At 41.5% G+C, this 67,533-nt stretch overlaps 1 protein-coding gene across 1 annotated transcript; it reads left to right on the top strand.

Annotated features, from left to right (window-relative positions):
* Window positions 1-865: 865 nt before the first annotated feature.
* CAPN11 (calpain 11) lies at window positions 866-31,259 on the top strand. The gene is made up of 21 exons (XM_044003408.1): window positions 866-1,093; window positions 1,350-1,419; window positions 4,379-4,497; window positions 9,043-9,176; window positions 9,425-9,602; window positions 15,834-15,905; window positions 16,283-16,368; window positions 19,685-19,759; window positions 20,157-20,317; window positions 24,975-25,141; window positions 26,685-26,696; window positions 27,205-27,410; window positions 28,032-28,071; window positions 28,193-28,258; window positions 28,341-28,398; window positions 28,552-28,616; window positions 29,546-29,614; window positions 30,184-30,262; window positions 30,437-30,553; window positions 31,036-31,094; window positions 31,233-31,259. Exons 1-21 carry the CDS (start codon window positions 866-868, stop codon window positions 31,257-31,259), a joined length of 2,088 nt encoding a protein of 695 aa, XP_043859343.1.
* Window positions 31,260-67,533: the final 36,274 nt, after the last annotated feature.

Consider the following 67,533-nt stretch of genomic DNA (forward strand, 5'->3'; position numbering starts at 1 on the left):
AATAGTGGACAGTTAGTTCTCCCTGCCTTGGCCTTTGTGGGTCCAGGTGCTGATATGTAAAGTGATTACTAGGGGGCAGCTAGGTGGCGCAGTGGATAGAGCACCGGCCCTGGAGTCAGGAGTACCTGAGTTCAAATCTGGCCTCAGACACTTAACACTTACTAGCTGTGTGACCCTGGGCAAGTCACTTAACCCCAATTGCCTCACTAAAAAATAAAAATAAATAAAGTGATTACTGGAGGTGCATTGTGACTATAGGGTGGTTATTTCCTCCTCTCTCTCTTTTTTTTTTTTTTTGGTGAGGCAATTGGGGTTAAGTGACTTGCCCAGGGTCACACAGCTAGTAAGTGTTAAGTGTCTGAGGTCGGATTTGAACTCAGGTCCTCCTGACTCCAGGGCCGGTGCTCTATCCACTGTGCCACCTAGCTACCCCATTTCCTTCCCTCTTGATCCCTGTCATCGTCTCTATTCTCAAAGCATCCAGGTGGCACCAGTGGGTAGAGCATTAAGACTGAAGTCAGGAAGACCTCAGTTCAAGTACAGCCTCAGACACTTAGCTGTGTGAACTTGGGTAAGTTGTTTATCTCAGTTTGCTCATCTATAAAATGGGAATAATGATAGGACCTGCCTCCCAGGGTTGTTGTGAGGATCAAATGACATAATATTTGTAGAGAATACTTAGCATAGGCACTTAATAACACCACTTCTCCTTCCCTTCTCCTTGCTTCTCAATATCCCCAGCCCCCCCTCCCCCAGTTCTGCCCCCTGACTTTCTATTATACCCTTTCCTGTGCTAACCGATCTCTCCCCCCCCTCCCCCAACAAGCAGGGCCTCTAGCAGCAGACCATAACGTCCTTTGGAGGGATGGCAGCTCGTCTCCAGAGGGACAAGCTTCGATCTGAAGGTTTGGGGAAGTATGACAATGCTATTCCATATCTAGACCAGAATTATGAAGAGATTAAGGCAAAATGCCTGCAGAATGGGGAGCTATTCACTGATCCACAATTCCCTGCTGGGCCAGAAGTGCTTGGCTATAACGAATTGGGTCCCTACTCACAGCAAACTCAAGGCATCGAATGGAAGAGGCCTCAGGTGAGCAGCAGTCCTCTTCTCCTTCCTCTCTCCTTATGAAAACTCCAGTCCTATCAGCTTCTCAGTTCCACGCCCTTGGCCAGACCACCCATGCCCTTGGGATGATCTTACTTGGGTATTGCAGCCAAATCTCAAGGGACTTCCTTAGGCCACCCCCTACTTGCTGGGTCTCAACAAGGGACTAGCTCCCTGAATAGAGGAATGGAATAGGGGTCTGACAACATATTCTGGGATCCTGACATCCTTTATTCCACAGGACATTGTAAGTGACCCTCAATTCATCTTGGATGGGGCAACTAGGACTGATGTTTGCCAGGGGGCTCTCGGTAAGTTAAAGGAGATGAATGAAAATAATTGGGAGAGGGGCAGCTAGGTGGCACAGTAGATAAAACACCGGCCCTGGATTCAGGAGTACCTGAGTTCAAATCTGGCCTCAGACACTTGACACTTACTAGCTGTGTGACCCTGGGCAAGTTACTTAACCCCCATTGCCCCGCAAAATAATAATAATAATAATAGGGAGAGGAGGCAGATTTGGGAATAGATGGTCTTACAAGGTGTGTGTGGGGGTGGAATTTCAACTTTCCCTAAAGCTAGGGAAACCCTATTACCCAATCCCCAAATGCCCTCCTCTCCTGGTTTGCCCTCTCCCTTTCTAGGAAGCATAAAGGATTTCTATGACTTACCAGAAATTTCTAATTATTGTCTCAAAGCCTCTCCCTGAAGGCAGCCAGCCACCTTGCCCTAAACCTTTGTCTGCAGTTTGAATCTTTCAGTAAGAGTGAGAGGAGTGGGCAGCTAGGTGGCCCAGTGGATAGAGCACTGGCCCTGGTGTCAGGAGGACCTGAGTTCAAATCCAGCTCGGACACTTAACACTTACTAGTTCTGTGTGACCCTGGGCAAGTCACTTAACCTCAATTGCCCTGAGGAAAAAAAAAAGGAAAAAAAAGAGTGAGAGAGTATTCCATATTCTTCTCCCCACTCTCACCCCCATAAGGACCCAAAGGACCCCATCTTCTAACTCTAATAGAAGTTGCAGAAGAGATGCTGATCTGCATTGGTGGGTGCAGTTTCTGCACTAGGAGATACTTATATCAATGAAATCACAAAAACAGCCTAAAAACAAACAATTATGGGGCATTTAGGTGGTGCAGTAGATAAAGTATGAGCCCTGGATTCAGGAGGACCCGAGTTCAAATCCGGGTTCAGACACTTGACACTTACTAGCTGTGTGACCCTGGGCAAGTCACTTAACTCTTATCGTCCTGCAAAAAAAACAAAGACAAAAACAAAAACAAAACAAAAAACCACAAATGCATGTGTGACAAGCTTAGTGACCTTGGAGTTAGGAAGACCTCTGTTCAAATCCTGCCTTTTTACATATACTAGGTGTATGACTAGGGGCAAGAACCATTCCTTCCCCCCCCCACCTGACTGCCAGGACTGGCCCCAATCTGTAAGTCTCCCTTAACCAACCTACAATATATCTCAGGAAATGAGGATAAAATCGTATTCCCCAGTCCTCGATGTGGTCAAGCTTCCCAGCCTTCCTCCCTTATGCCTGCTGCCACCTTGGACCCCTCCATCCCAGGTCCTCCTTCCCTTCAGCAGGCATGCTTCAAGTAATGAAGAAACTATGGTGTCTTCTGGTGAGGAAGTGGAAAGAATACATGTGGGTGGGTGGATGGGGACAGTTTCTTATAGTCTGAGAAGGTTCATTAAAATAGAGATGTGGGACTGCAGCCTCTTCTTACCCTGAAAAACAAAACAAAACCAAAACCAAATACAAACCCCCCGCTGAGTCTCCATTCATTGTCCCTGAAGGGACCCTGGGGAAGGGGTAGGAATTCTTTTCCTTAAGACTTGACCTGCCTAGGGGTTTCTCTGCCTCTGAATGACTCTGACTAATACTGGGAAGTTAAAGGATGGGGAGGAGACCACAGAGAATCTAGATCCAAGCCTTGGCTGTCTCTAGCTCCATAGGCCGCTGACATTCTGACTCCTCCATCCTTCAAGAGTTGGAAGGAGGAAAAAAACACCTGCTTTCTCCTCCACCTGTCACTTCATCATCACGTTCTTGTTCTCTCCTTTCCTCCTCCTTCTAAGTGTGTCAGATCTGGTTATGAGATATATATATATATATATATATATATATGGTGAGGCAATTGGGGTTAAGTGACTTGCCCAGGGTCATACAGCTAGTAAGTGTTAAGTGTCTGAAGCCAGATTTGAACTCAGGTCCTCCTGACTCCAGGGCCGGTGCTCTATCCACTGCGCCACCTAGCTGCCCCCTAATATAATTATTAATGGTAGTAATAGGAGGAAAGTACACAGGTGCCAGACTCTGGTGCCTCTGCCCAACTCCTTGGCAAACCCTTACTCCCTGCCAAGGCACAGAAGAGACTAAGAGGCAGAAGGAAGGGCTTTCTCAGCACCCTCTCCTCACCACATACCTCTTAGGCTAGATTCACTATTTCCTTTTTTTTTTTCTGGGGCAATGACTTACCCAGTGACTTACCCAGGGTCACACAGCTAGCAAGTGTCAAGTGTCTGAGGCCGGATTTGAACTCAGGTCCTCCTGAATATTCTTTTGATATTTAATGTTCACCGGATTATCACACATGTGGTTATATAACTGTTTTGTGGTTAAATAAAGTTATTAAATTATAAACTCATCATTTGGAGAGACACTGAAGGCATCATCAGCATTTATTATTATTATAAATACTTTATCCACTGTGCCACCTAGCTGCCCCCACTATTTCCTTTTTGTAGTTTTATCTCCAAAGGAATCATCCAGAGAGAGACTCAGGTCTTTGGACCCCTATCTAGCTATATTTAAAACCTATGAACCAAACCAGATCCCACCCCGCCCCCAAAGCTAAGTGTCAGAACTCTGGACACTCAAGATAAACGATATAGTTTTGATTTAGGATTATTGATCTAGAACTGGAAAAGGGATTTCTGTCCCTTGGCAAGGAGGAGTGGTTTTCCAAGGATCTGGGCCATTTCATGAGGAGCTGGCCCTCAGGTGAGACTCAGTAGAAAGATATACAGAAATCTACCTTGCTAGCTTCTATCCTCTTCAGTGTTTCTTGGGGCCTCTGATAAACCTGACCCAAGAATCCATTTGTGAGGATGATGTGGGTTTTTACTGGTGTTCCTGAAGCATAGGCACCTTGGTCAAGTGGGAAAGGATGTAGATTCTGTTACATGAAGCCTGAGGTCAAAGGGCACAGAGGTGGTGAATAATACCTATATGTCTATTTATTTTTCTCTCTCCAGGGGACTGCTGGCTCCTGGCTGCCATAGCTTCCCTCAGCCTCCAGGAAACACTGCTCTCCCGGGTGATACTCCAAGGCCAAAGCTTCCAGAATGACTATGCAGGCATTTTCCACTTTCGGGTAATGTCATTTGTATATCACAGTAGAGAGAGGACTGCCTTTCAAGTCAGGCAAACCAGGGCTAAAGTCCTGCTTTGTGACATACACTACTGACTGTGTGACCCTGGTTAAGTCATATGCCTCAGGAAATTCTCTTAATGAAGTTGCTGATTTAATCAATTAACCAATTAATTAATTAGTTGATGAATTATTAATGAATTAGGTTGTAAGGTGCTAACTTGCATTAGTGGAGGATATTTCCACACTGGGAGTTCTCTATGACAATGAAATCACAACTAGAGCTAAAACAAAGCATGTACATGTAAGAGGGAGGGACAGGGAAGACAAGACCTTGGCTTAGCCTTGAAGTCAAGAAGACTTAGGTTTGAGTCTTGCCACTGAACCACTGTGACACTCTATGCATCATGACCTTCAATCAACCAACCAACGAGCATTTATTAAGATGTTCTAAGGACTGTGCTGGGTCCCAGGGATACAAAGAAACAGAATGAAACAATCCCTACTCACAAAGAGCTTAAATTCTAATGGAAGACAAGTGTGTGTGTATGTATATGTACACATATATATGTGTGTATATGTATATGTATCTATGTATGTATTTAGTATCTATATGGATATAGATACTAAATAATAGACAAAGTAGTTAAATCAAGGTAGTTTGGGAGATAGGACACTCACAACTGGGGGCATCACAAAAAGCTTTCATGCCCATGGTACCTAAGCTGAGATTTATGGGGCAAAAGGGGATTTTCTGAGATAGACTATGAACAAGCCACTTAACCGCTTGGTGTAGCTCCCAGTCAAGTCGGTATTGCTTGAGAGAGTTTCCATGTGGGAAATTCTCTACTCTAACAAAATTAACAGTCTAGACCGAGGGAAAAACACACACATATGTGTTTGTGTGTGTGTATACACACATATATACATATACACGTTACATACACATACACACATTGTGTATTTGTATGTGCACATACCTACATATATACATATAGATACACTATATATGTTTCTATAATTTGAATACACACACAGAGCCTCCTCCACTTAAAACTTCTTAGATGTCTCATGATAGTATGGCTAAGGACCCTGGCTTCTGAAAGCTCTCTACACTAGCTGAGCTTGAATTAAGCAGGAAAGCCTGAAAAAATGGGGCCTGAAAGGAAACTGTGTACCTGTCATAAGAGGATCAGTGTTTGAATTAGAGAAACTCAATCCTCAGGTTGGTTGCAAAGTAATTAATTTTTCAGCCAAAGGGATTCTCAATATGATCCACTAAGTCATAAAGGTGTTTCAGTCTTCATTGATAAAGGGAGTAGAAGCTGAACAGATCTTTCTTTTTTGTAGTTCTATTGCACTGGGTTTTACTACTACTACTACTACTACTACTACTACTACTACTACTACTACTACTACTACTACTTCTACTGCTACTACTACTACTACTACCATTTTCCTGAAGCTACAATAGTGCCCACATCTATTTTGACCATTTCATTAATAGGCGTTTGACTGCCACACAAGTCTCAAAGAGAAGAGGCTAAGTGTCATAGGATCCCTATGGACTTTTCTAAGTGATGGAGTCTATTTTATTATTGGGTTGAGAAAGAGGTGAGGCAAGAGTTTTTTTCCTCAGAAGTTTCCTTTAAGCCTAGTAGTACCAAGAGGGCTTGGCCTTTTCTCTCCTCCTACTCCTAGAAGGCAATGCCCGGCCACAGGGAAGGTAGCCCTTTGGTCTCTCTTAAGGAGAAGTAGGGATTTTCCACCAGATTGAGTTAAGAAAGTTTTCTTCTAGGTCCAAAGTTACCAGGAGGGCTTTGGTCTTCCCTATCCTCACCCCCACAATCTCCCTTTCTTCCAGGAAGACTGAGGAAGGGGGCAAGGTGGTCTTTTATGGGGCCTGGCCACTACTATTAGTGATGGCCAAACCAGCTCAGAATTTCTGAGGCATCGTTATCTGTTAGAAAATATAAGCAACTCAAGCAGATTGAGTCACAGAAACTTCTTCCAGAACCATTATTCAGTCTGCTCCTGTGGGGAGAAAACTGGGGTAGGATTATGGATTGAAGAGGCTGATATCCACATCTTGATAGGTTCTTCCAACACTCAGAAAAAGTTAGAGGGGCTGGAGTTAACTAAAAAAGATGGGATTAGCCTGGAGTTTACTTGGGAGGTAAACCTAATACAGGCAACATATCCAAGACAGGACATGCCCAAGGACATATGTGCTATGTCAACTGTTGAAAACACTCTAGGATTTCAGAGAGAGCAGAGAGGCCTGACTTCAAGGAGGAAAGGACTTCAAGGGAGGGGAAGGTGTCTCTTGTTCTGCTCTGTCTCTGGGCAATTTAAAGGTCTGGCTCCCTTGGACTTGACAGGCTTCCAGAGAAAAGGAGATGAGGTCAATGGCCTTCTTAGAAAATTCATGGCAGAGACACCATCAAAGACACCTCCTCAGCTTGTTGCCAATTTTACTGTGATACAGGACTCATGGATGGATGAATGGAGGTGGGAAGAGTCTGAAGATTCAGGGCAGGACCAAGCCACCCAAGTCCGGGTTGCCAGTGGTCCCTCGGAGGCATAAGGACAAAGGACAAAGGCATAGGCAAATTGATCATTAATTTATGAAATTGTGAAAAAAAATTATGAAATTGTGAAATGAGGCAGAGACGTCTGGATCTTTGGGTACTCATGGGGAAAATCCATGATGGTAGTGGGGAATGGGGCTACAATCACAATAAGGCACAGAGGTGTGGGGGCAAATGGCACAAACAGTACAGAGACAAGTGATAAAAAGGGGGACAGAGGCAGCCAGCTTGGGGACGGGGAACAGGTTGGTGAAAGAAGGTAGGCGATGTGAGGAAGAGGAGGGGGAGGGGATGACTCAGCTATGTAACCATGGATTGAAGTTGGGAGCACTTGAGCAGCATGGACCCTTGGGAGATGGAAGTGCTCTGGGGGCAGGAGTTTGAGATCCCATTTTTGTAGAATTTGGGGCAGGGGGAACAGACTAACCCTTAACTGTGTCATCAGTTCATTAACATATGCAAATCATTTCAAAGCTGTCAGTAAAACTTTCAAGTTAATACGTCCACATCATTTCAAAATGATTAACACCATTCAGTGATCTGCTTGCTGGTCTTTACCACGGAGGTCTGGGATTTATCTGAGATTTACATATTGGAGAACAAAAAGGCCCTGACAGCAGCACCTACATGGTTTCCCCTGATTCAGCACATATTACCACAATGTGATTGGTTAATATATAATACAACTAGGGAGCAGCTAGGTGGTGCAGTGGATAGAGCACTGGCCCTGGATTCAGGAGGACTTGAGTTCAAATCTGGCCTCAGACACTTGACACTTACTAGCTGTGTGACCCTGGGCAAATCACATAACCCCCATTGCCCTGAAAAAAAAAAAAGAATATATAATACAATTTGTCAATTATGCCCCTTTGATCTTTGGGACGGTTTGTACATGACTTCGAGGTTCCCCTTTGCTTATTTCTTGCTATTGCCCCTTCATACTGGTTACTTATAAACTTACTGTACTGACTAGAAGTAGGGGATTTGGGAGGAATGGGAAGTGGGGGCAGTGATGGTCAGGGGAAGCAGAACAAGGTACAGTTTTAACACAATGGGCTAGTGTACCAGAGCAGGCAGTGCCCAGGAATCCTGGGAAGCCAAGGTGGCTCAAAAGAGCTAAAGGCCCTGTCTAGTTCTCATAGATACCCCAGTGGCCAAACTCACAAATCCTTAAAATATAGGAAAGGACCTTAGAGCTTAGAGATCATCTATTCCAGGAATTCTTAACCTGGGGTCCATGGATTTGTTTTATTAATGTTTTTATAACTCTAATTAGGCGGACCCTGGATTCGGAAGGACCTGAGTTCAAATCTGGCCTCAGACACTTGAGGGTCACTTTACTAGCTGTGTGACCCTGGGCAAGTCACTAAACCCTCATAGCCCTGCAAAACAAAACAAAACAAAAAACAATTGTATTTAAATATAATTGATTACTTTTGTAATCCTATGCATTTATTTTTCTTCTTTTTGGAGGCAATTGGGGTTATGTGACTTGCCCACAGTCACAAAGCTATTAAGTGCCTGAGGCTGGACTTGAACTCAGATCCTCCTGATTCTAGAGCCAATACTCTTTCCACTGTGCCACCTAGCTGCCCCAATCCTATGCACTTGAACATATTCTGCGAATGGGACCACAGGCTTCACCAGATTGTCAAAGGAGTCCAGGACACACAAAAAGCTTTCAGAACCCATGATCTGATCTGACCCTCTCACTTTACAGATGAGGACACTGAGGTCCAGAGGGGAAATGATTTGCCCAAGGATACACATTGAATTAGTGATGGAGCTAAGGGTAATACTCTGTTCTCCTGATTCTCAGTTGCCAGGGGCTTGGTGGAGTGGTCAACAAAGGTGCCTGATTGGGAATCAACCACCAGTAGAAGCTTTGGTTATGAGGCTCTTAGGAGGCTGGCAGAGACCTAGGTCCTGTGACTGATGCCCATCTTTGTGCCCACAGATCTGGAGGTTTGGGGAGTGGTTAGATGTGGTGGTGGATGATCTGCTGCCCACGATCAATAACAATCTAGTATTTGTGCATTCGGCTGAGAAGAATGAATTCTGGACTGCCCTGCTGGAGAAGGCCTATGCTAAGTAAGTCCCAAGTTTGGGGGACCCTCAACCATGCATTGCTCCCCTGCCCCTCTCCCTCCCTATAGTCACCCACCTTCTTCCATTGTTCCACTGATATTCAGATCCCAAACCTTTCAGCAGAATATCCCTATCTGGTTCTTCAACCCTCCAAATACCCACTGACACCATCCTGGAAGTCAGGGACTATACTTTGTATCCCCAGTGCTTAGGGCTTGTTGACTGACTAACTGTCCTCTCCACACCCACAGATTGAATGGCTCATACGAAGCACTTATTGGGGGCACCTCAACTGAAGGCTTTGAGGACTTTACAGGGGGTGTGGCTGAAGCATACAACCTCCAAAACCCCCCCAATAATCTGCTTAGCATCATACAGAAGGCCTTACAACGAGGCTCTCTAATTGGCTGTAGTATTACGGTAAGAAATGTTGCTATCACCTTTTCCACTGTGGGGATTACCCAACCGTCTCCCATACTGATTCACTTGAATTAGCATTTAGATTTTTATTCAATTAATATGAAAACCTACCTTCTCCCCCTTTTACTTTCCCCATCCACTGAAAAAGAAAAAAATATAACCCTTGTAACAAATAGATATAGTTGGGGGCAGTCCTGGATTCAGGAGGACCTGAGTTCAAATCCAGCCTCAGACACTTGCCACTTACAAGCCGCGTGACCCTAGGCAAGTTACCTGAGCAAAAAAAAAAAAAAATTTAATTAAAAAAAAAACACAAATATACATAGTCAAGCAAAGCAAATTCCTGTGTTGGCTACATCTAAAAACTCGATGGCTCATTCTGTACCCTGAGTCCAACACCTTTTTGTCAGGAAGGAGGTGGATAACATGTTTTACCAAGAGACTTCTGGAATCATAGTTGGTCATTGCATTGATCAGTTTTTAGGTCTTTCAACGTTGAATAAATCATTGTTAAATACCTTATAGGTATAGGGTACTGTGGTGCTGGCCTAGGTCCCAGAGGACTGTGCCTGTCTTGTTGATCCCTAGAATGCATGTGGAAGGGAAGGGTAGGGGAAGTCAGTTTTCCTTTTTAGCCTTCCTTTTGAGAAGTCGTTTGACCAGGCTGATCCAAAATGGCAGAGTAGTAGGAAGAAGTATGGTTGAGCTCCTCTCCAGAAAACTCTTCCAAACAGATATAGAGAATGCACCAGACCAAATCCTGAAGGGGAAATATAGAAAAAGTCATAGCAGGTCATTCATATAGCCCAGTTCAGCACTGAAAGACCAAGAAACAGGGGGGACAGGTTTGGGCTGAGAGCACACTTTTCACATCACTCCAGCATCCAGGGAGAGACTGTACACCAGGGCAAGAAGAGGTCCCAGACCCCATACCAGACTACCTAGATGGGGACAAGTGCCAACTGGCAGCTTTTTTCACCACTATGCAGTTCTGGCTCAGGAATCCAGGGTGGACTAAGAAGGACACCTAAGCAGGGGAAAGATATTCCTGGACAGGCAGGCCCTGGGCCATGTACTGAGTGTAGGCTCCAAAGAAAATAGAAGCAGTATGTTTCAGACCCAGGAGCAGAGCCAGATCTCACTTCCAGCATCTAGCCCAGCCTGCAAAGGAATAACCAGGGCAGGAATCCCAGACCAAAAGAAAGCCTACAGTTCCATTACTCTGGACCAATGGAGCTTTCCAGCTGGCTGATAGGGCTATGCATCAGCAGTACTCTACTGTTGTTCAGATGGAAACCCAGGCCAGGAATTTGCAGAACTCGGACCAGAAGGGCAGCAAACAGACTTTTCCCTCGATTAGTCTACTTTGGGAGCACTGAAAGCTTGCAGGTCTCCAACCTGTCCCTGAGATTCTGAGATAACAGAGTATTCAATACCCCCAAGAAAGCAGAAACAAAAAGAATTCAGATCTTCTCTCCAGAACTACTACAGATCCCAGTCCTAACATCAAGTCTAAAATTAGGAAGCAAGCTGGAAGAATTGGCAAACAAACAAAAACAAAACCCACCACCACCAAAAGTTATTATGGTGGCAGGGATACTCGAGACACAAATACAAAAGAAAAGAATGATTCCAAACTATCTTCAAGAAAAGTCTCAGAGAAAAAAGATAGCTTGTGCATAAACTTAATTAGAATTCTTGGAAGAGATGAAACAAGAGTTTTAAAAATTACAAGTGGAATAAGAGTGCTTGCAAAAAAATTGAAAAAGAAATAAGAGCTATGGAAGAAAGAATCGGAAAGGGAGTTATTAGCTTGGCACAAAAGGTACAAAATCTTAACCAAGCACCCCTGAAAATTAGAATGGACAAAATAGAAGTCAGTGAGTTCATGAAGCCACAAGAAATATTAAAACAAAGTTAAGGGGCATCTTGGTGGTGCAGTGGATAGAGAACCGGCCCTGGATTCAGGAGGACCTGAGTTCAAATCTGGCCTCAGACACTTGACACTTACTAGCTATATGACCCTCGGCAAGTCACTTAACCCCAATTGCCTCACAAAAAACAAAACAAAACACCAAAGTTAAAAAAAACCTGAAAATATGGAAGAAAATATAAGGTATCTCATAGCAAAAACTGATCTGGAAAGCAGATTGAGGAGAAAAAATTTTAATCATTAGAGTATCTAAACATCATGACCGAAAAAGAGCCTAGACATTCTATTTCAAGAAATCTTAAAAGTACCCAGATCACTTAGAACCAGAGGGCAAAAGTAAAATAGGAAGAATCCACTAATCACCAACAAAAAGAAATCCCAAAATGAATCTCCCAGGAATATCATAGCAAAAAGTCAAAGCTTCTAGGTCAAAGAAAAAAAAATGCCACAAGCAGCCAGAAAGGTAGAATTCAAGTGCTGAAAAGCCACAGTCAGGATCACCTATGATTTAGCAACTGCCACTATAAAGCAGTGGAGAACTTGGAATACAATATTCCAGAAAGCAAAGAATATGTGTTTATAACCAAGAATAACTTACCCTGAAAAACTGAACATAATTTTATAGTGAGAAAAATAGAACTTCCATGAAATAAAAGATTTTGAAGCATCCCTGATGAAAAGAACAAAGCTACATAGAAACTTTGAAGTTCAAACACAGGACAGAGAAACCGAAAGACTAAACAAAGAGAAAACTGCTTACATTTGAATAGGTGGAGATGATCCACGTGTGTGTTCCCTATCATCCTCTGGGGTCACAGAGGGAGTCCAGTTAGACAAGGCCTAGGAGGGGTTGTATAATATCTTGATGATCTTAAGAGAAGAATGGAAAGAGGAGAGGAGGAATACACTTAGGAGGGGCAGGGAGAGAAAAGAAAAAGAAGATTACAAAAATTGTCTCACATAATCAGGGTTCAAATAGACATCTATACAAACAAAAAGAAAAGAGGATGAGGGCAGCTTACATTTCACACACACACAGAGTTAAACACAGAAATGCATTTTACTCAACAAGAAAATAGGAGGGAAAGGAGAAAAGGAGAGAGGGGAGAATTAGAAGGAGGGTAGGTTAAGGAAGATTAAGTCCAAAGGAAAACAAATTCCAAGGATGTAGAAAAACCTATTCAGTTTTTTTAAGGTGGCAAAAAATGGGATTCTGAGAGGTGCTCATAAATTAAGGAATGGATGAATATATTATGGTATAATAATATAGCAGAATACTATTGTACTATAAGAAATGATAAAGAGGGGCAACTAGGTGGCACAGTGGATAGAGCACTGGCCCTGGATTCAGGAGGTTCTGAGTTCAAATCTGCTTCAGACACTTGACACTCACTAGCTGTGTGACCCTGGGCAAGTCACTTAACCTCAATTGCCTCACAAAAAGAAAAAAAAGAAATGATAAAGAGGGTTTCAGAGAAACCTGGGAAGATTTGTATGAACTGGTACAGACTAAGGTGAACAGAAGTAGAAGAAAAATGTATACAGTGAAAACAATATGGTAAAGGCAAACAACTCTTAAAGAATTAGGAAGTCTTATTAGAGTAACCACCAACCATGGTTTCAGAGAACTAATGATGAAACATGCTACCCATGTCCTGATAGAGAGAAGAAAGACTCATTGCAATACAAGACAATTTTTTTTTACATAGCCAATATGGAAATTTGTTTTGATTAATGATACATGTTTATAATGGGTTTTGTTTTTCTTTTGTTCTCAAATTTCTTGGGGGGTAGGGGCGGGATGGAAGAGTAAGTAGGTGGATTTTCGCTGATTGAAACAATAACATACACATATACACTATACAACATATAACAACATATGCATACACATACTTATAAATGAATATATATAAAATATATTATGTGTCTGTAGGATGACCATTTTATATACATATGTATGTGTATGTTTACACACGGGTGTGCACTTTGTTGTTGTTCAACCATTTCAGTCATGTCCAACTCTCTGTGACCATTTGGGGTTTTCTTGGTAAAGATACTGGAGTGGTTTGCCATTTCCTTCTCCAGATCATTTTACAGATGAGGAAATTGAGGCAAATAGGTTAAGTGGCTTGGCCAGGATCATGCAGATAGTAAGTGTCTGAAGCCAGATTTGAATCTGTGAAGATGAGTCTTCCTGATTCCAAGCTGAGTGCTGTCGGGAAAATTTTTTAAATCTGACGGAAGAACGAAAATAACAAAGTTTCCAGGCTGAAGCAAATAGGTTTATTGAGAGAGGGTTAGTCCCCCAACAAAACCAATAGGTTTATTGAGAGGGTTTTAGCCTCCCAATAAATCCGGTCATCCAGGCATTGGGCCTGAAAGCCCCAGAATTACACAATCCATGGGTTTGTATACCCTTCCAAAGTTACACTTGTACAGTATTATATCATTAGTTACAATTCTAAAATTAAAACATATTCTTAGGAAATATGAGGAACTACCTAAATGACTATAAATGACAGCATTATGATAACAATAGGGTGGGTCATTGTCAGGCCACTGATCAGCAACATGAACTCTTTATAGAAAAGTATGTCACTCGTGATTATTAAAATATAGCATTGCTGACTACTAGATCTTGTGATATTACCTAATGCTTGACATTGGAAAATTAGGAAATATTAGAAAAGACTTAACCTTTTGACCTTATGTAATCTATATTAAATAGAATAAATCACAATTTTTTAGTTACTATATTGATTATTATCTTAAATCACTTATAACTATGGTAAATCTCTTATAACTAAGGGATGGGGGAAATCTCATTCACAGTGCATATGTGTGTATGTATACATAATACATATAAGAATATATGAGTATGTGTGGAGAGAGAGGGTGAGAGAGAGAGAGAGAAGAAAAGAGAGGAAGAGGGAGAGGGAGAGGGAGGAAGGAAGGGAGAGAGAGCTGAAGTTGTCTGCCTTGGTCCTAAGGCACAACAGCCTACTATTTCCTTCAACACGGTGTTTTCCAACATAGAATACAATGAATAAAACAACAAATGTTTAAGTTCCTGCTTACATGTAATAACAACAGCAAATGTACTTAGTCAATAATCAGTAAGTATTTATTGTGCCTATGGTGGGCTAGACACTATGTCAGGCACTGGAGAAGGGATGGGGGAAACAGGAAAGGAATAAGAACACTATTTAGGTAATACAAGTTGCTACTTTCACATTATTTACTCTTGGGGCAGCTAGGTGGTGCAGTGGATAAAGCACTGGCCTTGGATTCAGGAGGACCTGAGTTCAAATCCAGCCTCAGACACTTGACACTTAACTAGGTGTGTGACCCTGGGCAAGTCACTTAACCTCATGGCCCTGAAAAAAGAAAAAACAGGGGCAGCTAGGTGGTGCAGTGGATAGAGAACCGGCCCTGGATTCAGGAGGATCTGAGTTCAAATCCAGCCTCAGACACTTAACACTTACTAGCTGTGTGATCCTGGGCAAGTCACTTAACCCCCATTGCCCTGCAAAAAAAAAAAAGAAAAAACAACACACATTATTTACTCTTTTATGGAAACAACTATAATCCTGGCTATGGAATCGAAGGAAGCTGTGTTTAAATCCCACCTAAGATGCTAGCTTTGCGACTGGGCAAGTCACTTAATATCCTGGGGGCTTAGTTACCTGGTTTGTAAAATAGGGGAGTAGGGTTTGGAACAGATGGTTTCTATGGTCCTTTTGAGCTCTGCTATCCCATTACCCCCACGACCCACTATTACATGATAAGTATATCAGATATAGAATGGAGCACTAGAAGAGGGTCAAAGGTAAATATCATTACCTCCTGGGGAGAAGAAGGCTCTTTTTGGTGCCTGATTTGCAAGAGTGGTATGAATCCCATCCCTTAGACCCTGATGCCATGGTCCTGGTGGGTAAGAGAATCAGGGCCCTGGCACCTCTACAAAGAGGACTGTCTTCCCTCACTCTCTTTCACCTAAGACATAGATGCAACTCTTTATCCCATAGGATACAGGTAGCCTGGACTTTCCTATATGGGAAGGAAGTCATTGCCCAAATTTGGGGCAGGGATCATCCTCCCCTCCACCCCTGGTGCCCCTAGACAGGGCCTCATTTGTACCCACATGCCTAGTACTCAGGATGAGATGGGAGAAGAGGAGAAATGTGAGGAAACCTGGGGTCCTGGCACATTCTCTCCCCAGTTCCAACTCCCTCCATCTTTCCTCAAGGGATCCTACTTTGCAAGCACTGAGCTTAGCATTCTTCCCGTCTCTCTAGGCCTCAAAGAACCAGATAGAGGCTGTGAGTTCCCTGAAGCTGGTGAAGGGTCATGCTTATTCAGTGACTGCGCTTCAAGAGGTGAGTGCTGCCCCATGATGAATAAATCCCTAAGTATTCATTAAGTGCTACTATGTGCCAGGCACTGAACTAGGTGCTAGTGATACAGTTAGAAAGAATGAAACATCCCCTGTTCTCAAAGAGCTCTTATTTTAATGGGGAAAATGAGTATACATATAAAGATGTGCAAATTAAGTAAAAGAGAATAAATGCAGAGCAGTTAAATTCAAGATAGTTTGGGAGGGGGGTATGAGCAGTTGAAAGAATTGGAAAAGCCTGCGCAGCATGGTAAAGAGAGAAAGAGACTATGGGACAGAGATGAGGAGGGAGTATATTCCATGATTTCCCCTGACTCCTGAAGGGGGCACTTTCTGATACTATAAACCCTCTACCACTAGGTCAACTACCAGGGCAAAAGCGAGAATCTAATCCGTATCCGAAATCCTTGGGGCCAGGTGGAATGGACAGGACCCTGGAGTGATGAGTAAGTCCCCCTACCCCTTTCCCTGCCTCCCATGCTCACCCTTAATAGCTATAGGTGAGGGGCCAGAGGACCTACCCAGCACTAGTATCTCGGTTGAGGTGTAGAGTTCTCTGGTCAGTGTCACAGATGGAGCTTCCTGTTGAGGGGTAAACCCTTCCCCCTTTAGACTTTCCCCCATTGTTCCTCTGGAGGATGCAGTACACAGGAGTCTCAGAGGACTGGAGGAGTTATAAACCTAACTGTGGGCTAGAGACCAAGCGACAGGAAAAATTGACTAAGGGTTAGATGTTGGCATCAGGATAATGCATCCTTTCATCCATCCTTGATGCCACAAGGTAGGGCTGGATTTGTTCCTGACTTGAGCTCAACCACTGGGATGAGATGGGAGAAGAGAAGGATGTGGAGAAGCCAGGGATCTTGGAACACTAACTTGTCTTCCAAGAACTAGAGAGAAAGAGAGACAGTCAAAGATAGAAAGAGGGAGAGAGAGGGAGGGGGAAAGAGAGACAGAGATAGAGACACAGAAACAGAGAGACGGAAAGAGAAATGAAAGAGGGGGTGGTGGAGAGAGAGAGAGAGAGAGAGAGAGAGAGAGAGAGAGAGAGAGAGAGAGAGAGAGAGAGAGAGAAATCACAGAATGAGAAAATGATCCAAATGTACAAAAATATTTATAACAGCTTATTCTGTGGTGTCAAAGAATTGGGAACTGAGGGGGTGCTTATCAATTGGGGAATGGCCAAATAAGTTGTAGCATATGAATGATGCAATATTATTGTACTGTAGGAAATGATAATGAAGGAAATGGCTTCCAAAAAAACCTGGGAAGATTTGTATGAACTGATGCAAAGTGAAGTGAGCAGAACTGGGACAACAATTTATACAGTAACAGAAACCTGATAAAGATAATCAGATTTGAAAGATTTAGGAACTCTAATCAACACAGTTACTAGCCACAATTCCAAAGGTCCATGGTGAAATATATTACCCACCTCCTAAGAGAGAGTGGATAGACTCAGAGGGCAGATTGAAGGATAACTTCTTTTCTTTCTTTTTCTTTTTTTTTTGCGGGCAATGGGGGTTAAGTGACTTGCCCAGGGTTTCTTTTTCTTTTTAAACATGTAATGGGTTTTGCTTTTCTTGCCTTCTCAATGGGTGGGAAAGGGGGAGGGAGGGAAAGAATTCAAAACTAAAAATAAAATAAACATTTTTTTAAAAGAAAGTCTATTTGGGATAGTAAAGCCAAGCCAGTAGTTTTTTTTTTAAAAAATTCAATCCTTTTCTACCCTCTATAGAGAAAGCAAGAAAAACAAAATCCATTATAAACTTGTTATAGTCAAGAAAAACAACAAATTCCCTCCATTAGCCATTTCCTAAAGTGTGTGTGTGTGTGTGTGTGTGTGTGTGCATATGCCTCAATCTACAATCCCAGTTCATGGCCTCTCAGCTATTCCCCAAGTGATGGACATCCCCTCAGGTTGACACCATGAAAAGAGTTGCTATAAATATTTTTACACATATGGATCCTTTTACTCTTTCTTTGATGTCTTTGACCCAGTAGTAATAGTTCTGGCTCAAAAAATATGCACAGTTTAATAGCTTTTGGGGCATAGTTCCAAAATTGTTTTCCAGAAAATTCTACTAACTGTTAATTCCCACATTTCCTTCAGCATTTGTCATTTCCCTTTTTTGTCAACTTTGCTAATCTGATGGGTGCGAGGTGGTACCTCAGAGTTGCCTTAATTTGCATTTCTCTATTAGTGACTTAGACCATTTGGTCACTTATCAATTAGGGAATGGCTCATTCTTATAAATTTGAGTCAGTTAATTAGATAGATATCTTAGAAATGAGACTTTTATCAGACAAACTTTCAAAGATACCCCCCAATTTCCTCCCTCTTTTTTAACTTGCATCTATTTTATTTGTACAAAATTTTAAAAATTCTATGTAACCAAAATTATCCATTTATCTCTTGTGAATTTCTCTATCATTTGTCTGATCATAAACTCTTCACCCTATCCATTGATATGAGAAGTAATTTCTTCCAAGTCCCTCTGAATTTGCTTACAATATCACCTTTTAAGTCTAAATCCTGTGTCCATTTGGAACTTGTCTTGGAATATGTTGTGAGATGTTAGTTTATACCTAGTTTCTGTTAGACTACTTTACCATTTGCCCAATGGTTTTTTGTTGAATAGTGAGTTCTTGCCCCAGTAACTGGGATCTCTGGGTTTATCAAACACTAGACTAACTGTGCTCATTTGCTTCTGTAGATTACGTGCCTACTCTATTAAACTGATAAATTTCTCCATTTCTTACCCAATACCAAATTGTTTAGATGATTACAACTTTGTAGTATAGTTTGAAGTATTGTATTGCTAGGCTCCCTTTCCATGTTTTTTCCATTAATTCCCTTGAAGTTCTTGACCTTTTGTTTCCCCAAATAAATTATTTTATTTTTTTCTAGCTCTACAAAGAAATCCTTCGGTAGTTTGATTAGCATGGCACTGAATAAGTAACTTAATTTAAGTAATATTGTCATTTTCATTATATTGGCTTGGCCTACCATGGGGTACAGCAGGGGCTCAGGTGTATAATACCCCAGTACTCAGATGAAAATTCAATACCAAGGAAAGCCATTGGCAGTTCCAGGGTGAAAGAGATAGAATTTATTTAGAGGAGACTTACAGGGGAGTCAGTGTGTCTGTGGGGACAGCAGACATTGTGAATTTCTTTGAATTCCTGCAAATTCCCTCATGTTCCTCTCTGATATTTATACATATGAGTTACATAGGGCAAAGAGCCTTCTTTGTTCTAACTACCATTATCCATTGGTTGTAGTGCTCATGAAGATACCGATTGGTTTAAATGGTGACTATCTGTACTTTAAGGACAGCATGTATGGCTCTTCCTTATATAGATAGTCCATACTACATGTCTTGGAATTCACATTCCATCCCCTATATGAATATTCTGTTTTTTATGTCCTGGATCCCACACGTACTCATGAACAACTAATATTCCCTCAATTATTTAGATCTGTCTTTATGTCGAGTGCCAAACTAGTGGTCTTTCAGGTTCCACCCCCAACTCTGGGACGTCCAATTGCTTGGCTCTCTACGTGTCATAGGATCATGGATATAGAGCTGGATGAGATCTTTAAAAGCATCTAGTCCAATCCCCCTATTTCACAGATGAGAAAAATGAGGCCTAGAGAGGTTAAGTAACTGAAAGAGGCAGAATTTGAACCTAGTCAGAGTTGCTTATCCTTTGCCAGGCTCCTGGTGTTGGACTGACCTTTCACCTTTCCATTCTTAGTTCAAGTGAGTGGCAAGAAGTGGACCAACAAGTCCGTGAACAATTGTTGGTCAAGATGGAAGATGGGGAATTCTGGTCAGTACAACTAGATGGGGGGTATCTATTCCCCTTTCCTTGTCTTCACCCTTCTTTATGCTTATATTTTTATCTTTTTTTTTTTTCATCTTCCCCCACTTTTCTTTTTTCTTTTTTTATTTTTATTTTAGTGAGGCAATTGGGGTTAAGTGACTTGCCCAGGGTCACACAGCTAGTTAAGTGTTAAGTGTCTGAGGCCGGATTTGAACTCAGGTACTCCTGATTCCAGGGCCGGTGCTCTATCCACTGCGCCATCTAGCTGCCCCCTTCCCCCACTTTTCATGGGAAGGGAGGAAGAGGGGAAAGGCTACTTCTTCTCCAGGGTGGGAGGAGGGTCATGGGACTGGTACTGACTGGATTCTTTGATTCTCTGCTTCCTTCTCTCACCCAAACCCAGGATGTCCTTCACAGACTTCTTGGGACATTTCTCAAACCTGGAAATCTGCAACTTGACCCCTGATGCCCTCAGCCAGGACAATCTGAGCCAATGGCATAGCGAGGTCTACGAGGGCAGCTGGCGTAAAGGCAGCACGGCAGGAGGTTGCAGTAATTATCCTTGTGAGTGTGGGAGACTGAGAGGAGAGGGTGTGGGGAGCCCAGGCCTGTCTGAGGATGTTCTGATGACTAGACAATGAAGGGTCGAGGGCCATAGGATGGGGGTGCTCTGGCCATGTAGACTGAAAGGCATAGGACCAGATGAATAAAAAATCATTCCCTAGGCTGGCAAAGAAACTCACTGGACTGATTCAGAACTATAACACTTTCCTTCTGCCATGACTGTCTCTGTTTTACTCCCTCTTTCTCTGTTGTGGGGTGGAGTATCTTCTTTTTCTCAGACAATAGTCCACTCAATCTACCTGTAGCTATGGGATCAGCACTCTTTTTTTTTTTTAAGGCAGGACAATGAGAGTTAAGTGACTTGCCCAAGGTCACACAGTTAGTGTCAAGTGTCAGAGGCCAGATTTGAATTCAGGTCCTCCTAGCTGCCCCTGCCCTGGCATTCAGCACTCTTTTTTTTTATTCTGTTTTTGGTTTTTGTGAGACAATTGGGGTTAAGTGACTTGCCCAGGGTCACACAGCTAGTGTTAAGTGTCTGAGGTAGGATTTGAACTCAGATCCTCCTGACTCCAGGGCTGGTACTCTATCCACTGTGCCACCTAGCTGCCCCTCAGCACTCTTAAATAAATTCACTCAGAATGCTTTCAGAAGATTTAAAACTGAAAGAGAGTTCGGAGATTGATTATCTAGTCCAATCCCATTATTTACAAAGAGGAAACTGAGGCAACTGTGAAATTCCCTTGTCCTTCAAATCTGAGAAATTGGATTTTTTAAAACAAATTTTTGACATCTTTTGTTTTTACATTTACTAAATTTCCTCAAGTATCCATGCTGATAAATGTTTAACTGGCTGTTCAAAAAAATAAATGTCTGCATGACACACTTTTAAGTTTGATTTGCATTATTTGGGGGGTTTTTGCATTACTAACATTTTCTCCATCCTTTTCTTAAATCTAGACAATCCATAAAACAAGAAATCAAAACTTAATTTGTTTCATTTGCTGATTTCCAAGGTGTAAATGCTCACACTGAAAATTTAACAATCTGCTCTCTCAGGCAAATACTGCTGCCTATATTTCTTCTCCTCCCTCTTCAACTACTCTGTTGTTTCTTTCTTTAAAGAGCGGGCAGCTAGGTGGCACAGTAGATAAAGCACCAACCCTGGATTCAGGAGGACCTGAGTTTAAATCCAGACTCAGACACTTGACACTTACTAGCTGTGTGACCCTGGGCAAGTCACTTAACCCCCATTGCCCCATATATATATATGGCAGGGGGAGGACAATCAGCAAAACCTATCAATACATCACAAAAACCTAACTATATGTAATATTCCACAGCTTTTAAACCCCACCTTCCAACCTCTGCAAAGAAGTTAAGGAAGATGTCTTCTCATATCTCTTCTTTGGGGCCAAGTTTGTTCATTGTAATTCTGTAACGTTCATTTCCTATTGTTTTGTACTTGTTGTTCATTCCATTTACATTGTTGTAGTCCTTGTGTATATTGTTTTCTTGGCTCTGCTTACTCACTCTGTGTCAGTTCATGGAAGACTTTCCATGCTTCTCTGTAGTCACTGCATTCTTCTTTCCTTATAGCACCATAACATTAATCTATCACATTTTGTTTAGCAACCCCAGAAAGGCTTTTTGTTAGTTTGTTTTTGTCTTGTTTAATTTTATATATTTTTATTCTGAATTTATGAAATAAAACAAGCATTTCAAGAAAAAAAAGATTGAACCTGAAATCATATATCTATTATGTCCTTTTAAATATACAACAAAGTAGTCTTGTAACTTTTTTTCCTCTCCTTCCCCACCACCTTAGAGATGGCTACCATTAGACACAAATTATATATGTGTATATATAATATGTATATGTATATATAATGTGTGCGTGTATAATATATAATATAAATATAAAATAATATAATATTAAATGTATATGCCAGTTCTTTTTCTAGTTGCCAACAGTATCTTCCTTCATTGGATCTTTGCAGTTAATTTGGGTATTTATAATAGTCAGAATAAGTTGGTCTCTCAAAGTTGTTCTTAAAACAATACTGAGGGGGCAGCTAGGTGGTGCAGTGGATAGAGAACCGGCCCTAGAGTCAGGAGGACCTGAGTTCAAATCCAGCCTCAGACACTTAACACTTACTAGCTGTGTGACCCTGGGCAAGTCACTTAACCCCAATTGCCTCACTAAAAAAACAAACAAACAAACAAAAAAACAATACTGGATTGGTATTGCTGTATACAATGTTATCTTGGTTCTGCTCATTTCACTCTTCATTATTTTGTGCAAGTCTTTCCATGTTTTTCAAAAATCATCAAGTTCATCATTTCTTATGGGAGGGTAATATTACATCATGAACATGTAACACAATTTTAGACAATCCCCAGTTGATGGACATCCCCACAATTTCCAATTTTTTGCCACCAGAAAGAGAGCTGCTATAAATATTTTAGAATGTATAAATTCTATTCCTTTTTTCCAATCCTCTTGGGAAACAGAACTAATTGTGATAATTCCAGATCACTCTCCAAAATGATTGGATCAGTTCACAATTCTGCCGACAGTGTATTGATGTCCTAATTTTCTCCTATCCCCTCCAACATTTGTCATTTTCCCCTTCTATCATTTTAAGCAATCTTATAGGTATAAAATGATAACTCGAAGTTGTTTTAATTTGCATTTCTCTAATCAATAATGATTTAGAGGGGGCAGCTAGATGGCGCAGTGGATAGAGCACCGGCCCTGGATTCAGGAGGACATAAGTTCAAATCCGGCCTCAGACACTTAATACTTACTAGCTGTGTTACCTTGGGCAAGTCACTTAACCCCAATTGCCTCACCAAAAAAATTAATAATGATTTAGAGCATTTTTTCATATGACTATAAATTATCTTTATTTCTTCATTAGAAAACTGCCTTTTCATATCCTTTGACCATTTATCAATTGGGGAATGACTTATATTCTTATAGATTTGACAAAGTTCTTTATATATTTGAGATATGAAACCTTTATCTGAGGAACTGTCTATAATAATTTTTTGCATTTCTGTTTTCCTTCTGATCTTGGCTACATTAGTATAATTTATACAAAATCTTTTTAACTTAATGTAATCAAAATGATTAATTTTATATCTCACAATGTTCTCTCTCTTGTTTGTTCATAAATTGTTCACCTAAGTCTGATGAGTAAATATGTTCCATGTTCTTCAAATTTTCTTATAATATCTTCTTTTATATCTAAATCAAGTATCCATTTTGACCTTACCTTGGTAAATGGTGTAAAAGATTGGTCTATGCTCAGTTTCTGCCAGACTGCTTTTCAGCTTTCCCAACAATTTTTACTAAATAATGAATTCTTGTCCCCAAAATTTGTCTTTACACTTGTCAAACACTAGGTTACTATATTTGATTGCTGCTGTAAATTGTATGTCTCTTCTGTTCCACTGATCAACCTTTCTATTTCTTAGCAAGTACCAGATACTTTTGATAATTATTTCTTTACATTATAGTTTAAGATCTGGTACTTCTAAAACTCCTTCCTTTACATTTTCCCCATTAGTTCCTTTGTTCTTGACCATTTGTTCTTCCAAATGAATTTTATTATAATTTTTTCTAGCTCAATAAAATATTTTTGGGTAATTGAATAGGGATGGCATTGAATTATAGATTAATTTTGGTAAAGTTGTCAGTTTTATTATATTGACCCTGCTTACCCATGAAGAATGAAATTTCTCCATTTATGTAATTCTGATTTTATTTGTATAAAGAGGGTTTTTTTTATTATTTTGTTCATATAGTTCCTGTGTTTGTTTTAGCAGGTGTACTCCCAAGTATTTTATAGTACCTAGAGTTATTAAGTGGGGTTTCTCTTGCTATTTCTCTTGCAGGGCTTTGTTCGTGGTATATAGAAATGCTGATGATTTAAGTGGGTTTACTTTATATCCTGCTACTTTGCTGAAATTATTATTTCAATTAATTTTTAGTTGAGTTTAGAATTTTCCAAGTATATCATCATATTGTCTGCAAAAAAGAGAGAGTTTTATTACCTCATTGTCTATTCTGATTTCTTCTCTTTCTTTTTCTTCTCTTGTTGCTTTGCTAGGATTTCCAATACAATATTGAATAACATTGGTGATCACGGGCATCCTTGTTTCACACCAGATCTTACTGGAAAGGCTTCGAGCTTATCCCCATACCAAATAATGCTTGCTGATGGTTTTAAGTAAATGTTTCTTATCAATTTAAAGAAAAGAGGGTTTATCCCTAAACTTTCAAGTGTCTTTTTTTTAAATAGAAATGAGTGTTGTACTTTATCAGATGCTTTTTCTCATCTATCAATATAATCATATGATTTTTGGTACTTTTATTATTGATATAATCAATTATGTTCATCATTTCCTTATGTTAAACCATCCCTGCATTCCTGGTATGAACCCCATATGGTCATAATGTATACTCTTTGTAATATATTGTTATAATCTAGTTTGTGGGTTGTTGGGTTTTTTAACACGTCTCTGTCTAGACCCCTTATTTCTCTACATTCTCTGTCTCTCTGTCACTCTCTCTGTCTCTCTCTCTCTCTCTCACACACACACACACACACACACACACACACACTCACCACCTGCTCCTTTCATTTCACAGCTACTTTCTGGGCCAACCCCCAGTTTAAGATTCAGCTGCTGGAGCCTGATGATCACCACCACAATGATAATGCCTGTAGCTGTCTGATTGCCCTGATGCAGAAGAACCGCAGAGCTCAGCGGTGTAAGGGTGGAGACATGCACTCCATCGGCTTCTCTATCTATGAGGTGAACTGAGCCTGGGCTTTCCTCCTCCCATTTTCACCCTACCCCCAATACCTTCCTCTTCCCCATACCCATCAATAGTTTTCCTTCCTATGACCTAATACAAACATTCCTCATTTCAATAGTGTCTTAAGGTTTGCAATGGGTTTTCCATATAAAATCTCTAAGGCATCTACATCACAGCTGCATACTTTCCAACATATGCTCACACCCACACCCATCCCCAATTATGTGGTTTCACATAACTTTTCTAACCCATTTTCTCCTTTGACTCTCACGACAACCTCATGAGGTGTTTTTGATCCCCATTTTATAGATGGGGAAATTAAGGCTCAGAAAAAGGAAGCATCTTGTACAATATCACAGAGCTAATTAGTGGCAGAGCCAGACCTAGAAGCCAAAGGTTCTAACTCCCACTTCATTCCACTAACCCCTCTCTCATATTTATCCTCTAAATCAGGGGATTCTTAACTTTGTGGGTGTGTTGGGTGAAGTCTTCTCAGAATAATTCTTATGATGTTTTTTTATTCAGAAAGGATTTCTAGATTTCAATTAGAGGTTAGTGAAAATGAAGATGCAAAAATGTTTCCCATCCAAATTCATAGACTTCCTGAAATCTAACCTATGGACTCCAGGTTAAAAACTCTTGCTCTGGGGCAACTAGGTGGCACAGTGGATAAAGCACCGGCCCTGGATTCAGGAGGACCTTAGACACTTAACACTTACTAGTTGTGTGACCCTGGGCAAGTCACTTAACCCCAACTGCCTCACTAAAAAAGCCAAACCAAACCAAACCAAACCAAAACTCTTGCTCTAAATACATGGAACGAGCGGGGGGGAGGGGCGCGAAGGCTTGCAAGCCCCCTCCCCTTTACCAATGAACATGGTGATTTTGATATCAATCAATGTGGTCACATATGGTTATTACACTCATCTTTTCCATTGTACCACAGTTAAATCCCTGTTCCACATAGGGTGTGCATGTGTCAAAACACACATGTAGACAAACACACATATACATAGATAACTTATTGTCTTTAGCCTTTCTGAAGTGGTACTGAACCCAAGGGAAATCCTTTCCACCTCCCCCAATCTGGACTTTTCATACCTTATAAAGACATGGCTCAGGGAACTCCCAGCAGGGATATTGCAGATTCAGAGACATGGGGGTTGGGAAGGGGGTGGAGAAAAGAAGGAGAGACACAGAGACACAAAGACATAGAGAGATACAGAGACAGAGACAGACAGAGACAGGGAGAGATAGACAAAGAGACACAGACAGAGATAGAGAGACAGACAGAGACAGAGAGACAGAAACACAGAGAGAGACAGAGAGACAGACAGAGACAAAGACAGAGAGATAGAAACAGAGAGACAGAGAGAAGGAGGAGGAGGAGGAGGAAGAAGAAGAGGAGGAGGAGGAGAAAGAAGAGGAGGAAGAAGAGGAGAAAAAAAAGAGGGGGAGAGTGAGCAGGAAGACATTTTAAGTCATCTGTACCAGCCCCCATCTCTGAAGCCTGACCCTCCCTTTTTCTTCTTTTGCCAGGTTCCAAAGGAGGTATGGAAGACTCAGCAGTGGGTTTACACAGACTGGCACTGAGTTAAAGCACATTCCCCCCTTTCAGCTGCAGTTGAGATTTGGGAGGACAAATGGCTTGTCTTAGGGGACCTGTTGTAGTTTAAAGTTGGATAAATAATCTTCACTGGGGCAGCTAGGTGGCGCAGGGGATAGAGCACCGGCCCTGGATTCAGGAGTACCTGAGTTCAAATCCAACCTCAGACACTTAACACTAGCTGTGTGACCCTGGGCAAGTCACTTAACCCCAATTGCCTCACTTTAAAAAAAAAAAAAGAATCTTCACCAGCCTTGGTTTCATCTGATCTTATTCCTTATGGATTTCTACAGAAACATGGTTTTGAACTCACTTAAGCTGAAACCTCAGTTTCTCCTTTACTTTCCCAGAATGCCCTGTCCTCACTGCCTGTGCAATACTCATACTAATCCTGCTTTCTCTTGCCCTGCTGTGCTCACTCTCCCACCTCATCCTGTGCCTGTGCGGTTGCAGGGTGTGAGCAATGAACCCTTGCAGAAGAATTTCTTCATGATGAATCAGTCCCTAGCCCATTCTGGAAGTTTCATCAACAGGAGGGAAGTTTGCGCCCACTTTCAGCTGCCTCTCGGAGAGTATATCATTGTACCTTCTACCTTTGAACCCAACCAAGATGCTGACTTCATTATTCGAGTCTTCACTGAGAAACAGAGCAAATTTCAGTGAGTCCGAGTCTGATCCCTGTTCTCCCTCTTCCCCTCCCCTGGCCCCAGAATTCCAAGTGCTTCTGCTTATGTGTCCATCATTGCTCCAAAGTCACAGAGAGGCAGATTTGGTTTCAATATAAGGGAAAACTACCTAATGATGAGAGCTATTCAAAAGTGAAAAATGGTGAGAGGGATCTCATCCCTCCATAACCAGAAGTCTTGAATTGGAGACAAGGTGCCCACTTATTGGGTATGTTGTAGAAGGGTGTTTCTGTTGGAAATAGGGCTTAGACTGAATGACCTCTGAGGCCCCATTCAACTCCAAGATTATAACAGAACATAAACTCTCAGAATCAGAAAGAATGTTTCATACCGGCTTATCTTGTAGATTTTACAGATATATGTTTTATGAATACCCCTTATTTTATAGATGATGAAACTGAGACCCAGGGAGAAGTGCTTTGCCTGAGGTCACACAGCTAGGAAGCTGGGATTAGATCCCGTGCCTATTGACTCCCAATCCAGTACTTTTCCCCCTTAGACTCTTTTCCCTTCCCCTAAAAAACTTCAGCCTCCCTGAACCTGATCCCTGACCTACCCCACTTATCCTTAAATCAACTTCTCAATTTTCTCCAGACAGGTAGATAATAACCTCTGTGAATCAGTGCCTCCTCTGGTAAGGACGGAAATGGGGGAAGAGAAAGGACTGAAGAATTGTGGGAGGGGCTGTGACCCAGGGCCCTGGAAAGCTCAATGCTCCTTTTTTTTTTTTTTTTTTGGTCCCTCTACCCCACTAGGAGACAGTCAAAGAGAGTGATGTGGAAGATTCCCTCAAGGAAATATTTGAGCAAGTGGGAGGAAAGGTGAGAAGGGGTCAGAGCTAGGGGACTGAGGAGAGGTCTATGTGCCAGAGACAAATGAACTTACTTTCTGTATCTCCTGTAGGACAAGGAGATCGATATCCATGGGCTTGGAAAAATCCTCAACAAGATGATCTCCAAAAGTGAGTTTTCCCCTCCCTATTGACCCCTATCCTTGTGTCCCTCTAAATCATCATACCTCTTCCTCCCTTCTGCCATTCCCTACCTATATACTTCCTTATCCTCTCCACTCATTCCCCTTCTGCCCATCACCAACTCACTTTCTCCTTCCCCAGACAAAGACTTGAAGACTGGTGATTTCTGCATGGAGTCCTGCCAAAACATGATGAACCTCATGGATGTATCCACCTCGTGTACTGTTCCTCATATACAATGCAAGTCTTCCTGTCCAATCCCTGGCCCCTATTTGCTCACGTGGTCTTGAGGAAAGAGGAGCCCCTGGCTCTCTGCTCTGCCTGTCTCCTCAAAGCACCTAAACACTACATTTTACAAACACAAACTGCTCCGTGCCTAGACCTCCAGTTCAAGCCAATTTGGCCAAAAAGAGAATTCTCAGGGCCTCATCTTCATCTATAAAGTGAAGGAACTGGACAAAGTAACCTCAACTCCGGTGACCTGACCTGATTTGCTTCCACCTCTGGATCCATGGTCTCCTGTTAGCTCTCCTAGATGTTCTGCCCAATAAATCCTGCTCCTTGATGGTCTGCATTCCTTACTCCAATCTTCCCAGGCAGTACTGGGCTCTGGTAGCCATAAAGTAAAGATGTCAAGAGAATGCCAGTCTTCCTTCTCCTTGGGGGCGGGCAGACAATGCGATGCAATTGATAAATCAACGGGCATTTATTAAGCTACTACTATATACCAGACCCTGTGTTAGACTCTGGGGATATAAAAACAAAGAGTACATTCTATTAGGAGAGACAGCAGTGAACAGAAAAAAGCACTTAGGTTTGGAATCAAAGAAATCAGGATTGAATTCTGACTCATTTACTCATTATGAGACCTGGGTCAAATAATTTCCCTTCTCTGAGTGTGGGGAAGTGGGTCTAAAGGTCTTTCTAGTTCTTCAGCCCTTTGATCCCTCTGCTCTGCCCCCACTCCACAAAAGCCCTCACTTCCGGTAGAGACTGGTCATCTTTGGCCGTACCCACTGCCCCCTGCTCTCCCCACCTGTAGGCTAAGAGAGTAGGAGATTCAAGCAACTCTTTATGGAATTGTGCCTCTGCTGGGGCCTCCCTTTTCTCTCTGTTCTCCTTGACCTCCCTCCAGACTGATGGCAGTGGTCACCTGAACATGATGGAGTTTCAGGTCCTGTGGAACAAGATTCAGAAGTGGCTGGTGAGAAGGGGGTGATTGGCAAGGGACGGGCATTGGGGAAGTAGGGAATCTAGAAAGCTTATTAAGGAAGGGTGAAAAGGCAGAGGCAAGATACAGGGTTTGAATTTTCTCTTCTCCTCCCATCTCACTGTTAGTGGAGACACGATAGGAAGGGGGCGCAGGAAGAAGAGGGAGGAGTAGATTAGCTCCCAGCCAATGACAATGGGGAAGGCATGTGGCTAGGGTGAAGGAGTGTGTGTTAGGATGGGAGAACTGGGAAGGAGACTTTCTCTTCCTGCCCATACCCTGATCACACACACACACACACACACACACACACACACACACACACACACGCTCTCATTTTGGTAGTACTTTATAGAGTGCTTTCGAAGCAAGACCCATTCCACTTTTCTTCTTGGAGACAGGAGGATGATAGACCTTCTCTGCGGTCCTTGTTGTCCATCTTTCTCTTTCATTGTCTTGTTTTCTGTCTTCTTCTCAGTGCCACTAGACATCCCCTCTTTACTCTCAGTCCATCCCATCACATCCCCTCCACCCTGTTACCATTCATCTCTCTGTCCCATCAGGCCATCTTCCGTATGCACGATGCGGACAAGTGTGGCACCATGAACTCCCACGAGATGCGCCTGGCTGTGGAAGCAGCTGGTGAAGGGGGCAGTCTGGTGGGAGGGGATAACTCTGCTTTGGTTGGAGGAGGGTGTCGACAGGGTTGTTTCTGTGCAGAGGAGAGGCTGGGAGGGGAAATTTGTTCCTGACAGATCTGAGTGATGGAGCAGAGTTTAACTTTCCCTCCTTTCCCCAACATTTTTCCTTCAGTAGGCATCAAGCTAAACAACAAGTTGCTCGAGGTGCTGGTGTCCCGCTATTCGGATGAGAACATGGGCATCAGTTTGAACAGATTTATCTGCTGCCTTGTCAAGCTGGAGGCCATGTGCCGTGAGTCACTGAATTCCTATCCCCACCTTCCTATTCTCCCATTCCCAGAATCCCTCAGTGTGCCACAGTACAGTTCCTGGCACCTTCTTCTTCAAAATATGATCCTCCCCCCAGACCATTCTCAACCATCTACACCTGTCCCCTATCCCCCAGGCCTAGAGGCTGCTCCCTTTCCTTCCATTATACAGAACATTTAAGAAGGTTCCCCCAGGGGCAGCTAGGTGGTACAGTGGATAGAGCACCGGCACTGGAGTCAGGAGTACCTGAGTTCAAATCTGGCCTCAGACACTTAACACTTACTAGCTGTGTGACCCTGGGCAAGTCACTTAACCCCAATTGCCTCGCTTTTAGAAGCTCCCCCAGGCTTGAATGGAAAGGAGGAAGAAACTGATTCCTGCTAGTTGCCAGACCTGCATCTTAACCTCTTCCCAGTTAATTCCCATGCCCTACACCATGTTCAGCCTTCCTTTTCCCTCCTCCAGATTTCTTCACTAAAATGGATCCTAAGAAAACCGGTCAGGCTGTCATAGACCTACCCCAGGTATGGGCGTTGGGTTAGGAAGCAGGTGGCGGGGGGGGGGGGGGGGGGGGAAGCTACTTCCTTCTGGGTGGGGACAAATATCCTCTACCCTCCAAATTCAGGGTTTGACCCCATGACTAACCCCCTTTTTTCATCCAGTGGTTGCTATTGACCATGTGTGGATAGCGGAGCCCCTAGGAGCTAACTCCTGACCCCCAGAGTGGCAGAGGTGGAGGCCAGCTGGAACTGGAAAGAAAACTGCCCTCTTGCTACCCTCATTCCTTCTACATGTACAAGTTGGACATGGAGCTGGGTTTGAGGAAGGGAGTCAGACAGCTCTCTGGAGGATCCAGGAGCCGGGGGTTTCCTGAGATGAAAGTCTGGACCTCCAGCTTTATTCTGCCCTCCTACATTCCCACCCTATTCTCCTATTCTCTGGCTTGAACCATTTGAGATCCTGTACTCCGCAGCATCCTCCCACTTCCCCAAGGTTCAGCCGGCTTTCTTCTTGAACTCTATATGCTAGATAAGATTATTTTAGGAAATAAACGTGGGGTCCTAATGACCCCTCCATAGCCTCCCTCTTTCACAGAATCCCCTTCCTGTATCCTTTTCTCACAATAGAGTCTATTCTTGGTGGTGGGGGGGGGGCGGTCGCCATTCCTTTCCTTGCCCAGGAAGGACGGGGTACTATAGATTGTAAGGGGCAATTCAGGCTTCCCAATCTTCATACCCAGGAGAGATGGTCATTTCTGAGACTGGCCCCCAAACCCTTTTCTGTCAAGCTCCTTCAAACAAGTGGACTAATAAAGAAGAAAGGGCTTCCCTTCCCACCTTTCAGCCTAACCCCTATTCTCACAGTTATTAGTTATGAGGGACAGGCTTGTGACTTCCAGGAACCCACCACTATCTTGCCCCATTGTCCCATTGTTAAGGTCAATCTGTCAGGGTCTAGAGGAAGAATCTCTAGATCCTCTTTGTTTTCCTTTGTGGCCTTACCTCTTTTTCTCCTCTTCCTTCCTACTTGGTCCCTGAGATAGACAACTGTGTATAGGGGCCCCGGGGCAAGGAGGAAGTAAGAGGGGGTGAGCCTTGGGGGAACAATTTGGGGAAGAGATAGATGATCTTCCGATGACCATTACAACTTCTGGGCAACTTCCTGAAGACTCTTCCCAATAGTAGTTAGCAAAAACTAGAAAGATGGGAGAAGTTGTATATTCTCCTCCCTCAGCACATGTGCAGTCCAGCAGGAATATGCCCCACCCCTCCCCAGCACATTTGTAGCCCATCCTTCCTGACTCTGATTTGACCACTACACACCCCTTTATACACACAATCTATCCCAGTAATTTCCCTCATCCACATTCTTATCTCCTTGTTTCAATAAATATTGCTTACCTACCAAAAGAACTGGACTCTTGTCTCTGAACTTGGGGAGAGGGGAGAGCTCTTTCTCTGGTGATGTATTTACTTCAATAGATTACTTAAGCCCCTTGTGATGGTCTTTTTTTAAAATTGATTTATTATTATAACCTCCATTTCCACATCGGAAGACCTTAATTCCACTGCTGCCTCAGATACTTATTAGTTATTGCTTAACCTCCATCCACCTTAATTTCCTCATCTGTAAAATGAAGATTAAAAAAAAAAGAAGCAGCTAGGTGGCACAGTGGATAAAGCACCAGCCCTGGTTTCAGGAAGACTTGAGTTCAAATCCAGCCTGAGACACTTGACACTAGCAGTGTGACCCTGGGCAAATCACTTAAGCCTCATTGCCCCGCAAAAAAAAAAAAGCATCTACTGCAAAGTGAAATGTACTGTATACAATTCAATGATCCAAGACAACTCTGAAGGACTTATGAAAAATGTAATCCATCTACAGAGAGAAAACTGATGGTATCTGAATACAGAGGAAAGTGTATATTTTTGTTGTTGTTTTTGTTAGTTCCTTTTTCTAAAGTTTTTTGGGGGGAGAGGAAGGGAGAAAGGACATATGCTTCAGTCCGCATTTAGATACCATCAGTTCTTTTTCTGGAGGCAGATACCATTTTTCAATAAGACTATATTTGTAAACCATCATCATCATCATCCCTCCATCTTCCTCCTCTCAAAGAACCATTCCATGTAACAAAGGGAAAGAACAGTTCAGCTCTTACCCATCAGTATCTATCTATATATGTAATGTTCCACACCCATAGCCTCCCCTCCCACACCTCTGCAGAGAAAGGGCTCATGAGGGAGAGTGTCAAGCACTCTTTCCAATCATCACAAACCTTGCCACAACACAGATGATTTCCAAGAGTTGTGGTAGCTCCAAAAATCCATCATCTTGTGGCCAATGTGAGAATGTGTTTTTCCCCATTTACCTAAGCTGGTCCTTCCTTGGTTATCAGATATAGCCTCAACAGACAGGCCCATACCTGAAATCTTTTGGGCTTGGTAGGCCTTTCCAGAGCCATAATTGGGCACAGGAGGAGAAGGATTTATGTAATGAAGCTTTCTTGGTTACATTGCTATCCCCTGGGATAAGAAACCTGACCTGGGGGCAGAATGTAGCCTCTTTCCCATGAGGGGACTGGGTTGTATTGTCTACTTATTCTCATAGTGTCCAGCCCTGATGGACGTGTCCTCTCCCCACTGAATTGGGAGTCCTCCTTGCCAATGCCTACCACAATGATTAAAATGATATCAACTGTGGGGCAGCTAGGTGGTGCAATGGATAGAGCACCGGCCCTGGATTCAGGAAGACCTGAGTTCAAATCTGACCTCAGACACTTGACACTTACTAGCTGTGTGACCCTGGGCAAGTCATTTAACCCCCATTGCCCTGCAAAACCAAAACAAACAAACAAAAAAAGATATCGACTACAGGTTCATATCTCACCTCTGATGCTTACTGTCCCAGGCCTTCAGTTTGTCCAGTAGCTTTTTCAGTCATGTCCAACTCTTCCTGACCCCATTTGGGGATTCCTTAGCAAAGATATTGGAGTGGTTTGCCATTTTCTTTTCCAGTTCATTTTGTAGATGAGGAAACAGAGGCAAACAGGGTTGAAGTGACTTGCCCAGGGTCACCCAGCTAATAAGTTTCTGAGGCCAGATTTGAACTCAGGAAGACTCATCCTCCTGATTCTAAGTCCAGTGCTCTATCCACTGTACCACTTAGCTGCCCAAGGGCTTCAGTTTCTTCATCTGTAAAATAAGGGAATTGGACTAGATGACACCTCCAAGTTCTTTCTAGCTTTAGATCTATGATCCAATGTTCCCCCAAGTTAACCAAGAGCAAGCCTAACTTACCTTCCTTTTGTTGGGGGGCTGGAGGGGGAGGGGAATGGAGCAGAGCAATAGTGGTCAAGACATTCTTCCTAAGTGTTTGTGTCCTGTCTCCCCCTACTACTGGAGGATGGGAACAGAGATGGGAAGAGCTGCATACATGATTCATAGCTAAAAGTACTACCCAAAAGAATGCGGATCACCCCAACTCCACCCCCATCCAATTCCTAGGCATTCCTCTCTGACATTAACCGTGTGTGTAACCAGCTTGCTCCTTGCTTCCCTCATTAACCTATCAATCTGTGAACATATTGAGATCCTGGGAGTAGCTAGGTGGCACAGTGGACAAAGCACTGGCCCTGGATTCAGGAGGATCTGAGTTCAAATCTAGCCTCAGACACTTGACACTTACTAGCTGTGTGACCCTAGGCAAGTCACTTAACCCTCATAGCCCCATAAAAAACCAAACAAACAAACAAACAAAAAACATATTGAGATCCTTCCTTTTTTCTCTTTGTGCCCTCAGCTTCTGGAGCTGATGAAATATATGTGCAGTATTTATTTTGTGCACATAAGGTTGCACTTCCCCACACTACTAACCCCACCTTAAACTTGAGGATGGAGTAGGACAAGTAGTAAAAATTATAAAGGCCCTGGGTTCATATCCCAGCTCAGATGCTATGTGACTTTGTTTGTTGTTCTTGGTTTGTTTGTTTTTGGATGCAATGGGAGTTGTGACTTGCCCAAGGTCACATGGCTAGTAAGCTTCTGAGGCTAAATTTGAACTCAGGTCCTCCTTATTTCAGGGCTCTGCTATCTGTGTGACTTTGGGCAAGCCACTTCTCCCTCTGGATCTCAGCTTTCCCATCTGTAAAATTAGAGGGGTGGAATAGATTTCTACAGTCAGTCCCAATCCTAAATCCTCTAATCCTGTGATTCTAAATTCTCCTAATTCAGGGTTCTAGGAATTAGTGATGAGGGCTCCATTCAAAGAGTCCATTGGCTTTATGCCTTAAAGATTTCAGCCACAGCCTAATTCAGCGTTGGTTATGAAAACAGTCCCTTTTCCTCCACTTGGCCCAATAATAACTTCCTTCCTCTCTCCAGTTCACTTCCTTCCTGCCACAGAAGCCAATAAACATGGGGCAGTCATTCGATAAATATTTGTTGAATGATTGAATGAGAAATTTAGGCTTAGCCAAGTGCTGTTGTCTTAGGTCAAAGTCATGCTCTCTCTCCAGAAGATGAAGACAGACATGGACCCCACCCCCTTCCTCATCCTGTCTCGCATGCCTTTCCTCGATCCTGGCTGAGTGCCCCTCACCCCACCCCCCTGAAGCTGGTACTGTCTTGGGCAGCAGATCTCTTTCTCCCTTTTTCCATGGTCATTCTTGCAGGTCACTAAAAGCCAAATTCCACTGAGGATCAGAGTGCAAGAAATACAATTTGCTGAATCCCTTCTGAATTGTGCTCCCCTGAAAAACTTGGACATTTGCAGAGATTTTTTTTGTAAATTGTTTTTCCCCCAACTACATGTAAATATAGTTTTCAACATTCATTTTTGTAAGATTTTGACTTGTAAATTTTTCTCCTTCCCTCCTCCCTACCCTCTCCCCAAGAAAAAAAGCAATCTAATATAGGTTATACATGAGCAATCATGTTAAACATATTTCCACATTAATCCTGTTGTGAAAGAAGAAACAGAACAAAAGGAAAAAACCATGGGGGGAAAAAACAAAGAAAGGGAAAATAGTATACTTCAATCTGCATTTAGATTCCATAGTTCTTTTTCTGGATGTGGAGAGCATTTTCCATCATGGGTCTTTTGGAATTGTTTTGGATCATTGTACTGCTGAGAAGAGATAAGTCTATCCTAGTTGATCATCACACAATGTTGCTGTTACTGTGTACAGTATTCTCCTGGTTCTGCTCACTTCACTCAGCATCAGTTCATGTAAGTCTTTCCAGGTTTTTCTGAAATCTGCCTGTTCATCATTTCTTATAGTACAATAGTATTCCATTAGATTAATATACCACAACTTGTTCAGCCATTCCTAATTGATGAACAGTCCTTCAATTTCCAATTCTTTGCCACCAAAAAGAGATATTTTTGTACATGTAGGTCCTTTCCCCTTTTTTTATGATCTCTTTGTGATACAGACCTAGTAGTGGCATTCATTTGCAGAGATTTAAAGGGCATTGCTAGAGAAGGCTTTGCAAATCCTTTCCTCCCTCAAATCCCTACCAAGAGATGTGAATGAGGGCCTGTCATCTGGTAACATGGGCTAACTCAGATATGTCTAAACTGGTGGCAGAGAAATTGTCAAGCTTGGTTTGAATTATTTCTCAAAAAATGGTATGGGGGCAGCTAGGTGGTACAGTGGATAGAGCACCAGCCCTGGATTCAGGAGGAACTGAGTTCAAATCTGGCCTCAGACACTTGACACTCACTAGCTGTGTGACCCTGGGCAAGTCATATTTCACTTTTCATTAGCTCATGTAAGACTTCCCAGGTTTTTCTGAAAGCATCCTGCTCATCATTTCTTATAACACAGTAGTGTTCCATCATAATTTCATCCCACAATTTGTTCAGCTATTCCCCAATTGATGGGCATCTCCTCAATTTCACATTCTTTGCACCAGAAAAGGGCTACCATAAATATTTTTGTACTTGTAAGTCCTTTAACTTTTTGGTTTTTATCTCTTTTTGTATACTGACCTAGTAGTGGTTTAACTAGGTCATTCATGGTTTTATAGCCCTTTGGCCATAGTTCCAAATTGATCTACAGAATGTTTGAATCGGTTTACAACTCCACCAACAGTACATTAATGTCTCATTTTCCCCATATCCCCTACAACATTTGTCATTTTCCTCTGCTGTCCTATTAGCTAATGCAATAGGTATGAGGTAGTACCCCAGAATTGTTTTGACTTACATCTTTCTAATCAGTAATGAATTAGGGGGGGCAGCTAGGTGGCAAAGTGGATAGAGCACCAGCCCTGGATTCAGGAGTACCTGAGTTAAAATTCAGCCTCAGACCCTTGACACTAGCTGTGTGACCCTGGGCAAGTCACTTATCCCCAATTGCCTCACCAAAAAAAAAAAAGAAAGAAAGAAAAGAAAGAAGAAAAAATAATAATGAATTAGAGCATTTTTTTCATATGGCTATAGATAGCTTTATTTCATCTGAAAACTTCATAGCTTTTGATCATTTATCAATTGGGAATGGTTCTTATTTTAATAAATTTGACTCAATTCTCTGCGTGTTTGAGAAATGAGACCTTTATCAGACAAACTTGCTTCAAATTTTTTTCCAGTTACTATTGCTAACTGTATTTCCCTCTATCCTATTCCCTCCTCATAGCATTTACTGTATTCTCTATCTCCTTTCACCCCATTCCTCCTAAAAAGCATTCAGCTTCTGACTGCCCCCCTTCCCCAATTTACCCTCTCTTCTATCACCCCCCCTTATCCCCTTCCCCTCCTACTTTCCTGCAGGGTAAAATAGATTACTATACCAAATTAGACACTCAAAAGTCTTATGGGAGGGGAGCTAGGTGGTACAGTGGATAAAGCACATGCCCAGGATTCAGGGGAACCTGAGTTCAAAATTGACCTCAGACACTTGACACTAGCTGTGTGACCCTGGGCAAGTCACTTAACCTTCATTGTCCCACCAAAAAAAAAAGCAAAATGACTAATGCAGAAATATGTTTAATGTGACTGTACATATATAACCTATATCAGATCATTTTCCATTTTGGGGAGGGGGGAGTGAAGGGAGGGTAGGAGAAAAATTAGGAACTAAAAATCCTATGAAAATAAATGTTGACAATTATCTTTACATGTAACTAGAAAATAATAAAATACCTTTATGATTAAAAAAGTCTTTTTTTTTTTTTGGTGAGGCATTTGGGGTTAAGTGACTTGCCCAGGGTCACACAGCTAGCAAGTGTTAAGTGTCTGAGGCTGGATTTGAACTCAGGTCCTCCTGAATCCAGGGGTGGTGCTCTATCCACTGTGCCCCCTAGCTACCCCTAAAAAAAAAAAAAAGTCTTATAGCTATACTACTCCCTCCCCTTTTTTGAGACTAGTTCTCCCTATCTTTTCAAAGCTGGAAGTGAATCGACCACTCGTGGGCCTTACTGATCTGCTCTGTTTCCAACCTGTTCCTGTTAGCCCTTACCTTAGTGAAGCTGGAGGCTAGCCATATTGGCTACCTTAATCCCAAGGTCCATTGGTATGGGACTCTCTCCTTATGGGTGAAGATCAGTGTCCACTCTTGTGTGAGGGGTGGGAATGGATTTGTTGAAATAGGGGAGAGTCAGGGCAGGTAGGTGGCTCAGTGGATAAAGCACCAGCCCTGGATTCAGGGGGACCTGAGTTCAAATCCTGCCTCAGACACTTGACACTAGCTTTGTGACCCTGGGCAAGTTACTTAACCCCCATTGCCCTGCGAAAGAAAGAAAGAAAGAAAGAAAGAAAGAAAGAAAGAAAGAAAGAAAGAAAGAAAGAAAGAAAGAAAGAAAGAAAGAAAGAAAGAAAGAAAGAAAGAAAAGAAATAGGGGAGAGTTTTTGTCTTCTCTGAGTTCTTTTCAAGTCTCTTTGGGTGCTTCTGGCTAACTGCTTTGAGAGAGAAGATAGAAAATGCCAACCTCACTTCAGGTTGCTGAAGGAAAAGTCTCTAGGGAAAAGCCAACATGACAGGAACTGGCAGTCTCCATCATGTCCCTAACTACACCAGAGACTTGGGGGAAATTGCCTTGGGTGAGATCTAGGACTCTCTCCTGGTTTAGCTCCCTCACCCCAATAGAAGCACTCCTTCACTTTATATGGTCTGGTAGAAATTCTCCCACATAAACTTTCTCTGTCTTCTATTTTGCTTCTAATTTGGATAAATGAGTTTCTTGGTTTAAGTGCTATGTGTATTTATCGTAGAACTTTTGTTTTGTGGTAAGGGAGTCAAGCCTAGGTTATAAAGCTAGGGGTCCCCTTCTTACCCAATAATGAACAGCAATCAGAAGTTATCTTGAACCTGAAAATCACATCCCCAAACCAACAAAATTTAAGGGAGCAGAGAGACGTAATTCTGGCCTGAGGATTGCAAAATGGCAACCTCTGGCTCCAACTTGCTTCTCTTCCCTCCTGGCCTGAATTAAAGTCTCCCTTGGAGAAGGAGAGAAGATAGGGAAGAAGAGGTTAGAGATATCTATTCTACTTCCCTTTGAGCCACATAATGACACCCCCTCCATCCTTCATATAGGGGACATATTTCATGCAGATCCCATTGATTAGCCCACTGAAGTTCAGAACTGCCAAGCTCAAGCAATCCAAGAGCCCCAGGATTTTCTGTGATAATAAAGAATGGAGGGGGGAGGGGCAGATAGATGGCGCAGTAGATAAAGCACCAACCCTGGATTCAGAAGGACCTGAGTTCAAATCACTCAAACACTTGACACTAGCTGTGTGACCCTGAGCAAGTCACTTAGCCCTCATTGCCCTGAAAGGAAAAAAAAGATAATAAAGAACAGGGAACAAAGTAGATACTCATTGATTGGAAAGATACTCATTGATTGGAAATGACTAAACCAATTGTGCTACATAAATATGATGGAATATCACTGTGCTATATGAAATGCTGATATAAATAATACCTGGAAACCTCATTAATTGATGCATAGCGAAGTCAGCAGAATGAGGAAAACAAAATACACAATAAATCTGACAATGTAAATAGAAAAACATTGACCAAAAAATGACACTGGACACCATGGAGTTAAGACCAATTTTGTCCATTAAGAAGAAATGGGGGCAGCTAGGTGGCACAGTGGATAGAGCACCGGCCCTGGAGTCAGGAGTACCTGAGTTCAAATCCGGCCTCAGACACTTAACACTTACTAGCTGTGTGACCTTGGGCAAGTCACTTAACCCCAATTGCCTCACTAAGAAGAAGAAGAAGAAGAAGAAGAAGAAGAAGAAATGAGAAAATGCACTTACCTTTTTCCTATGGAGAAAGAGAAGGAAAGGACTTAGCATTTATACAACACCTCTTATAGGTTTATCGAACTATTTTTTGGTATAAAAGATGGCTCTGTGGTTAAGGGATGGGGAGAGAGGAATATATTCAAAAATGAAATAGTTTTTTTCTTAATTTAAATCTATCAATTTTTTAAAAAAATCTAATCTGGTATAAATTTCTGTTGGGATCTAATCTGCCACACATAGCCATGGGAAGGAACTTAGAGGTCATTGGGTCCAAACCCCTTCATTTTACAGATGAAGAAACAGAGGCCTGAAGAGAGGAAATGATTTATCAAAAGTCTTGCAGCAGTCAGAGGAAGAGCCCAGACTAGAGTCCTGGTCTCCCAAGATTAAGATTTCTGTGCCAAGTTGTATGCTACCCATTAGCTTTTAGTTAGAAGTATACATTAGTCCAATTATTTTCTAAAATGATTATTGGTTTTTGTTTTGTTTTGGTTTTTGGTTTTTTTTGCAGGGCAATGAGGGTTAAATGACTTGCCTAGGGTCACACAGCTAGTTAAGTGTCAAGTGTCTGAGTCTGGATTTGAACTCAGGTTCTTCTGAATCCAAGGCCAGTGCTTTATCCACTGCGCCACCTAGCTGCTCCCTGATTATTGTTTTTTTAAAGCTTTATTCATGTCTTTTGGTTTTATATGATAATCATTACTCAATAACCAATTTAACCCCAAACAGCAACCTCCTTATATAAGAAGGGGGGAAAAAGTTAAGAAGAGCAGATGGAATATTGCATTTAGAGTTGGAGAACCTGAGATTGATTCCCAGTTTTGTAGTTTACTGCCTTCATGACTTTGTGAAAGTCCTTTAACCTGTCTTGGCTTCCATTTCCCAAACTTTGAAATAAGGGGATTAGATTAAATAACCTTCAAGGTCCCTTTCAGCCCTAAACCTACTGTTCTATGACCTTGTGTAAAAACAGACACATCAGCTATGTTTGTCAGCAGCATCACATAGCTATCACCCCACACCACTTTAAGAAGGGAGTCAATAATTTAGTCAAAAGACATTTATTTTGGGGACACTTAACTATGTTCTGCCCTCATCTGTGCTAAATGCTAGGGATACAAAGAACTCTCTTACTCCAATCCCATACCCCACCCCAAAAAAGGGAGACAAATATATTCCCTCCCTTCTACCCAAGGATGAACAAAGGCCATCATAGAGACCTATTGCTCATCTTCCTCTTCTGCATTCCTTCTGCATTACATCCTTGTCATCATTGTGCCTATTGTTTCCCTGGTTCTGCTTTTTACAGTCTGCATCAATTCATATGAGTCTTCCCATATTTCTCCATTTGTGTGTTTTTGAGTGTGCCTGAGGTTGCCTCGGTAGAAGAAACTCCCAGGGAGGAAACTCTCTTTACTTTTTTTTGTTTGTTTGTTTGGTTTTGGGGGGTTTTTTGCAGGGCAATGAGGGTTAAGTGACTTGCCCAGGGTCACACAGCTAGTAAGTGTCAAGTGTCTGAGGCCGGATTTGAACTCAGGTACTACTGAATCCAGGGCCAGTGCTTTACCACTGCACCATCTAGATGCCCCCTAAACTCTCTTTACTTATATACCTGCTCTAGAACTTGGTCTTGAAAGGGTAACCTGGGGCAACTTCAGTGAGTTGTCCGGGATCACAAAGCCAATATAACCCAGGTCTTCCTGTCAGTGAGTTGGTCCCCCTATTTACTACCATAGGTTGCCTCTTGTTTTTCTGTTATTAAATAGCCAGAAATTAAAAGTCTCCTTTGTACTGTCTGATCTCAGGTTTGCCCTCTCTGAAGAACAAGGGCATTTTCTTATTCCCCAATTTGAACTCTAAATGCCATTCCTCTACACAGTCCTACTTACCTTCCCCCACTCCCTTTTTCAAAATGGAAGAACATTTATAACAATTCAGATTTTAAGATCATCATTTAGTTAAGAAGGAGGCTGGAACTGGAATTAGGAAGACCTGGGTGACAATTCCACTTTAAAAAAAATAATAAATATTTTGGGGGGCAGCTAGGTGGCACAGTGGATAGAGCACTGGCCCTGGAGTCAAGAAGACCTGAGTTCAAATCTGACCTCAGACAATTGACACTAGCTGTGTGACCCTGGGCAAGTCACTTAACCCTGATTGCCTCACCATAATAATAATAATAATAAATATTTTTAAAGTTTTGAGTTCCAAATTTTATCCCTCCTTCCCTTCCTCCCTCTCCCCCTCCATAGGCAGTAAGCAGATATAGTTTATACATGTGCAATTATGTAAAACATTACCATTTACCATATTACCATATTAGTCATTTTGTATAAGAAAACTTAAATGAAAGGGAAAAATAGCATGCTTCAGTCTGTGTTCAAACAAGATCAATTCTTTCTTCAGAGGTAGATAGTATGCTTCATCATTAGTCCTTTGGGATTTTCTTGGATCATTGCATTGCCAAGAATATTTAAGTCATCTCCAGTTCTTCATCAAACAATATTGCTGTCACTGTGCACAATGTTCTCCTGGTTCTGCTTACTTCACTATACATCAGTTCACATAAGTCTTTCCAGGCCTTTCTGAAATCATCCTGCTTGTCATTTTTTATAGCACAGTAATATTCCATCACACTCATATACCACAGTTTATTTAGGCATTTCCCAATTGATGGACATTCCTTTGAATTCCAATTCTTAGCCACCACAAAAAGAGCTTATATAAATATTTTTGTACAACTAGGTCTTTTTTTCCTCTTTTTGGTGATGTCTTTGGGATATAAACCTAGCAGTGATATTGCTGGATCAAAGAGTATGCACAGTTTGATAGCCTTTTGGGCATAGTTCCAAATTGCTCTCCAGAATGTTTGGATCTTTTCACAATTCCACCAATAGTGGATTAGCATCCCAGTTTTCCCCCATCCCCTCCAACATCCAATATTTTCTTTTTTGTTATATTTCCCACTCTGATAGGCATAAGGTAATACCTCAGAGTTGTTTTAATTTGCATTTCTCTGATCAATAGTGATCTAGAGCATTTTTATATGATTATTGATAGCTTTGGTTTCTTTATTTTTATTTTGTTTTGTGGGGCAATGGGGGTTAAGTGACTTGCCCAGGGTCACACAGCTAGTAAATGTCAAGTGTCTGAGGCTGGATTTGAACTCAGGTCCTCTTGAATCCAGGGCCAGTGCTTTATCCACTGCACCACCTAGCTGCCCCGCTTTGATTTCTTTGTCTGAAAACTGCCTGTTCAGATCTTTTGACCATTTATCAATTGAGGAATGACTTGTTTTTTTATAAATTTGACTCAGTTCTCTATAAATCTGAGAAATGAGGCCTTTGTCAGAAATACTTGTTTGTTTGTTTGTTTGTTTGTTTGTTTGTTTGTTTGCAGGTCAATGAGGGTTAAGTGACTTGCCCAGGGTCACATAGCTAGTAAATGTCAAGTGTCTGAGGCCAGATTTGAAAGTAGGTCCTCCTGAATCCAGGGCCAATTCTTTATCCACTGTGCTACCTAGCTGCCCCAAAATACTTGTTTCAAAAATTCCTTCCCAGTTTTTTGCTTCCTTTATAATCATGGTTACATTAGTTTTGTTTGTGCAACAACTTTTAAATTTTATATCATCAAAATTATATATTTTACATTTTATTTTACTCTCTATATCTTCTTTGGTTCTAAATTCTTCTTCTGCCCATAAATCTGACAGATAAACAATTCCATGTTCTCTTAATTTGCTTATGGTATCATCCTTTAAGTGGAAATCATGTACCCATTTTGACCGTATTTTAGTATACGGTGTGAGATGTTGATTTATACCTAGTTTCTGACATATTATTTTCCAGTTTTCCCAGCAGTTTTTGTCAAATAATTAGTTTTTGTTCCAAAAGCTTGGATCTTTCAGTTTATCATATACTAGACTACTATAGTCATTTACTACAGTGTAATTTATACCTATTCTATTCCACTGATCCGCCTCTCTATTTCTTAGCCAGTACCAGATTGTTTTGATTATTACCACTTTATAATACAGTCTGAGATATGGTACTGCTAGACCACCTTCTTTCATATATTTTTTTCATTGACAATCCCATTTCTGACTCTAGCTGTGTGAACAGAGAGAAGTCCCTACCTTTCTCAGCTTCAGGGTCCTCATCTGTAAAATGGGAATAATAACCCCTTTGGCAATTTAGAGTGTCAGAGATGGAAGGGACATTAGAGATCCCTTAGTCCAAATGAATCATTTTGCAAGTGAGGACTCTAAGACCCAGTTTCAGAATAAGTATTACTTGAGAGTGATCTGGAATTATACTCAAAGAGTTATCAAACTGTATATACCCTTTGACCTAGAAATATCACTATTAGGTCTATTTCCTGAGGGGATTAGGGCAAAAGGAAGAAAAAAACAACCTTTTATGTTCTAAAATAATTATAGAAACTCTCTTTCTGGTGGCAAAGAACTGGAAATTGAGGGGATGCCCATCATTTGAGGAATAGCTGAACAGGGTGTGGCATAGGATTGTGATGGACTATTATCTTGATGTAAGAAATGATGAGCTGGTTGATTGTAAACAAACATGGAAAGATATGTATGAAATAACGAAGAGTGAAATGAGCAGAACGAAGAGAACATTGTACACAGTGACAGCAATATTGTTCTAAGAACAACTTTGAATGACTAAGTCATTTTGAGCATTATAAATAATCAAATCAACCATAAAGGACTTATAAAGGAAGATGTTATCCACATCCAGAGGAAGAACTGTTAAATAGAAGTACATATAGGATGGTTTTACATATATCTACTATATATGTATGTATGTGTAGATAGATAAATAGATAGATAGATATAGATAGATATATATCTTTGTGTCTAATGTTAGCTTCTCTCGAGTGGGGTGGGGAAGGAGGGAGAAAAAAATTTAAGTGCTCAGCAGAGAACAAAAGAAAACTTAGAAGGAAGCACAGAAAAACAGGACAGCTTTGAAAATGTTTATATCTGGAGGCAGTTAGGTGGCACAGTGGATAAAGCACCAGCCCTGGATTCAGGAGGACCTGAGTTCAAATGTAACCTCAGACACTTGATACTTACTAGCTGTGTGACTCTGGGCAAGTCACTGTAACGATTGGAATGACGCCACCTGCTGGAGACTTACTGTAGAAGAGTTCCACCCATGAAGCGAAGGTCTTTGAGGGCAAGACGTTGGCTAGTGGGAGGAAGAAGGAAGAGACTGGCACTCGGGCTCACTCTCTTTCCTGAGGACCCTGGTGGAAAAGGGAGCTAGAAATGTGCTCTCCCTTTAATAGATAGGAATCTAGGCCTTTTCTTTTCTCTTTACCAAATTCTCATTCTCCTTAATAAATGCTTAAAAGTCTAACTCTTGCTAAAGCTTATAATTTATTGGCGACCACTCACTGGATATTTTAGACAGTTTAGCTAGAATTTTAGCCCTTAACATCACTTAACCCTCATTGCACCACCCCCAAGAAAAGAGAGAGTGAAAATGTTTGTATCCCCTACACTTAGTACAGCTCCTGGCATATAGTAAAGCTTAATAAATGCTTATAGTTGTTGTTGAGAATGACACAACATTGCAAAGATGAAATCTGGGATACTTCAAGACCCTGATCATTGACAAGAACCAGTGATAGAGCAAGCCACCAGAAATACTAATAACTAGCATTTCTATAGTGCCTACTATGTGCCAGTTACCAGACTAGGCACTTTACAATTATTAATCTCAGTTGATCCTCAAAACAACCCAGGGAGGTAGGTATTATTATTATTATCTTTATTCTGCAGATGAGGAAACTGAGGCAAACAGAGGTTAAGTGCCTTGCCCAGGGTCACACAGCTGAAGTCTGAGGCCAGATTTGAACACAGGTATTCCTGGCTCCAGGCCCAAGACTTTATTCACTGTAGCACCAAGCTTCTCTCTCATCTCCTGACAGAAAAGAATTAGATGTAATATATATACAGAATGAGATATACATTTTCAGATATAGGTAATGTGTCTTTAGTGAACACAGGAGAGAATTTGCTTTCATTTTTAATAAAGGGAAGGGGCAGAGCATTTGTCAAGTACAGAATAATTTTCTAAAAATCATTAAAAATAAATGCTACAGGGGCAGCTAGGTGGCACAGTGGATAAAGCACTGGCCCTGGATTTAGGAGGACCTGAGTTCAAATTTGGCCTCAGACACTTAACACGTACTAGCTGTGTGACCTTGGACAAGTCACTTAACCTTCATTGCCCCACAAAAAAAAAAAGAAAGAAAGAAAGAAAATAAATAAATAAATGCTACAGGGGCAGCTAGGTGGCACAATGGATAAAGCACCAGCTCTGGATTCAGGAGGACCTGTGTTCAAATCCGGCCTTGGACAGTTGACACTCACTATCTGTGTGACTCTGGGCAAGCCACTTAACCATCATTGCCCTGCAAAAAAGAAAAAGAAAAAGAAAGGGACTATTTTGAACTGATGCTGAGTTAGATAAGCAGAACCACGAGAACATTGTACATAGTATCAATAACATTGTATGTTGATCAACTGTGATAGACTTGACTTCTCAGCAATACAATGGTCCAAGATAGTTCCAAAGTACTCACCCATGATGGAAAATGCTCTCTCAATCCAGAAAAAAAAAAAAAAAAGAACTATGTAATCTAGATGACGATTGAACCATACTATTTCTGGGTTGTTTTTTGGGAGTTTTGGCGGGGGGGGGGGGGTTGAGGTTTTTACTTTTTTTCTCTGAGTCTTCTTTCACAACATGACTAATGCAGAAATATGTTTAATGTCATTGTACATATATAACCTATATCGGTTTGCTTGCTGTCTTGGGGAAGGGGGAGGGAGGGGAGGGAGGGAGAAAAATTTGAAACTAGAAATCTTACAAAAACAAACATTGAAATGTAACTAGAAAATAATAAAATACTTTTATGAAAAAAAAACAAAATAAATAAATGCTACAATCTCTATGATACCACCTCAATCAAAAAACATGTTTAAGCTCCTGCTATGTGTCAGACACCGTGCGAAACAATGGTGGGAAAGAGACAAAAATAAAACTTTCTCAACTCTCTAGTAGTTTATTTATTGGCCTCCTCCAGGAAGTCTTCTCTCATCATAAAAATAGTGAGAAAGGTGGGAAAGGTGAAGTATTTAAAAAATAGGGTGTGCCCCAAAGTCATACTGTCATTTTAAGCTTTAAGATGTAATAAAATTAAAGCAGCAATCTGATCTATACTATTGGGTACTGCCAAATGGATTTGTTTCCTTGTGGTTTTGCTTTTTTTTTTTTTAATTCTTTATTACAAGGAAAGAATCAATAGGTAGGTGTGCAGCAATATGTGGAAATGAATGTGATGTCAAAACAAAAGATATCAATCAACCAAATGAATGGATAGGTAGGTAGGCAGGTAGGCAAGCAGGTAGGTCCGTAGATAGGTAGATAAAACCTAATAAGGACATAGGGCAGCTAGATGGATAGAGCTCTGGAAGAGTTGAGTTTAAATCTGGCCTCAGATACTTACTAGCTGAGTGACCCTGGGCGAGTCACTTAACTTCTGTTGTCTCAGTTTCCCCATCTGTGAAATGGGGATAATAATTCCCCATCTATAAAATGGAGATAGTAATAGCATCTAGCTAGCTAATAATTGTAAAGAGCTTAGCATAGTGCCTATATATATATATCCACACACACACATACATATACACATACACATACATATACATATACATATATATATATACACATAAATATGTATGTATACAGATACACACATATATGTGTGTGTAAATATCTATATTGGCTATTATTATTATTTGGACCATTTTTATGCATTTTTTTTTCAACAAGACCAGATGTTTTCATTGATGTTGTTGTTGTTATTGTTGTTGAGTCGTTTCAGTTGTGTCCAACTCTTCATAACCCCATTTGGGGTTTCTTGGCAAAAAGACTGGAATGGTTTGCCATTTCCTTTTCCACCTCATTTTATAAATGAGGAAATTGAGACAAACAGGGTTAAGTGACTTGCCCAGGGTCACATAACTATTGTTTGAGGCCAGATTTGAACTCGGGTCTTCCGAACTCCATGCACTCTATTCACTGTGCCATCTAGCTGTACTTTCATAGGGAACTGCTACTGAGGAACCAGAATGTCTTTCACCACTGAAAATCAGCACCTCCTCAGCCACTTGAGGTCCTGGAGAGTTTTCTGACCTTCCCAGGGACAGGACTTGAACCCAGGGCTCTTGTCTTTTCAAGTCAGCTTTCTTATCTGCTACTCTATACTGCCTCTCTTATACACTTATCATGTCCTACTATGTACTAAAAGTTACTTGTGTCCCTGTTTTATCTTCCTTACTAGATCACAAGCTCCCTGAGGACAGGCAGGGGGGACTTATTCCTCATTCCAGACTCAGTCCCTTCCTTGCACAAGGCCTTCTACACAGAAGGATGGGGGATCTACACATAGGGAATTCCCAAATGAGAAAATTCTCTCATACAATAGCAAGGGTTTATATATAGCACTTTAAAGTTTTATAAAATCTTTTACAGATATTATTATCTCATTTGATCCCCACAACAACCCTAGGAGTTAGGTGCTATTATTATCCCCATTTTATACATGAGGAAACTGAGGCTATGAGGAGGTAAGTGACTTGCCTAGGGTCACAAAGGAAATATCTGAATTTGAACTCAGGTCTCCCTGACTCTCCACTGTACCTCCTATACCAAACTGGTCCCCACATTTTCTGCAATTTATAATATTAGGGCTGTTGCCTTGCCTGTGTGAGTCAGAGCATGTATGTGTCAAGAGGCACTCCCATTCCTCATGGGACACAGTTTCTAAAATCTCTACTGTGACTGGCCTTAGATTTTTCCACAAAAACAACCGGGAAGCCAAGGAGGGGGAAGGGGGGGAAGGGACTGGCATGATGAGAGCAGAGGAGGCCCGACTGAGAGGGCAGCAAATGAGAGAGAGAGAGGCCCCCATGGGCACTGCCCGCTTCTTCTTGGCTCTGACTGAAGGAGATATTGTGTGGGACCGATGGTGGAGAGGTCATGGAACCACACCCTGAATAAACAGGAACCCCCAGCCCTTCTTTCTGATTCCCTCACCAACACCACCCTGACGCCAACATTATCTCAGTTGGTTTCCTAATCCTAAACCTTCCTGATCTCAAAACTTGTCCCCCTCCCACCCGCGAGAAGGGACGGGCAGAGAGGACAGAAGGGACGATGAGACAACCGGGGCAGTCACCCCCCCCCACCCCCGCCTGACACACACACACACACACACACTTCCTCAGAGAAAATAGAACCGGGAATAAAGAAGACAGACCGGAACCCAGGAGTCCTAAATCCCAGCACCTAGCCTCTAATCTTTCCCACTTTAATTAAAGGGGCCTTGCAAGAGTGGAAAGAGGAGCTAGTAGGGACCCTGAGGAGAGGGAGGTGCAAGAACTAGGGAGGTGTTCTTGTATTTTGACAGTAAGAACAAAAAATCTGGAGTCAAGTGAACCCAGGTTCAAATCCAACTGCTGAAGCTTGCTAATCGTATGATTTTGGAAAAAATCATTTCACCTCCATGGGCCTCAGTTTCCTCATTTGTAAAATGAGGCAGTTGGACTAGGTAGCCTCTGAGGTACCCTCCAGCTTTAGATTGACGATACTGTGATACTATAAATTATTGAGATAGCAGTGTAAATGACCTCTAAGTCTGGCTTTTTGAGTAACTGGAGGGGGGGTGGAATAATGAATGTCCCAACAGAACACACTCCTTCTACACACAGCAGAGAGGCTGGAGACAAAAGGGAAAGATTATTGTATACTCTGGTAGGTGAGATTACTATTATAGATTTCTGCTTAATTGTTCTTTGTGATAAGGAATGGTACAATCTAGAGGGAATGTTAATGTAAAAAAAATCAATAAAGTATTTTTAAATTAATTACACGTATACTGAGATTAAACTCCATCAATCTTTTTTTTTTTTTAAATCAGTCTCTCACTTCGTCAGACTGTCTCTGGCCTTTCTAACTTTGAGGGCCTGGTCATTGAGCTCTCACCAAGCCTCCCTTCCCCAACAGGCTGCTAGAGGAGTGAACAGTCTATTTGCAGCCCAGATCAACTTGGCTCACTGCCTCCAGCCCACAGGCATGACCTAGCCTTAGTTACCTATTTCCATCCACTCTGAAGGCCTTACCCCTCCACATGCCCCACTTATCACCTTTTGTTTGTCCTGAAGACTTTCGGTCTGTTAGCTGAAATAGAAAGGCAGGCTGGGTGGGGTGAGAGTTTGCTCTCATATGTCTTTCCCTCCTCCAAGAGACAGGTGCCCAGAAAGGACAATGAATGGCAAGAATTTCATAAGAAGCCAACTGCCCATTCAACTCTCCACAAATGTTCTCACTGAGGGTGAGGACTTTGAAATATGTGGGTGTTGGGCTGGGGGAGTGGGGTGAGGAATGATGCATTTGTCTCCTCCAGCAGTTCTCCCCACCTGTCAGCCTTCCTCTCCTTTGCCCTCTCCCCACTCCATCCGGCGACCCAATGGAAAGGGGAAAGGAAAGGAATAAGCAAGAATACAGCACCCACTGTGTGCCAAGCACCGTGCTAAAGGCTTTGCAGATATTTCATTTGATCCTGGCATGACAAAGTTGAGAATTTGCTACTTGGAATCAGGAAGACCTGGGTTCAAATTCTGTGGCTGGGTGTGATGTCTTGACTCAAGTGTGAATTGGATTTAAGTGAGGCAGAATTACACAAAGCTGTCAGCCTCCTAGATGGTGAAGGGAGGTCCTCATATTGAGGAAATCCTGGGAGTATTCCCTGTCATCCACTAATTTACTTACTCAGTATCTGTCTAACTGGTATTCTGTCCCCTGGGCATCTACATGTAGGTCAGAGAGTGGTGATCCCTGCCTGGGTGGGGTGTGTGTGGAATGTGGCGTGGAATGAAGAGAGATGAAAGGGGAGGCTGGTCGATTTAGTGACTAGAGGACCTGGCTTGGAGTCAGGAAGCCTTGAGTTCAAATTCCACCTCAGACACTTACTAGCTGTGTGATCCTGGGTTAGTTATGACTTCTGTTTGCCTCATTTTCTTCATCTGTAAAGTGGGAATAATATTAGCCCCTACCTCCCGGGGTTGCTATGAGGACCAAATGAGATGATAACTATAAAGTATTTAGTTCAGTGCCTGTCACCAGGTAAGGACTATAGAAATGTTAGCTATTACTACTCTGTGATCCGTCACCTCTCGGCACAGGTCTCCACAGCTCCTCTTTTTTTTTTTTTTTGTGAGGCAATTGGGGTTAAGTGACTTGCCCAGGGTCACACAGCTAGCAAGTGTTAAGTGTCTGAGGCTGGATTTGAACTCAGGTACTCCTGACTCCAGGGCCAGTGCTCTATCCACTGTGCCACCTAGCTGCCCCCACAGCTCCTCTTGAGTGACTGGGACTTCTTTCAGCCTACCCTACATTTGTTCCCAGCCTCCATCTCAGCCTCTCTCTGTTTTTTTCATCATGGGATAGGGAAACGTGTTTCTCAAGAATATCAAAGATCCTTCAGTATTTACTACCTGTCAAGGGGAAAACCCTATGTCCTCACAACTTCCTGCTTCCACAACACTGGGCTTTTTGCTTTGACACAGTGATTTATATTTCTATTGCATTTCAAAGTATGAAAACACTCTTCCTTCTAGTAGCTCAGGAGTCAGTGGTATAGCATTCTCCTCATTTTATAGGGAAGAAAACTGAGGCTCTGTAAGGTTCAGGGAGGAGTCACATTTCAGTGCCTTGATTCACAGGCCCACATATTCTTAACCCCACATATCCAGCTTGCCAATCTAGCAGATTGCCTCACCAGAGGCAGAGTGAGGCCCTGTTGTGGATTCTACTACTAAGCTTGGAGTCAGGAAGGCCAAACAGCATCTCCAAATGGCGTTGGGAGTTGAAATCAGGACAAGGAGAGAACATGCACTTGATGTCAGAGAGGGTACACCTCAGGCTAAGCAGTATAAAGGAGAGTGCTACTTTCAGGCCCTTTAATTAACAGAGAAATCAGAGATAATCCATGGGTGTAAAGGGGAGAGCCAACTCAGTGTCAAGAAAAGCTGGGTTCACTTCCCCCCTCTGACACAGATTGGCTGTGGAACCCTGGACAAGTCACTTAATTTTTCATTGCCCCCAGATCACTCTCTAAGTAGAGCAAATTCAGATCTAAAATTGGTACAGGGAGTTTCTTCACCTGGCATTCTTATACCAGAAATTACAGGTTCAATCAAAATGAAAAATCTGGCCTCAGACATGGAATAGAGGTGTGACCCTGGACAAATCATTTAACTTCTGTCTGCCTCAGTTTCCTCCCTCTTGAAATGAGGATAATAAGAGCACCTACCTCCTAGACTTGTGACGATGAAATAAGATAATTTTTGTAAAGTAGCAAAGGTACTAGAAAGACACAGAGGGTGCTTAATAAGTACTTGTTTCCTTCCTCCCTCCCTCCCTCCCTGTCTTTCTTCCCTTCTTCCCTCATTTCCTTCTCTCCTTACCTTTCTCCTTTCCTCTCCCTTCCTTCCTCTCCTCTTTCTTATCTTCCTCCTTCCTTCCCTTCCTTCCTCCATTCTTTCTTATCTTCCTCCTTTCTTCCCTCCATTCTTCCCTCCTTTCCTTTCTTCCTTCTTTCCTTTTTTTATTCTTTCTTTCTTCCTTCCTTCCTTCTTTCCTTCCTTCCTTCCTTCCTTCCTTCCTTCCTTCCCTCCTTCCTTCCTTCCTTCCTTCCTTCCTTTCTTCCTTCTGTCATGGGGGAAAATGGTGGGGGGTCCTTAGATATTCCTCTATAAAGAATTACACTCGGGCAGCTAGGTGGCACAGTGGATAAAGAACCAGCCCTGGATTCAGGAGGACCTGAATTCAAATATGGCCTCAGACACTTGACACTTACTAGCTGTGTGACCCTGGGCAAGTCACTTAACCCCCATAGCCCCGCAAAAAAAAAAAAATTACACTCACACACAGTCCAATTAGAATTAAAATGGTCCTTAATTGGGCGCCAGAGAAAGTGACCTAGGGAAAACTGGAAAACTTAGTCTCAAGGAGAAGAGATGGCTTAGAAATGTCTTCCTCCCAGAACAGAAGGAAGGCCAAAGCTTTTTCAGAGGATAGATGGGATTACCACCTGACAACTGACAACGGAAAGTTCCTTTTTTGGGGGTGGGGTGGAGAAGAATTCCTGAGAATCAGGGGAATTTTTCTTTTGAAAAGATAGTCCTGATCTCTGGAATTATCTGTCTCCTAGCTCTGGTCAAGGAGCAGCCGCGCCCAACTGACATTCTTGCTATAGAATTTTATCTCCCCTTACTTCTTTGGTGAGTTGGTCCTGATATCTAGTTGGCCAAGCAAAACTTTAATAGTCCCTTAATTCCTTGAAATGTCTGTCCTATTATCTGGTCGCCTTTGGTTTTGCTTCTCACTGGAGAAACTTCTGATTTATCCTAAGCCCATGTCCCTCCCTTCCTTCCTTCCTTCCTTCCTTCTTTTTTCCTTCCTTCGTTTCTTTCTCCCTTCCTTTCTCCTTCCTTCCTTCCTTCCTTCCTTCCTTCCTTCCTTCCTTCCTTCCTTCCTTGTACATAGGGCATAATATACAATTCAGCAATATCTAGGTTAAAGACCTAAGAGGGGTGGGCATGCCTGCTCATCCCAGAAGAATTAACGAGGGCGGAGAGTTTGGGGTACTTCCTTGAGGAATAAGTGGGGTTAAAAGTCCACCTGTCTGGGGCTTCATTAACATACCGTGTCCATAGTTGTGGCCTCAACTGTTAGGGATATTCTTTCATCCCTACTACAGCTGAGACTCTATTCTGAGAACTCAGCCCCAGCTGTTGTTGCTACCCCAGAAAAATAATAATAAAAACAGCTGATACCTATAGCATTGTAAGGTTTGCAAAGCACTTTACATAAGCTATCTCATTTGTTCCCATAGACAACCACGTGAAGTGGGTGTTATTATTATCCCCATTTTCCAGATAAGGAAACTGAGTCTGAGAGGTCACACTGCTAGTAAGTGTCTGAGGAGGAATTCGAACTGAAGTCTTCCTCATTCCAATTCTAGCACTCTATCTATTGTCCCACCTAGTTGTCTATGTCATTTCTTTTTTTTCCCTTTTTTTTCCAATTTTTTTTTGTCTATGTCATTTCAAGTGCCAACTCCTATCTGACATCCTCTCTGCTTTTCCTGCCTTGGCAGGAAGGCAGAGCTTCCTGGAGTAGAAAGGAATCCTGAGAGAAGATAGATGTGGGGACACTGTCTACTTTCACTCAGTCATGCCTCATTTCTAAGATTCTATAAGTGTGGGCATGTATGTTATTTCTGCATAGGCATTAGCAAGAAAAAAACATAATAGCTGGCATTTATATAGTGCTTTAAGGCTTGCAAAACACTTTACAAATATCTCATTTGATCCTTACAACAACACTGGGAAGTAGGTTATCACCTACTACTTATCACCATTTTACACCTGAAAAAACTGAAGTCGATAGAAATTATTTGACTTGCCTGGAATCACACAGCTACTAAGGGGGTCTGAGGGTAGATTATGAGCTCAATTCTTCCTGACTCCAGACTGAGAGTACTATTCACTGTGCCACCTAGCTGAATATGTCCATTCTCTGGGTAACAGTGTGTCCATATCATGTGTCTTTGTGTGTGTCAGTAGGATTCGATTCATATCTGCGTGTTCCTATGATGCCTTCAATCAACTGCATTTCCTGAAGATGAGCATAGGAGAAACAGTACTGGATTTGGAGCAGAGGGGTTGAATTTAAATCCCAGCTCTACCTATGAGATTTTGTCCTAAATCACTCAGTCTCTCCGTCAGTTTCCTTAGATTTAAAAATGAGAGGATTGAATTCGATAACTGGTAAAGTCCCTTTGAGATCTTGATTGCCCTCTTCTCCCCAGCCAAAAAGAAATCCTTGCTGTTTCACAAATAGAAAATAATCATCTGGGATTCTCCTACTCCTAGCTTTTGTTCTGATAATTCCCTATATTCTGAATACATTCACCTCCAAACTTCTATCCCAAATGGGTTTGGAATTCAGATCAGGGCCAGGAGAGAATATGCACATTATGAATGGGGTCAGTTTTAGTATGAAAGAGCACACCTCAGGCTAAACAGTAGAAAGGAGAGCTTTACTTTCAGACCCTTAAATTAACAAAGAAATTATAAACAGTCCTCCTTAGTAAATAGGAAAGCTAGTGTTAGGAAAACCTGGATTAACCTCTGAAATTGGCTGTTTGATCCTGGACAAGTCACTTAATTTCTCTGTGCCCCCAGGCCACTCTCTAAAATTTAAGTTGTAGAGCAAATTCAGATCTAAATTGGTAAAGGGAGTTTCCTCCCTGGGCATTCTTTACAGCAGTGAAACAACAGGTCCAATAAAAAACAGAAATGCAGAAAGATTTTTATGAACTGATGCATATGATGAGGAGGGAGCAGAACCAGGAAAACAATGTGTACAATGATGTAAACAGAAAGGACAATAAGACAAAAGCTAAACGATGTGTCACTATAATGATAATTATTGTTCCTTGAGAAGAAATGAGTTACTGCCTCTGCCTCCTTATTTTTGAAGGTTAGGGACTATGGCCAGTCAATCAAAGAACTGTTATTAAGCACTTACTATATGCCAAGCAATTGTGCTAGGTGTTACACAAATGGGTAAAGCACCAGGCCTGGAGTCAGGATGACTCATCTACCTGAGTTCAAATCTGGCCTTAGACATAAGCTGTGTCCTACCATCCTAAACTGTGGGTAGCAACCTCATATGGTATTGAGTAACTGAATGTGAGGGGCCGTGAAAAATTTGGAACTGGTAAAAGGCTATGGGGGCAGCTAGGTGGCGCAGTGGATAGAGCACCGGCCCTGGAGTCAGGAGGACTTGAGTTCAAATCTGGTCTCAGACACCTAACACTTGCTAGCTGTGTGACCCTGGGCAAGTCACTTAACCCCAATTCCCTCACCAAAAAAAAAAAAAAAAGGCTATGTATACCTATTTTATATACCTATATACCCTGGGGTCACATAAAAATTTCTCTGGTGAAAAAGGGTCATGGGGGCAGCTAGGTGGCTCAGTGGATAAAGCACCAGATCTGGATTCAAGAGGACCTGAGTTCAAATCTGGCCTCAGACATTTGAAATGTACTAGCTGTGTGACCCTGGGCAAGTCACTTAACCCTCATTGCGCCCTCCCCCCCAAAAAAAGAAAGAAAGAAAGAAAAAAGAAAAAGAAAAAAGGAAAAGGGTCACAAGTGGGAAAAGTTTAAGAAGCCTGAGCTATGTGACCCTGAACAAGTCATTTTACCCTGTTTCCTCATCTGTAAAATGAGTTTGAGAAGGAAATGGCAAACCACTCCAGTATCTTGGCCAAGACAACTCCAAATAGGGTCCCAAAGAGTCCAAAACAACTGAACAGAAAACAACACTTTTTAAAAAAATATGTTTTATTCTGAACCTAAACTCCAAAAAACAAAAGTAGCATTTTCATAATACATGGCAGGGCACAAAAAGAGGATTCTCTATGGAACTATAAATCTCCATTTCATACAACTTCCTTTTAAAAAATTGTTTAATAAACTGTACACATCACTTTGAAAACTCTCCTACTTGTCTAAGTTTCTTTCTGAATTTCCTTCTGTTCTCTTTTGTGCATTTTTTTTCTTTCTTTTTCTTTTTCCAGGGCAATGAGGGTTAAGTGACTTGCCCAAGGTCACATAGCTATTAAGTGTCAAGTGTCTGAGGTCACATTTGAACTCAGGTCCTCCTGAATCTGGAGCTGGTGCTTTATACACTGTGCCACCTAGCTTCCCCCCTTTTTTGTGCATTTTAAAAAATATTTCAGTGACTTTTTTTCTTGCATCATTATTGCTAACTTTCCTTTCCCACCCGCAAATTAACCAAGAGAAAGAAAGAAATCCTTATACTGAAATGAATACACACAGTAGCCACATTCAATGTCTTTGTACCTTGCATCCAAACCCTCTTTGTTGGGACATGATATGCTGCATCACAGGTCCTCAGGAGACACGATTGGTCATTGTATATTGATCAGAGTTCTGAATTCTTTCAACATTGTTTTTCTTTCAAATGTCACTACCCTTGCAGAAATTGCCCTCCTGGCTTTGCTCACTTACTCTGCACCAGTTCATACTATCCAGGATGCCCTAAAATATTCTCTTTTGTCATTTCTTACAGTACAACATTCCATTATATTCAGATCCCACAATTTATTCAGCCATTCCCAAATCATCTAAGAGGCAATTCAAAGTAAGCCCTTAAATTCTAGTTCTTTTCTTTTTTTTTCCCCCTTTAAATTCCCTTTTTGGATCAGGAAATTTGTTTTCCTCTTCAGCATTATACTTTTTTCTTAACCCTTCCCTCTCTCTGCTTTTTTTCTTGTTGTTTGATGTATTTCTTTTTTTTTTTTTTTTGGTGGGGCAATGGGGGTTAAGTGACTTGCCCAAGGTCACACAGCTAGTAAGTGTCAAGTGTCTGAGGACAGATTTGAACTCAGGTAATCCTGAATCCAGGGCCGGTGCTTTATCCACTGCGCCACCTAGTCGCCCCCTGTTTGATGTATTTCTATACCATGTGCTTTGTGTTAGCCCAATCCTTTATATGTTTCACATAAGAATAAGGTTCATATAATGCCCACTCTCCCCACTCCTTTCTCTTCCTTTATACACTCAAGTATTCATTTTACCCTCTCTCTTTTTCCCTTCAACCCTCAGAACAATCCACTCCCATGACCTCTGTTTTTCTCATTTAACCCCCTTAATAATTTTTTAAGACACTCAGGTTCTGACAGGTCACATTTCTTTCTGACCTATTTGAATGTGAGAACTATATCATCATATAACTCCTGCTGATTGCTAAAATAAATTTACTTATCTAGGATTCTTTGGACTCTGGTGTTTGTATTTCAAAGTTCTTACTCAGGGGGCAGCTAGGTGGTGCAGTGGCTAAGAGCACGGGCCCTGGAGTCAGAAGGACCTGAGTTCAAATCCAGCCTCAGACACTTAACACTTATTAGCTGTGTGATCCTGGGCAAATCACTTAACCCCAATTGCCCCACAAACAAACAAAGTTCTTACTCAGCTCTAGTCTCATCAGAAATGCTAGAAAGTCCCCTATTCCATAGGTTGTAGGCCTATATGTTTTGCCTTTTGGAACACTGGATTCCATGCTCCCCTCTCATTTATGGTAGAAACTTCTAGGTCTCATGAGATTTTTGACTTCGGCCCCTTGATGTTTGAACTGCTTTTTTTCTGGATGCTTACAGGTTTTTTTCCCCTCTGATATAGGAGTACTGGATTTTTTCTATGACATTCCTGGGACTTTTCCATTTGGGTTTTCTTTCAAAAGGCAAACCCAATGGATTCTTTATATCTTCTCTTTGTTTTCTGATTCTAATAGATATGGACAATTTTCATTTACATTTTTTTGAAATATAGTGTGCAGGTTTTTTTCTTTTAAATCATGGTTTGGTTTTTAGGGAATCCGATGACTTAAATTATCTTTCCTTGACCTATTTTCCAGGTCAGTTTTTATATAGAGATGTGTATCTAGATATATGTGTGTGTATGTATATGTATATCTTATATTTTCTTCTATATTTTTCAATCTTTTGATTTTGTTCTAATATTTCTTGTCTCATGGTTTCTGTTTGGCCCCTTCTTTTTCCCCAGAGAATCTCTTACCAGGCTAAGGTGTACCATTTTCTAAGCTACTTGGCCTCCTTTCAATCTGTTATGGGGTTGGGACTATTGAAGTTTAAACTGGCCAGCTAAACTAAAAGACAGACATACCTTGAGAAGTAAGGAAGATAAGACCATTAGGCATGGCTGTTGCCTGAATGGCGCCAAGGGAAAAGAGATAACTCTAGAAATCAGAACAATTGCCTCTCACCCAACTTCTCCCAATCCACCCCCAATAAGGGTTCAGGTGATCACCCCATCTACCATCTGTAAAAGGTATGGACTATATCCTGTTGGAGGAGATAGAGAACCATGTTTCTGAACCATCTCCCCTCTAGCGCCTAAATAAAAGATTATTTTATTCTAATTGGATTTGTGTTCCAGAGGATGTAATTCTTGTTTTTATCATGAAAGTGTTTTATTATTTTCTAGTTACATGTAAAGATAGTTTTCAACATTTGTTTTTATAAGATTTCTACTTTCAAACATTCTCCCTCCCTCCCCTTCCACCTCCCTCCCCAACACAGCAAACAATCTGATATAAGTTACATATGTACAATCACATTAAACATATTTCTGCATTAGTCATGCTGTGAAAGAAGAATCAGAGCAAAAGGGAAAAACCTCAAAAAAGAAAAACAAAAAAAAAGTAGAAGTAGTATGGTTCAATCTGCATCTAGATTCCACAGTTCTTTTTTTCTGGATTTGGAGAGCATTTTCTATCATGAGTCCTTTGGAACTATCTTGGACCATTATATTGCTGAGAAGAATCAAGTCTATCACAGTTGATCAACACATAATGTTGTTGATACTGCATACAATGTTCTCCTGGTTCTGCTCACTTCACTCAGCATCATTTCATGTAAGTCCTTCCAGGTTTCTCTGAAATCTGCCTGCTCATCATTTCTTACAGCACAATAGTATTCCATTACATTCATATACCACAACTTGTTCAGCCATTCCCCAGTTGATGGGCATCAAGGGTGTAATTCTTTAAGGAGGAATACCTAAGGACCCCCACCATCAACCATTTCCACCATGACAAATTCTTTCCTCAAAAGATTTTATTTAATGTCTTAAACTTTTCTTCTAGGTATTCATGCAGTTCTTATGGAAAATCTATGTTTTTTCCTTTTCAGCTTCTGCTTATACTTGTTTCAGAGTTATTATCTCCTTCTATTGAGAGATATTTATTTTTGCAATAATAATTGACACAATTTGCTATTTACTTTACTGATCTCTCCAAGTTTAGTTCCTGAATTCAGGCTTTGCACTAGGGCCAGGCTCAGCCCTCTGCTATGCTTTTGGGTGGAGTGGTTGGGCCTGCCTGGTTGCCTGAGTTCCTGTTCAGAACTCCATTTGCTTGGTTTAAGTTCCCTAGATCTTTTCAGGGCCTTTCTTTAGCATCTCAAGAGAGAGTGTTAGTTAACGTCAGAACCCCTGGGCCCTGAGTATCCCAGTCTACTACCCCCACACAATCCTTGATGCCCACTGTCAGCAGCTGTCCCCTAGCACCCTCAGCATCCCCACCCTGGCCCTTTGTGACCACCTTGGGGCTTTCGCAGAGAAACCTTTCCGTCTTGCTGCCTCGGGATACAGAACCTTGCAGGCTGGATGTGTTCCAAGCATATCTAATGGTAGCTGGATGGCATGATGGTTGGATTGAGCACTGGGCCGGGAGTCAGGAAGACCTGAGTTCAGCTCCAGACTCAGACATTTACTAAATTGTATGACCCATGTCAAGTCACTTAACCTATTCCTGCCTTGGTTTACTCAACTGTAATATGAGAAAAACAATAGCTAGAATTGCTGTGAGGATCAGAGGTAATATCATAAAAGACTTAACACAGTGCCTGGCAAGCAGGTGCTTAATAAATGATTATTTCTCTCCCTTCTACTCTAGTAGTCTCTGATGGTGCTGTGAGGCTACCCTGGGCTATAGGTTTGTCTCCTATTGCCTTCAGGCTTCTGGCTGACCTTTTATGCAATTCTAGGGTGGAAAAAGTCACTGTAATTTCTCACTGAATTTTTTCTCTTCATTTTACTTATTTGTTTTTAAATTAAAATTTGTTTTAATCAACAAAAACATGCCTTCTTTCCATTCTCCCATTGAGAAATAAAAAACAAAACCCCTATTACAAACATGTAGAGTCAAGCAGAACAAATTTCCAATCAGCTATGTTCAAAAAAAATATATGCTTCATCCTACACCGAGTCCTTCACCTCTCCAGCAGGCAATGAAGAGCATGTTTCATCATCAGTGTTCTGGACTCGGGATTGGTCATTACACAATTCAGAGTTCCTAAGTCTTGCAAAGTTGTTTGACTTTGCATTATTGTTGATTTTGTATAAACTGTTCTTGTTGTTACGGGGAAATTGGTGGGGGTGTTGGGGTCCTTAGGAATTCCTCCTTAAAGAATTACACCCTCTCACAGACAAATCCAATTAGAATAAGATAATATTTTATTTAGGTGCTAGAGAAAGGAAACCAAGAGAGAAGTCATGCTTCTCTCATAGGGAGATGGTTTCAGAGACCTGGTTCTCTGAGATATCTATCTCCTTGAGCAGGAGAAAGGCAAATACTTTTTATAGAGGACCGATGGTGGAGGGACCGATGGGGTGATCATGTGACTTTGGAAAGTTCCCTTATTGGGGGTGATCACCTGAGGGAGGATGATCCCCCACTGGTGGTGGCTAGGGGAAGTTGGGGGGAAGGTTGCCCTGATCTCTTGAGTCATCTCCATCCCCCAGCACCATTCAGGCAGCAGCCAAGCCTAGGTTTATCTCCCTGAGGGGTGGAGGAGACTGGAATGAAGGGTGGTGGTTGTAGAGTTAACACTCAGTCCCCATCAGGTGGGTGCAGCTTATCTCTTTAGGTGTGTCTGTCCTTTGGTTTAGCTTCTAAAGGATAAGGTTTCCTGATTTCCCCCAGAAAACTTCTGAGGTACCCCAGGCCCATAACACTTATCCTGCTCATTTCATTCAGCATGTCTCATTAGCTTTTTCAATCATTATTCAATCAGGTGTGAATTCAGGTTTCTGCTAGAATAGGTAGATGAGAGCTTCTCAGTCTGCCTCCTGTTTAGGCAGCCACATTAGCTAGAAACCTTAGTAGATAGAGGCCAGCTACCCAAGTGCTGAGGATATGAAGAAAGGCAAAAACACTATCCCTGTCCTCAAAGAAGTTTACATTCTACTGGAAGATACAACATGGTGATTGTATGAGTGGAGAGAAGGGGACTTACAAAGATAGAAATGACAAGATTTGGCACTGGATTAGATATGGGAGTATTTTGGACTGGACCTGACTCAGGTCAGTCCCTTGGTAGTTGATTCAGATACTAGAATGAAATAAACTCCACAATAAATTTAAAACAGTTGTGTGACCTTCATATTAAAGATCATAATATTAAAAACTTGGAAGAGAAGCAAATTATATACTTCATATAACTATGGGTAGGGGATAGATTCTTCTTTTTTTTTTTTTTCAGAGCAATAGTAAGTGTCAAGTGTCTGAGACCAGATTTGAACTCAGGTCCTCCTGAATGCAGGGCCAGTTCTTTATCCACTGTACCACCTAGCTGCCCTCTAGGAGACAGATTCTTAACCAAGATAGATATAGAGGCAATTACAAAAAGACAAAACAACTTCGATGATATAAAACTGAAAAGCTTCCACATAGATAAAATTAATATATCTCAGATAAGAAGGGAAGTGGTCAAATGGAAAAAATCCTTAAATCCACTTTCTCTGAGAAGGGTTTGGTGTTACAGATATACAAACAATTAACATGAATCAATGTTCCTAATCACTAATAATAAGGGAAATGTATGTCAAAACAACAATAGGTTTCACCTCATACCTTGCAAATTGGCTAGAAAGACAAAAGAGAATAGTCAGTGTTGGCAGGGTTGTGGGAAGATAGGCGTTGTTGGTAAAGCTGTGAATTAGTACAACCATTTTGGAAAATAATTTGGAATCATGCAAATAAAGTGGTTGAATTGCCTATTCCCTTTGACCCAGAGATCCCACCCCAAGGAGGTGAATACAGAGAAGCATGAAAAGGTTTACATGAACTTGTCTCAGGGGAAACAGGTAGTAGGGATCCTTGGGTATTCCTCTATAAAGAACTACAACTCTCATACACAGCCCAATTAGAATAAAATGGTCTTTTATTTAGGCTCTAGAGAAAGTGACCAAGAGGAAAGTGGAAGGATTCACCTCAAGGGGAAGAGATGTCTTAGAAATATTCTCCTCCTCAAATGAAAGGGAAGCCAAAGCTTTTATGGAGGATAGATGGGGTGACCATCTGACAATGAAAAGTTCCTTTTGGGGGTGGAGTGGGGAAAGATTCCTGAGAGTCAGGGGGATATTTCTTTTGGAATGATAGCTCTGACCTTATCTCTGTCTCCTAGCTAGGCAGTAGTCATGTCCAACTGACTTTCCTGCTATAGAGTTCAATCTCCCCCTACTTCTTAGGTGTGTCCCTCCTGATATCCAGTTGGCCAGTTTAAACTTTAATAATTCTTTAATTCTTCAATATATCCCAAGCCCCATGTCATATTGATGCAGAGTATGAAGCAAGCAGGGCCAAGAAAATAATATACATAATTATTACGATAATGTAAATGGAAAGAACAACCACACACCAAGAAAATCAAAAGTGGACATAAAATTATAAAGAACAAGAATGGCTTGAAAGAAGAGATATGAGAAAATATTCTCACTCCATTCTTTATAGTTATCAAAGGTAAATAAATGTTGGATGACACACCTATTTTCAAACTTTTTCAATGTATTGTTCAGTTATGCTGATTTTCTCTACTTTTTCATTTTTATATAATTTAATTGGGGGGGGGGCAGGGCAATGAGGATTAAGTGACTTGCCCAGGGTCACACAGCTAGTAAGTGTCAAGTTTCTGAGGCCGGATTTGAACTCAGGTATTCCTGAATCCAAGGCCGGGGCTTTATCCACTGTGCCACCTAGTTGCCCCCTACTTTTTCATTTTTTTAAAAAAATACTATTTATTATATGGAATGGCTCTCTGGGAAGGAGAGGGGGAGAGATACTGGGAAAACTATGGTGATATTAAAAAAAAACAACAAGAAAAATCAGCAAAAAACTAATTAAAATTTTTTTAATGGATATATGACCCTAATAACAAAGATTATGCCATAAAAAAATCAGAAGAGTAGTATATCACATATTTCTGACAGCTATGGGTTGGAGGTGAATTTTTAACCAAGCAAGGGATAGAAAAAAGGGAAAATAGATCATTTTGATTACCTGAAATAGAAAAGTTTTTGCACAAACAAAATTTATGCATCTGGGATAAGAAGGGAAAAAAATCTTTGTATCAGATTTCTCAAATCCAAGGTATCTAAACAGCTAACAAAAATATGTAAGACCAAAAGCTATACTGCGATAGATAAGTGGTCAAAGGATAGGAACAAACAGTTCTCAAAAGAATTGCAAACCATCAACAATCATATAAAAGAATTATCCAAGGCACTAAAGATAAGAAAATGTTAACCAAAATAATCCTGAGATTTGACCTCACACCCAGCAAAGTGAGATAAATGACAAGATGAGATTCACAATTCTTGAAGTATTTTAGAAATATAGACACACTGGTTCTTTGTTGGCAGAGCTGTGAATTAGTATAACCATTCTGAAAAATAATTTGTTTTCAAAGTCCTTTTTGAACACTTCTATGACCTGAGACCAATCCATATTTTTCTTGGAAGTTTTAGATGTCGGAGCTTTGACTTTGTTATCTTCTTCTGTTGATCTTCCTTGTCATCACAGAGACTTTCTAGGGTCAACATTTTTTTTCTGTTTGCTCATTTTCCCAGCCTGTTTCTTGATTTTTAACTCCTTTTTAAAGTGGGGCACTGCTTCCAGGGTGGAGGGCACACTGTCCCAAGCTTCAGGGTATTTGAGCAGTTGTTTTCTGAGATACTTCTAGGAATTTGTAAATCTCTAGTTCCTCCAAGGTGGTACAATTCAAGGAGAGGCACATTCACCATTCCCCTGTCCTATGCTCTGGTCTAGAAGCAACCACAGGCCCACTTCTCTGACCTCTAATCCAGAACAGAATTCTGCTCCACTGTGACTGCAAGCTCTGGCATACCTGTGCTCCTCCCCTGCCTGGGTTGCCACCCAAGACTGTGACACAGATCAGAGCACAGGCAAAACAACAATGTCCTGCCTCAGTCCCAGCAAAGAGGCCCCTGCAATCTCTCCCTGGCCAACTACTTGACCCCCTCACCATCTGTGAGCTGAGTTCCAGAAGCAGCTGCTGCTGCAGCTGATTCAAAGTCTCCTGAGGCCTGGTCCTCTGGGGTAGCCTGCCTGGGGCTGGATCTATGCTGCCGTGGCTTGTGCTGGGCTGCACTCTACTCTCACCCGGGTATAACAGACCTTTCCTGCCAAACTTCTTTCTTTTTTTTTTTGGTGAGGCAATTGGGGTTAAGTGACTTGCCTAGGGTCACACAGCTAGTAAGTGTTGAGTGTCTGAGGTCGGATTTGAACTCAGGTCCTCCTGACTCCAGGGCCAGGGCTTTATCCACTGCACCACCTAGCTGCCCCTCCTGCAAAACTTCTAAGCTGTCTTTGGCTGGAAAATGATTTCACCCTGTCATTTTGTGGGTTCTGCTACTCCAGGAATTGTCTTATGGCATTATTTGAAGGTATTTGGAGGGGCCTTGATGAAAGCTCAGGGAAGTCACTGCCTTTCCTCTTCCATCTTGGCTCCACCCCCAACAATTTGTAATTATGCAGAAAAGATGACTAAAATGTTAATACTCTTTGACCCAGATATTCTATTGCTAGGAATCTATCCCAAGGAAGTCATTGATAAAAAAGAAAAGAAAAGAAAGGCTATACATAACCAAAATATTTATAGTAGCACTTTTTTAGGCAGCAAAAACTCGGAGGAAAGGAGATGCCCATCAATTGGGGAATGACCAAACTAATTGTGGTATGTGAATGGACTATTACTGTGCCAGAAACTCAGAAAGACTGTTTATATGAGTTGACATAAATTGAGGTAATCAGAGCCAAGAAAACAATACATACAACAATATATTCAACAATGCAAATGGAAAGGACAATAACTACAAAACAATCAAAAATAGATGTTGCAATTACAAAGAACAAGCTTTGGCCTCCAAAAAGAGATGAAAAGACACTTCCCCCAAAGCCTATGCAAAGGTGGTAGGGGTCCACAGATGTGGTATATTGTTAGATTTTTTAAAAAAATTTTATGTTAGATTTTTTAAAATGTATTGATTGGTTTTGATTATTTTTTTTTCTTTTTTTTCTTTTTAAAGTCCTTATAAGAGACAGCTCTCTGGCAGGGAATAGGGAAGATACATGGAAGAATTTAAGTGATATCAAAGAAAAAAATTTAAAGATACAATTGGTGTCTTTGGGAAAGGGTAGTTTTAGTGGAATGATGAGATCAGAGGATAAACTGCAGAGTGTTTAAAAAAGAGAGAATAGAGGAAATGAAATCCTCAGCTGTATAGACAACTTTCTCAGAGTTTAGGTGAGAGGAAGATTAAAAGAACAATGGCTAGCTGAGATGGTAGAATCAAGGGAGTGTTTGGCTTGGTTTTGTTTTTTCCTTAAGGATGAAGTAGATGTGGTAGTGATTACAGGGAGCAGAGAAGGAGCCAGTAGAGAGATATTGAAAATAAGAGAGTGGGAATGATGATGGGGAAAATCTGCTGGAGGAGATAGAAGGAGATAGGTTCAAGGGTGCTCATAGAGGGGTCAGTTTGAGGAAGAAGATAGTGGATGAAGACAGCTGAGTGAGGGTCCTCAGCCATGAGGGTAGGGGTAGACTTGAGAGATAAAAAGTTTTGGAATAGTTGCAATGCTGTGGTAGACTTGAGAGATAAAAAGTTTTGGAATAGTTGCAATGCAGAATGTGTTTTCAAAGCAAGTAGGGAATAATAGAATGATTACCTTGATGCAGTTGGGTTCCTTTTAAGATTAGGATATTGACTAATTGATTCCTGTATGAAACCAATTCCTGTATGAAGCTAAGCTCCATAAATAAAGCTAATAAGTAAAGCTAGATAAATAAGCAAATAAATAAACTAAATAAATTCACAAATTCCTTCATGAAACTAAGCTAGATTGGGGAACTGGGACACATAGTTGTCAGATTCAATTAATGAGTTGATTGGTTTTCACATGGGATAGTATCTTTAGATATGAAAGGGACCTGGGAGGTCATCTTGTCCAACCTGCTTGTTTTATAGATGAGAAAACTGAGGCCCAGGAAGGTTACAAACCCTGCACAAAATTACACAGGTAGTAACCTGAAAATCTGAGAATTGAACCCAAATCCTCTGACTCCAAATGCAACATCCCCCTGTCTCACCCCCTTCCTCTCCCACCCCAGTCATTTTACAAAGGAAGGCTCC

Source organism: Dromiciops gliroides, chromosome 4 (assembly GCF_019393635.1).
Source record: "Dromiciops gliroides isolate mDroGli1 chromosome 4, mDroGli1.pri, whole genome shotgun sequence".
Classification (NCBI taxonomy): Eukaryota; Metazoa; Chordata; class Mammalia; order Microbiotheria; family Microbiotheriidae; genus Dromiciops; species Dromiciops gliroides.

What these genes read in the sequence shown, in the direction of transcription:
- CAPN11 (XM_044003408.1), top strand. Translation starts at nt 866, where the DNA reads ATGGCAGCTCGTCTCCAGAGGGACAAGCTTCGATCTGAAGGTTTGGGG. An exon ending in ACATGATGAACCTCATGGAT is followed by an intron (nt 28,617 to 29,545) that starts GTATCCACCTCG and finishes ACCTCCCTCCAG; the next exon opens with ACTGATGGCAGTGGTCACCT. An exon ending in CAAGCTGGAGGCCATGTGCC is followed by an intron (nt 30,554 to 31,035) that starts GTGAGTCACTGA and finishes TCCCTCCTCCAG; the next exon opens with ATTTCTTCACTAAAATGGAT.